The 71,370-nt window shown below is 37.8% G+C and overlaps 5 protein-coding genes across 9 annotated transcripts; 2 read left to right on the top strand and 3 right to left on the bottom strand.

Annotated features, from left to right (window-relative positions):
* Positions 1–2,708: 2,708 nt before the first annotated feature.
* Positions 2,709–9,543, top strand: LOC131302738 (probable L-type lectin-domain containing receptor kinase S.5). The gene is made up of 3 exons (XM_058329545.1): positions 2,709–3,386; positions 7,273–7,891; positions 8,687–9,543. The coding sequence occupies exons 1-3, from the start codon at positions 2,739–2,741 to the stop codon at positions 9,502–9,504; spliced, it is 2,085 nt and encodes a 694-aa protein (XP_058185528.1). The 5' UTR covers positions 2,709–2,738; the 3' UTR covers positions 9,505–9,543.
* Positions 9,544–18,676: 9,133 nt separating this feature from the next.
* LOC131302736 (uncharacterized) lies at positions 18,677–34,771 on the bottom strand. Of its 5 annotated transcripts, none has more exons than XM_058329543.1 (16): positions 34,606–34,701; positions 26,057–26,184; positions 25,477–25,860; positions 24,906–24,983; positions 24,446–24,501; positions 23,623–23,742; positions 23,448–23,518; positions 23,058–23,151; positions 22,707–22,916; positions 22,115–22,366; positions 21,373–21,481; positions 21,120–21,187; positions 20,211–20,280; positions 20,055–20,129; positions 19,871–19,962; positions 18,677–19,033 (listed from the first exon to the last, which is right to left on the bottom strand). In XM_058329543.1, the coding sequence occupies exons 3-16, from the start codon at positions 25,786–25,788 to the stop codon at positions 18,958–18,960; spliced, it is 1,683 nt and encodes a 560-aa protein (XP_058185526.1). In that variant the 5' UTR covers positions 25,789–25,860; positions 26,057–26,184; positions 34,606–34,701; the 3' UTR covers positions 18,677–18,957. The 5 variants fall into 5 exon arrangements, with proteins under 5 accessions (XP_058185526.1, XP_058185523.1, XP_058185522.1 ...); XM_058329540.1 differs by having other exon boundaries at positions 20,211–20,301; positions 34,606–34,682; XM_058329539.1 differs by lacking the exon at positions 26,057–26,184 and adding an exon at positions 32,419–32,529 and having other exon boundaries at positions 20,211–20,301; positions 34,606–34,668.
* A 7,896-nt stretch (positions 34,772–42,667) lies between these two features.
* On the bottom strand, positions 42,668–43,607 carry LOC131302735 (uncharacterized). The gene is made up of 2 exons (XM_058329537.1): positions 43,455–43,607; positions 42,668–43,374 (listed from the first exon to the last, which is right to left on the bottom strand). Exons 1-2 carry the CDS (start codon positions 43,557–43,559, stop codon positions 42,832–42,834), a joined length of 648 nt encoding a protein of 215 aa, XP_058185520.1. The 5' UTR covers positions 43,560–43,607; the 3' UTR covers positions 42,668–42,831.
* Positions 43,608–49,259: 5,652 nt separating this feature from the next.
* LOC131302734 (probable L-type lectin-domain containing receptor kinase S.5) lies at positions 49,260–55,682 on the top strand. The gene is made up of 3 exons (XM_058329536.1): positions 49,260–50,045; positions 50,743–51,334; positions 54,572–55,682. The coding sequence occupies exons 1-3, from the start codon at positions 49,392–49,394 to the stop codon at positions 55,411–55,413; spliced, it is 2,088 nt and encodes a 695-aa protein (XP_058185519.1). The 5' UTR covers positions 49,260–49,391; the 3' UTR covers positions 55,414–55,682.
* A 3,234-nt stretch (positions 55,683–58,916) lies between these two features.
* On the bottom strand, positions 58,917–69,405 carry LOC131302733 (kinesin-like protein KIN-14E). The gene is made up of 24 exons (XM_058329535.1): positions 69,241–69,405; positions 67,916–68,173; positions 67,718–67,790; positions 67,412–67,531; positions 67,091–67,329; positions 66,634–66,961; positions 65,821–65,920; positions 65,563–65,744; positions 65,338–65,453; positions 65,020–65,122; positions 64,499–64,651; positions 64,239–64,385; positions 63,954–64,154; positions 63,423–63,587; positions 63,240–63,344; positions 62,565–62,705; positions 62,286–62,477; positions 61,759–61,885; positions 61,406–61,605; positions 61,102–61,284; positions 60,825–60,920; positions 60,451–60,648; positions 59,772–60,043; positions 58,917–59,395 (listed from the first exon to the last, which is right to left on the bottom strand). Exons 2-24 carry the CDS (start codon positions 68,068–68,070, stop codon positions 59,203–59,205), a joined length of 3,789 nt encoding a protein of 1,262 aa, XP_058185518.1. The 5' UTR covers positions 68,071–68,173; positions 69,241–69,405; the 3' UTR covers positions 58,917–59,202.
* Positions 69,406–71,370: the final 1,965 nt, after the last annotated feature.

The raw sequence follows: 71,370 nt of genomic DNA, 5'->3' as shown, positions 1-71,370 counted from the left end.
ATCGAGAAATTCTCATAGTACGCTCACCTCATCACCATCCATCAATCTCTGCTTAACAACCATCATAACTATTCACAAATCTCCGATTCATCCCTACTATCACCGCGGTTTGCTCATCCGGATTTTGCTCAGAATCTCTTCCATCTCGATTTCCATGGTTCTTCTACACTGAAACCTCAATTACGATTTAGCATAGCCTCAGTATGCTCTCTGTAATTTTCTCCACGTCTCTGTCATAGTTTCTCTCCTAGTTCTAGATATTGGTTTCCAAGCTCCTAGTTTCTCCTAGTTCTTGTTCGTGTCACCTGACTCCTCATTTGTCTTTTAACTTTTTTAAACTCAAGTTGGTAACTTAGTTGAGCTTGAGGAGGATGTATTATACCACCGTAGTTTCTCGGTTTTATTTATTAGGTTTCATATTTAGATTGGATTATTACTTCCATTTCATAGTTTGCCTGGTTTTCTTAATTTGTTAGGCATGTTTTTAGTTTGTTTTGGTTTCTTCGTCAGCAAATTTTGTACCATACATAAAGACGGTGGGGACAGCATGCTTTTGTATTTGGCGTCAGCTGACCCCATGACAAAATTAATTTCCGCCGTAATTATACTACTCTTTCTCCGTCCCTAAATAAATGTTCTGCGCGTAAATCTAAGCCTTTAAAAAGATACATTTGTTTCGTTAAAAAAATTAATTTTTTTCACAAATTAATAGAAGATAGCAATGAGTTCTACTCCATTAGATTGTGAAAAAAATTTAGATTTTTTTAAAAAAAAATATGCATCTTTTGTAAGGCCTTGGTTTACGTTAGACACTTGTTCAGGGACGGAGGGAGTGCAACTTTCACTAGTTCATAAGAAATTAAAAATGACACCATCGAAATTTAGTATCGACCTCACCTAAGAGTACATGCCACACTAGATTATTTCTATCATTGTGGTTTTTTCAAGGTTGTCAACCGGATCGGTTGCGCGGTCCGGACTTCGTTTTCAGAAAAATACCAAAAATTAACCGTTGGCCAGAAAAATTATTCTAAAGTTAACCGCAGTGATGGAAATTAAAAGTAGAACCTAAAAATTACAACTTTTTTTTTTATTATTGTTAAGAATGGGTTATCACATGCTTATTATTGGTGTTCAAACCCGGCCCGTTGCTTCTGTGCTTCACAACCTGTCTTGCATATTAATGTTTTAGATTTGCATCGTATTTATCGATAATTGTTATTTTTATTTATTTCTAAATAATACAAACAAGTCCGATAAGAAAAAAAAAAATGACCACATAAGGTTGTGTAAGCGAATGAAAGATCAATAGTTTAAAGTTTTGCTTGGTCTCGTACCTCAACAACGAGGCCGGCAGGCAATGATTCAAAATCATGTTTTGATTTTCCAGTATTGTTTTTCTCCTCCTTTTTTTTTTTTTTTTGAAAAGGACTGGAAAGTGTACGTATCACCCAGTGAAGTAATATGAAGATCTTTACTTTGAGTGCAAGTAACCCTGTCGCACCAGCAAAGTCAAGTCACAAATCAAAAATGATACGGCATTCGGCATGTCATCAATCAATATGGCATGTCACCAATTGGGTTCGGGTGATTGGTTCAATATGTTTTCAGTCTGAATTGTGATTTTAACACTTCAAAAATTAATTAAGAAATTTTAAAATTAAACTGTGTTGATACATAAAACGACGTCGTTTTAAAATTCCTCTATTAATTTTTAAAATGCTAAAATCAATTTTCTTGAGTTTTCATAATTATTTGGTAGCTAGGCTAAACTACTTTTTAATGCTCATCGTACTGTGCAATGAGACATTAACTTCAGCCCTGTACATCAAAATTCGCGTTAGATAATTGTATGTTGCTCAGCGCGTACTTGGAGTAGTCTATCTGTATATCAATTATTTGCCAAAAAAATAAATGCTGGGCAACACATCTTATGGTTTATATTATTTTCGCATTTCTATTTGATTTCTTTGAAATCCCATGATGCCGGGAGCAAATAATTAACGTAATGTCTCTCCATTTTTGGTTTTAATTTACTCCGTTTACCCAATTCATAATAATATTATAATTCTGCTTAAAGGGGCAAATTAAGTTTCATTGGGTGGTTAGCCTTGCCAATTGCAATTAATATACTGTTTTCATAGGTGGAAATTTGGAACTGTATTTAGTAATAAAAAAAAACCCAAAAGTTGGCCTAATAGTCAAAGTTTGACACTTAAGAATTTGCTTTTTATATTAAGGTCTTAGATTTGAAATCTCTTATGTGCTATTAATTTTTTTGGAGCCAGTCCATACAGCCCCCCGCTAATAAGCAGTGAGATTGGTCATCCGTATTAGTCGACGTGCACGAAAATTGACCTGGACAGCTGATTATATAAAATAATAAAAAAACAGAGAAGGTTGGAAGCAATTGAGATGGAGAGAAGACCATTGGCCCGTTCAAACTTCAAACCCTCACCTCTCTCTCTCTCTCCCTCCCTAACAAGAATTTTTTAATTCAGTAGAACCAATCTCTATCCCGCCTATTCGGATGACGGATTCAGCAATTCTCTCCTCTGATCAGCAATTTTTTTAATGGAGGTGGTAATTAGAATTACTCTTTTATTCTTCCGTATTAAAAAAGGAGCAATTCTCCTCTCTCCGGCCTGCATCAAAGTCTCTTATAAAATCCCCTATCAAATCTCCATTTCCATTTCCACACTGCCCAAACCAAACCCAATCAACACACCTTAAATTGAATGGGACTGGCCGCGAACCCAATCCCAGCCGTCGCGCTCCTCCTCTCTTTACTCGCTGCGGCGACGACCCCTCCAGTCTCCGCCAAACTGAAAAACTTCACCATTACGTACGATGACTTCAACTCCAACACCCATAAACTGCGCTTCATCGGCAGTGATTCGAGTGCGGGCAAGGGCGCCCTCCAGCTCACGGTGGACGAAGTAAACAGCACTCCCCCATCCACCAACAATTCCGGTCGAGTTTTATACCACAGGCCTTTCAAACTATGGGAAGGCCAAAACGACTCCGACCGAGTGGCTTCGTTTAGCACCTCGTTCCTCGTGAACCTCAACCGAGAGAGCAGTTTCCCCACCCCTGGTGAAGGCCTGACGTTCGTGGTGGCGCCGGACCACAATCTCCCGCCGAATAGCTTCGGCGGGTACTTGGGTCTGACTAACGCCGCCACCGACGGCCACGCTTCGAACCAGATTATCGCGATCGAGCTCGACACGTTTCAAGAACCCTGGGACCCGGACGCAAACCACGTCGGACTTAATATAAACTCCGTCATATCTAACAAGAACACCTCGCTGATCCCCGAGTTGGTTTCGCGCAACGCAACGGACAATTACTTCAACCTCTGGATCGAGTACGACGGAATCAATAAGGTAATTAATCAATCCAACTTCATTCCTAGTATTTCTATAAGCACATATGTTCGGATACAGATGTCTAGAACCATTGGATGCAAGTGAGCTTTACACAATACGCATAAAACCCGCACAGATCGACCGATAAAATTTGTGAGCTTCAAACATTTTCTTTGACTTCTCTTTTTATTTTCCTTCTTCCTTTCCCTGTCTCTTCCTCTCTCTCCTCCTCACAAAAATAGTAAGAATAGAGAGACTACAGAATAAGTTGAGATTTGCAAGTAGCAACAATAAAAGAGAGTGTTGGGTATATTTTTAGATTCTCTCAATATTAGGCCTTGCTCTTTATAAATTATTGTCTTGGTATTTTTTTCCACATTATTATCTGTTATTATTACTATTAGTTTAGCTATTTGTTAAAATTCTTAGAAGGTATCATTCTTCTCAACGAAAGAAATTAGAAAATAAAAAAAAAAGAACCAAAATTGAAAAAAGTTAAACTCGGATACATGAGGGGGGGGGGGGGGGGGGGGGTGGGGGAGGGAGCAGCAATTGTTTGAATTCTTTCATATTTAGTGATTTTTTTTAGCTTTGGAACAAGGGAGCTTATTTTTCTTATCGAGCAAATTTTTATTTTTAGCTTCATCATACAAATTTTTTTTTTTTTTTGCATGAATAAATTTCTCAACATACCCTACAAAATCATCAGTTCCGATCATTCCTTTGCAGCCTCATTATGACTCTAGCAACTTTTACTCATGAAAATTATCTTCATTGCACATTATTTTTGTCGACGACACCAATGAAATGAGCGATGCAAATCATCTTATTTTTGGTCTAGTATGCTTCTTATTTTTTAGGGAAAATTTCAAAAAAGCCCTTGAACTTTCTGACAACTTGCAAAAAAACACCTGAACTTTCACTATTAACAAAAAAACACCTAAACTTTGCATTCCGTTAACAATTAAACCCCTGCCGTCCAATTCCGTCAATTTTTAACGGATGGAAATAACGGAAGGCGTTAACTTTTTTTTTTTTTTTACTTTTTACATTCAAAAATTACTTTTAACTCTTTCTTTTTTTTATTGGTAAATAAATATGCCATAAAGTTCTTTTTTTTTTCTTACTATTTATCAAAAATTACTTTAACTCTATTTTTTACTATTTACAAAAATAACTTTAACCACCATCTTTTTTGTTACTTTCAAATTGTACCTTTCCCCTTCTCTCTCTCTCTCTCTCTCTCTCTCTCTCTCTCTCTCTCTCTCTCTCTCTCTCTCTCTCTCCCTCTTTTTTTTTTTAGAACTTTAACCCCATTCCACCAATCAACTACCAAAGCTCTAGATCTAATTTTAGAAATTCGAAATTACTCTTTTTTTTAGCATTCTTGTTTTTTATAATTTTTACTTCCAAAATTACTTTTATCTCTTTATTTTTAGTAGTAAATAAATATGAAATAAAGTTTTTTTCTTACTATTTATCAACAATTACTTTAACTCTAATCTTTACTATTTATAATAATAACTTTAACCCATTTTTACTATTTATTGCATATTTATTTATGACTAAAAAAAAGAATGAGTTAAAAATAATTTTTGGAAGTAAAAGTACTAAAAAAAAAGAAAAGGTTACAAAGAGGAGATTAAAAGAACTTTTGAATTTCTGAAATTGTGGCTAAGGCTTTGGCGGTTGGTTGTGGGGTTAATTGGTGGTGTGGAGTTAATTCTAATAAGCAAAAAAAGGGGGGGAGGTAAAATTTGAAAATAAAAAATATGGTTAAAGTAATTTTTGATAAATAGTAAGAAAAAAAAAGAACTTTATTGTATATTTATTTACCAATAAAAAAAAAGAAAGAGTTAAAAGTAATTTTTGAATTAAAAAGTAAAAAAAAATAAAAAGTTAATGCCTTCCGTTAGCTCCATCCGTTAAAAATTGACGGAATTGGACGGCAGGAGTTTAATTGCTAACGGAATGCAAAGTTTAGGTATTTTTTTGTTAATAGTGAAAGTTCAGGTGTTTTTTTGCAAGTTGTCAGAAAGTTCAGGGGCTTTTTTGAAATTTTCCCTATTTTTTACCATCATATTATATATACTTGTTTCTTTCCGAAAAAAAAATAAAAATTGGCCTAGGAACAGCGAGTAGGGCAGTTCTAGGCCTGACGCGGGCGTGCCAGGGCAGGATTGCTTCCCAAATTCGTATCAAGGCCTGGAAGCCTTAATCTGACTTCTAACTGGACGAAAGTGCACGGCCTAAGGGTGGAGACCGTGAGGAGGTTCGTGGTTTGCCTTTGCGGGCTAAGGACTTAAAATTTTCTAATCGTGTGAAAAAATGGAAAGAAAGGTAGAGCAAGGCCTAAAACAGAAATAAATGGACTTTATTAACGGTTTAACAAAGTCTGATTACAAGGGAATGAAATAAAATCTAGGCTTGGCTAGATTGAGTACAAACTATTCTAGAAAGTAAAGTTAATTGAACGATAAGCCGTGGGCTTGTTTGGTCGGGGACCGAAAGATAAAAATAGTTAAAAGATAAATGAAATGAAATTTGGATAAGCCATGGGCTTTGATGGTCGTGGACCGAAAGATAAAAGATAATTAAAACATAAATTTGCATAAGCCGGGGGCTTGATGGTCGTGGACCGAAAGATAAAAGATAATTAAAACATAAATTTGCATAAGCCGGGGGCTTGATGGTCGTGGACCTTTGCCAAGGCCTTCAACTCTGGTATTTATAGGCAGATGTTCCAGGTCTTGAGCTGTTCAAGCTGCTTCCACAGGCCTTCATGCATGGCTGCCAAGTGTCCCTTTTGAGCTGCTTCAAAATGCTCCAATGAGAGGCTATTCTTTGATAAAAACGTGCCCTTTACTCCAAGGAAATGGTAAAGGCCTGAAAAGCCCTTCTTTTCTGCATAAAACTTTGTAAAAGAGTAAAAGGAACTTCAGCATCCAGGCCTTGGAGCTGCTTGTGAGTAGCTACTGCTTGACTGGACGTCTTTTGGGCCCACCAAGGCTTCTTCAGGCCTTCCCACCATTTTATTGGACCTTGCATACTTGTGGGCCCTCTAAATCCTCTGAGGTTCATCTTTTACGGAAGAAGGATCCAGAAACAAAGGATTAACCAGACCTGGATGAGCTGCTTGTGAGCAGCTTGCTTAGGTCTGCATGAATCATTCACCAACAGCTTCAAAGGCTGCATGTGTGCCACCTGTCTCTGGCCTTGCTTCATGCTGAAGAATGGGGTCCCACCAGTTCAGACCTTGAGCTGCTTGTGAGCAGCTTACCCAGACCTGCCTATCACGAATATTCTAGGCCTTTGAGCTGCTTGTGAGCAGCTTAAGGCCTTTGAGCTGCTTGTGAGCAGCTTAAGGCCTTCGAGCTCCTTGTGAGCTGCTTGTGAGCAGCTTAAGGCCTTTGAGCTACTTGTGAGCTGCTTGTGAGCAGTTTAAGGCCTTTGAGCTACTTGTGAGCAGCTTAAGGCCCCCTCATTGCTCATTAAAGGCTTTAACGATGCTCTTAAAGCAGTGGGCCTTTCATCAATTGGGTCTGAACTTATTGGTAAATCATGGGCCTTTGCCCAATGTAAGCCTTCTGAGCCCAAGCCTGGTGAGAAAACGAAGGCTTCTACCGATTTAGGCCCATTTCTTAGGCTTTTGTTACTTCTAGGAATTTGGGTTAGGCCTAGACGAAATACTCAGGCCTGGTGGACTGATTCAAGCCCTAGACCTTTGACTGATTTAGGCCTATATGGAAGGCCCATCATTTCTTAAGAACCGGCCCTAATTCGTGGGCAACTGGTCGTAAGGTCTTTCAAGGCTAGGGCCTCGACTCTCGAGGCTACCTTTTAACCCATAAATCCATTTCCTGATTTTTGGCCAAAAATGGGTGTAAACAATACTACAATACAGTTCATCGCGGTTTACATGGCTCAACAAGAACTCCAAGCGGATCCGCAGCCACCCAGACCCATTAACCCGATTTTGTCATCGTATCTGGAGCTCAGAGGGATCGTGAGTCAGAACTCGTATTTTGGATTTTCGGCATCAACAGGCAACGCAGCAGAACTCAACTGCGTTTTACGGTGGTACATGACGGTGGAGTACTACCCCGACGAAAAATGGGTGAACATTGGCCTCATCATCGGGATACCAACGGTACTGGTGCTTTTAACGGCGTTGGTGGGTTTGGTATATTACTTCCGAAAGAGGTGGTTATGGCAACGGACGGACCGGCAAATGTCGGGAAAGGTGAAGAGCATGCCCGGGATGCAGAGGGAGTATCAGTACAGAGATTTGCAGAAGGCTACGAACAATTTTGACAAGGCAATGAAGTTGGGACAAGGTGGGTATGGAGTGGTTTACAAGGGAAAATTGGCGAATCAGAAGGATTTGGAGGCTGCAGTGGATCAGGATTTGGTGGTTGCAGTGAAGATGTTTTCTAGAGAGAGTTTGAAGGGTCAGGAAGATTTCTTTCAAGAGCTTACAATCATCAATCAACTTAGGCACAAATACCTTGTCCCATTACTGGGTTAGTCCTTTTCCAATCCTAATCCTTCCCCATATGGCCTATTTCTGAAATCATTCTTTGTTAGATTATCGTCATTTGATTAGTAGTTGATCATTGTTGTCTGTTAAATCAACTCGCTTCGTTCATAAACTAAAATGTGCCTGATTTCAAAAAAAAAACTAAAATGTGCCAAAAGCTTCCATAGTCCAACTTCGAATGGTTTTATTATGACAATAGAAGGGAGTATAGAAATCTTAGTCACACGAGCATGACCAAAAAGCGTCTTCAGAAAAAAACAAAATTTAACTCAATCTACTAAAATTTATGAGAGAAAATATTGCTTGCAGAAGCGTATAGTAATGATTAAGAGCAGGAGTGGAGGGTAAGTAAGTAACTGCAACCTTCTCAATAGTTCAAGGATGAAATAGTTTGGTTTTAAAGTTAAGGGATGATATAAACACATTTTGGATAGTTTATGTGATAAAAGTGAAAATAACCCTTACCACGACTTGGATAGGTAATCTAGAATTATAAACCAGAGGTAATTAAAAGTCTATCAAATACTCTGCCCTTGATATACTATATGTCAAGCAATAATGCCCGGCCCAAAGGGCAAACTATATCCATACGTATCTGTAATTAAGTTCACACTAGAGCAGCAGAATATTAGCACTCTAGTTTCATAGTAACGGGCGGTGATGTACAAGATATTAATCCGGGAACAAACACAAATACATCAACACTTACCCTATATGCATGAATTGTCCTTGTATACACATGCAATTCTACCCAAAAACATCTCTATCTCTATCACAGGATGGTGTCACAATCACGGGAAGTTGCTGTTGGTTTACGACTACATGCCCAACGGCAGCCTCGACAAACACCTTTTCGGCGATGCCAACAACACGCCGTTGAGCTGGAATCTCCGCCACAAGATCGTCACCGGGGTAGCCTCTGCCCTCCACTACCTCCACAACGAGTACGAAAAGAGGGTGATCCACCGCGACGTCAAGGCCAGTAACATCATGCTTGATGCTGAGTTCAACCCGAAGCTTGGAGACTTTGGCCTTGCACGGGCCCTAGACTACAAGAAAACCTCGTACATGGAAGCCAAGGGTGTTGCGGGAACATGGGGGTACATGGCCCCCGAATACGTGTTCACGGGCAAGGCCACCGAGCAATCTGATGTATATGCTTTTGGAGCAGTACTGTTGGAAGTTGTTTGTGGTCGTAGGCCCAGGACCCAAATTGACACGTACCCGTTGTTAGTAGATTGGGTCTGGGCCTTGCATCACGAAGGCCAGTTACTTAAGGCGGTAGACGGTAGGCTCGGGGAGGACTATGATGCGGAGGAGGCCCAAAGATTTTTGCTTCTGGGCCTGGCCTGTTCTCATCCGACAGCAAGTGAAAGGCCAAAAACTCAGGAAATTGTTCTGATGCTATCGGGCTCGGTGCCAGTGCCCTACGTGCCACCGTTCAAGCCGGCTTACATGGCGCTATCGGTGGCGATGGGGAATGAAGGCAGCAGCAGTCAGGCCACTACCACCAACTCAACGTCCTTTACGACCGCGGATCATTATGGATCAGGTTCGGCACCAGTGGCCATTAACCCAGAAATCCAACACCCATAAATTGAAAATTAAGAAACCAGAAGCTTTCCATCCGTTTCGTTATTTTATTTTTTTTTCCTTTTTTGGATTTATGCATTTACTCTAATTTGTTTATTGAGAGAAGGGAGAAGAATGGGGGAATTGCTTGTGTACAGTTTGGTGGGTGGTGGTGTATTGTATAAATTACCTTTTCATGTTCTATGTATACTTAGTTGTTAATATCTCAAAAGGGCAACTTTTGAAGCGCATAACCAGATGATAAGCGAGATTATGACCCCAAAACTAACAAGAACACCAATCCTAAGGGGGTAGGGACGGAATAAAGATTTCGTAAGGGGGCGAAATAATATGAAAATGTTAACGTCAGTCCAGTGGGTTTTTTTTTTTTTTTTCTAGAAAGGAGAAGATTATGTTAATCTGAAGGGCGGAACAACCCCTAAACCTCAGAGGAAAGAATCCCATGGGGGCAGAGTTGTCATCAACAATCCGGACGAACCACTAGAAAGGGTTTTCTTCGCACTAATATGTGCAGCCCGATTACAATCACGATTAACAATGGTTAATGTGCCAAAAATGCATTGATATATGTGATAGGTGTATAAATATCCAAAAAAGTGCATGAATATCTATAGAAAGTATATTGGAACTCTTAACTTTTTTCGCATTAAATGTGGATTATTCACTGCATATAGGGCTCATATTAGCAAAGTCAAAAAAAATTGGGTCTTGTGAAGTTGAAAATGTTGTTTGCAATTTTTTTTATCAAGAGCCACCCATGTGAAGTATTAATACTCCCTCCGTCCCTATTTAATTTTTCACTAAGGTTTTGCGTGTATTTTCAATGGCTTATATCTCTCAATGTATATTGCTAAAAATATGCAATATTATTCTTGTTTGATAGATATCAATTTTTTGTATAAAACAATGATTTCAAAAACATAAAACATAATATACGTCGACAGATATAAACCGTTGAAAATGCACACAAAACTGTAGTAGACAATTAAATAGGGATCAAGGGAGTATTAAATTCCAAAATTTAAAAAAAAAAAAAAACGACTGCGGGTTGGCCGTGGCCCCCATATGCCCCTTCCTCCTTTCGTGCTAAGGGATTAGTCAGGTTGTGGTGAAGGCCTGAGACTTAAGAGTTTGTTCCTTTTTAAGATCATTCGAAACCAGTCAAGTGCTAGATTTGGCGGCATTTCTCTATTAATTAACAGCTCGTTTATAGTATCACAAGTTAAGTTACATGACTCTCCTATGTAAGTGCAAACGCAAGCATGGAAGTGCCCTTATAAAATATTATGATAATAAACCTCGTGACAACGAGACCATAAAGCAAGGATTGAGGGCGGGGGCAAAAGAATTTACCTAAAAAATTCATCCGACCTAGGTCACAACTCTATTTCATCATCACCGGTCAGTTCTTGAACTCCTCCAGTTCGATAATTATTCTTGACTTGACTTATAATTATTACTATAAATTGTACTCACTAGTCACTACCTTAACAATAAAAATAATGCATTCTCTTATTATTCCTATGTCAAAGATCAAAACTCCAATTCAGCCATGGCCTACATTCGGAACTTTGGATTTTCAAGCGGCCGGCCAACTAAAAGAAAATTTGAAACGATTGCAAATATTGATTTTTGTGGTCCTTATCACCATAAATTTTTTTTTTTTTTTGTTTCCATAATATATAAGCAACTTCTAATAACAATTAAAAGGGGAAAATATTTTTAACTTTTTGCTCTATGTCCTGGCCCAGTATTTATGCTTCTTTTTTTTTTTTTTTGCAATACTAGGTTTTCCAGACTAATATGTGCGCACGTCGACTTAATACCATGCCAGTATTTATGTTGTAATAAGATCATCTTTTAATTTTAAAGAAACCTATGGACACACTGAGAGTATCATATTAGATATTCAGATAACATGAATAGCCATTAAGCCGCGATAAAAAATAAATGAACAGCCATTAGAAACAATGATAGTAACAGAATACCAAAAACAAACACACTGACATGCGCCCGCACTGCGCGCAGGCAGTTTGCATTTGGCTAGGTCTGAAAAAAAATAGCTACTACAAATCTGCAACATTAGACAATTTCCAAATTATGATATCGTTTCAATTGCTACTACAAATCTGCAACATTAGACAATTTCCAAATGATATCATTTCACATGAAATGAAATATGGATGTGTGTTTTTGCATCAAATGTATGACACTAAGTATTCTGTACCGCCAGGGAAGTAATATGAGATCATTTCTTTGAGCGCAAGTGAGCCTGTCGCACCAACAAAGGCAAGTCACGTCGTGACATGTCACAAATCAAAGATATCGTGATACAATAATGCTAGCCACACAGACTCCACACACAGATCTTGCACAGCATATGAGGTGGCTGGCTGAGTTGGGAAAAAAGGGACCCACTCACTATCATTTTGTTTCTTCCAAATTTCTCTCCCAAATTCACCTCCACTTTTGCTCTCCTTATGAAATCCTCCATCACGATCACCACCACCACCACCGACAACCCCCACCTCACCTCTTCTGGGTTGCCACACCCGGACCACCCGCGCCTCTGCGGACACCGACGACCATCCCTTCTCTGTACTCGGCTCCTCTCTCTTGCAATTCCAAAACCGACAACCCGTCGCTTGGTGGGCCCTGTACAATGTAATTTTTGGGACAATTAGTCACCGACGACTGGTGAAACTCCACCGACGATTTGGACAGTCATCTATCTATCTCTCTCTCTCTCTCTCTCTCTCTGTAAGATGTGTAGCTTTCCACTGAAACAAGTCTGCAGTGGTGATTTAATTAATGAAGTGTAATCTTGATTCTTTGTTCGTACCAAGACTAATTTTGGTTCTTTTTTTCTAGATCCATTTTTCCTTGTATTAGCATTAAAATGCAAGAAATTGGAATTTGGTTGTGAAAACAATTATTTGAAGAAAAAAACAAGAGCAAATGAACTGGTTTTGAGTTCACATTTCAACCACACTTCAAGTAAGATACAATAGGGAAGTAAATGTGAACAAAAATTCTTGGTTCAGATAAACGGAAAGGGAAAAAAAGAAAGGAAAATGGAGTATCAATGCTAAGAAGAAGGCCAAGAATGGTAACTACTTTAAATTGCTGGTCGTCCGTGACTAATTGTCCCAAAGATTACATTTACAGGGCCCACCACGCGTCAGGTTGTCGGTTTTGGAATTGAGAGAGAGAGAGAGAGAGGAGCCAGGTAGAGAGAAGGGATGGTGGTCGGTGTCCATGGAGGCGTGGGTGGTCCGGGTGTGGCGAACAAGAAGAGGTGAGGTGGGGGTTGTCGGTGGTGGTGATGGAGGATTTCACAGGAGGGCAAAACGTGGAGGTGGATTTGGGGGAGAAATTTGAAAGACCTCTGTTTTAGCTTTCATTTTCCGGTCGAAAATTTGGAACCATTTTTGAATGCAAAATGACAGTGAGTGGGCCCCTTTCTTTTCCAACTCAACCAGCCACCTCATATGCTGTGCAAGATTTGTGTGTGGAGTCTGTGTAGCTAGCATTGTTGAAGACGATATGGCATGTCATCAATCAATACTATTTACAACTGTACTTAAACTCAAAAGTCTTCAAATCCTCAATCTTAAATTCTTATTATTTTTAAAATTGATGAGAGAGAGAGAGAGAGAGAGAGAGAGAGAGAGAGATTTGAGTGGGAAATTTTTTAAAGAAGTTGGTAAGATAATAAAAATCACACTTTTAAACTTTTCTTTTTTTATCCTACATTTTCCATACTAAATATAAACTTAAATTAATTTTGTTTACATTTCAAAAATTTAGTATAAAACAGCAGATCATATAAGTCATTTGGTGCAAAGAACAGAAATAACGCTAGTGTTGATGAACAGAAAGTGAAGGTAAGATGACACGACATGACATGTCAACTGATAGCACGAAATGACTTATATGATCTCTTATTTTATATTAAATTTTTTCAGTTTGGCGAAAGCAGACACTTTCTTTTTCTTTTCTTTTCTTCACCTTCCTAGAATGATGGCATATAACTCGTAAACCAGTAGTTGATTTCTACGATATTGGTTTATATTGGTAACCGAAATCTAAGAAAAAATTCTTATGTGTCATTAAGATGCTACGGACCAATTTGCTTACCTCTTTAGGGGAAGCAAGTTTTTATGAGTAAAATAATAGAAAAATGTAATTGGTATTGACTTTCTCAATTTGCCCCTATTTTATGCTTTGACATGACACATAATGTAGAAAAAGAAAGGGTGAAAGAGTAATGTTACACAACTTTTTACGTTGATTTTTTTAAATGTACATTCATTTTGGGACATCCATAAAAGGAAAGGACTAGCAATTTGGGATGAATGGAGTGTTATTTTTCTTACTATCTGTATTTTGACAATTTATAAATGCTTAATTGTCACAAAAAAAGAATAGTTGTGCCCGAGATCTCTAATTGACTTGACTGTATAAGTTTTTTTCTATAATAACTCAAGTGTTCCGGTCGACTTACGCAAATCTCGACTAATCATGGGGACCATTAATCCTAGTAAATTCTACTATCGGCTTACTTAGTAGAATATTGAGAGGTTGCATATCGTGAAACAAAAAGATATGAAAAATTAAAGACGACTTCTAGCAAATCTGTAACAACTCGGATTTTCGACCCTATTTTTTTTTTTAAATAATAGAGTTAATATTATTAATAGCATTTATAATATCATAAAAAAAAAGTATTATTCGTATTAATAATATATATATACTTTTCCTTATGGATATATACAAATATAATTATCTTATCTTAATTATCTTACTATTATTATTTTTTTTCAAATTACATGCATGCATGCATACGAAATTCCTTCCATCTCTCCCTCTCCTACTCAGCCTCTACTTCCTCCCTAACCCTATTTTTCGTCCATATTCGGCCAAGAGTTTGAATTCCATTAAAAATTCTCCTTTATATATACCTCATTATTCCGACCCTAGGGTATACCACGAAATTTTCCACGCCCCACCAGTCCAGAAGAGAGAGAGAAATCGGAGAAAATCGGAGCTCCAATCTATGGAATTCTAGAGAGAGAGAGAAAGAGAGAGAAAAGTGGGTTTGCATTCCAAAGCCAATCGAAACCCAATCCGACCATTCCAATCTGTTCCTACCACTCCTAGCATCACCAAACGTCGGCCAATTTGATCCCAAGGTTCCCCAATCGAAGAAACCGAAGTCGTCTTCCCCAAATTCAAAGTTTCATTTTAAAATCAATTCGGCCCGAACCAAGGTATTATAATTCATTCCAAACATTCCTCTAAGTATATTTATTGTTTTTATACTTAACCCAATAGCCCTCGTGGTCCCATGCATCGAAATCGTAGCAAAAAAACAAAAAAAATCAATTCTGGACGCAACCTTGCGGCCGCAAGGTGCGGGCTGCAAGAACCAATGCCGAGTTCGCGGCAGAGGCTCCAGCCGCAACCTCTGACCGGTCCAACCTTGCGGTTTTCACTGTTTTGGTTCGAAACGACTTTTCGACATCCTATTTTTGACCCCCGAACTATTTTTTCTAGACTTTTCACACCCCAAATATCATAACTTGTTAATATCATATTTTTTTTATTTAATTATCTATTTATTGAATTATTTATTAGTTATCTTTCAAAGTTTATAAACGAAAAATCTTTGCGACCTTCCAAACAACGTTTTAACACCCAAACAAATTTTCCCAGACTCCTTACATCTCAAAGATGATATCTTGTTAAATTAATATTTTTTTAATTTAAATTACTATTTATTGTTATTATTATAGTGTTTCCAATTAAAATTACCTTACGACCGTATAAACCTTATTACCAATGCCCGAGTAATTTTATTTAGACTCCCTACATTCTGTAGATGAAACTTTGTTAACCTCAACATATTTTAATTAGTAAATTATTTATTATCTATTTACTTCACTTTCGGCCACTTTATTTAACGTCTTTATTTTAAAAAAATCCCGCGACCCTTCGAACCCAACTTTCGACACTCAACTGGTTGTGTAGGATCTTTAGGACTCTTATTTAGGTCATGATAAATATTTCAACATTTTTATCTAATTAATGTATTTAATTAATTTTTAATTAATCTATTATCTTAGAATTAATTAATAAGAGCCCAGAAAATTTTCCTTTAAAACTCTTACTTGATTATTGACATTGTGACCATACAAGATTAAGGGCAACGGTCCATCCATAAAAAGTTGCGTGATTTCATTATCTAGTAATTGTTTTAATTATTATTGATTAATCGCATATTGTGCCGATACTCGATTTGGATGCTAGATTGGACCCTAGAGACATGGGGTGATATCGCGAAATAGAATTCATCTAGACGATGCTAGATAACGGATAAACTGGAAAGTTTTTATTTTTTTTTTTAGATTGCCTGCAGGCGGGATTTTGAGATGTGATGAGTTGGATGTGATGGTTTGAAACTGGCAAAGTAAGCCCAGTGTGATTGATGAATTGAAACTGGCGGGAGTCCAGTGATGATATAAAACCTGGCAAAGTAAGCCCAGTGATGTTTTGATAAAACCTGGCAAAGTAAGCCCAGTGATGTTTTGATAAAACCTGGCAGGTGGTCCAGCGATATTTTGCGACAGTAAAACCTGACGGTTGGTCAGTGATGTTTGTGATGATAAAACCTGGCGGTGATCCAGTGATATTTTCTGATGATAAAACCTGGCGGTGGTCCAGTGTTGTTTGTGATGATAAAACCTGGCGGTGGTCCAGTGATATTTTCTGATGATAAAACCTGGCGGTGGTCCAGCGTTGTTTGTGATGATAAAACATGGCGGTGATCCAGTGATATTTTCTGATGATAAAACCTGGCGGTGGTCCAGCGTTGTTTGTGATGATAAAACCTGGCGGTGATCCAGTGATATTTTCTGATGATAAAACCTGGCGGGTGTCCAGTGATGAATTGAAACTGGCAAAGTAAGCCCAGTGATGAATGTGATGAATGATGATTGGCAAAGTAAGCCCAATGATGAATGATGAATTGAAACTGGCAAAGTAAGCCCAGTGATGAATGTGATGATTGTGAAGTGGGGTATAAGATAAGCGAACCCTAGTTGTGATTCAGGCATGATAAGCTTTCCCCTTGTTGTAGTGATTGGGGTGCACACGCTCGGTATAACTGCGACAACAAAGGGAAGTGATCTCATGAGACCGAGCATGGCTAGCGGTTAGGGAGGAAAGATCCCGTGGATGAGATCTTAGATCGCACGATAGGATAATGAATAGTAATAAATCAAGTTATGTGAAAAATCTTTGTTTTACTTTTCGTACCATATTTATCCTGCTGCGTGCTAACTGTAAAGGAGGAGGGGTGATTAGGTTGGATTATATTACGGGATGAACTTTTTCACTCAGGCACGGATTGTCTGGCATCCGTGTCAGATTTTGCAGAGAATCAAGTAGAGACTCAGGACCCTGAAGGAGGGCGATATTACCTAGAGATGAATCCGGAGATGGAGACTGAGCAAGTATACGCTTGGGGTCCGTATCAATCCTAGAAGACGGCTCTGTTATTTTGTCTAAATTATTATCACGAAGACTATTTTCAGTATTCCACAATGGTTTGTAATAGATGAATCTTTAGGGTGAATTATCTGTTTGAGATTTTGAATTTAATTTAATAAATTTTCAAAAAAATTAATATTTAATACCTCCGATTTTATTTCTGAAAATCGGGGCGTTACAAAATCACAAAGAAAACCAATATATAAAATAATGTACAAATAAAATAGGCAAAAATTCTGGATTAGGATCCTCTGTCATTACTGGAGTAGCCTCTAGATTACAACTAATTAATTAGCTTGGGTTACATGATGAGTGATATGAGGTAAAATATAACTCTCCCTCACGTGCAACCCAATAGCACGAGGAGGTATGGATTGACGAGATGAGGGATTTTTCTCAACTGAAAACTAAACCATGCGAGGTGATCACCATCTGCAATTTTCTCCACGTCTCTGACATAGTTTCTCTCCTAGTTCTAGATCTTGGTTTCCATCATAGTTTCTCTCCTAGTTCTAGATCTTGGTTTCCAAGCTCCAAGTTTCTCCCAGTTCTGGCTCGTGTCACCTGACTCCTGGTTTGTCTAGGCTTTTTTAAACTCAAGATGGTAGACCTACTTGAATTTGAGAAGGATGTATTATACTACCGTAATTTCTCAATTTTATTATTAGGTTTCTTATTTAGATTGGATTATTACTTCCATTTCCTAGTTTGCCTTGGGGACGGCATGCTTCGGTATTTGGGGTCAGCTGACACCATCAAAATTTAGTATTGACTTCAGAAATCATGCTTTGTCAATATGGTCATGTCACCTGTATTCCCAGTAGAGGCGTGAGTTCGAGTCCCACAAGGGGCACCACTGGTGTCCAGGGCTATGAATAGCTTCTGGACCTCTTGTGTGCTAACACACTAACTACTAACTCCCCCGATCCCGCTAATGTATAAAGATGACAAAAAAAAAAAATTTAGTATTGACCTCACCTAAGAGTACACCACACTAGATCATTTCTATCAATGTAGTATTTTCAAGGCTGTCATCTCGACAGTGTAAAATAAGAACATAAGAAAAAAAACAAACAAAACAAACAAAAAGAATACTAGAAAAATCGCTCAGCTCCGGTGTTGGACCATACTACGCTTGTGGAGGTGAGTGGATCATCGACTCATCGTCACTATTTCTGCTTACTATTGGTGTTGAAACTTGAAACCCGCTGCTTCTGTGCTTCACAATCTGTCTTGCATACTAATGTTTGAGATTTGCATCGTATTTATCCACAAGTGATTTTTATTTATTTCTTAATAATACAAACAAGTCCAATAAGAAAAAATTACCACATAAGGTTGTGTGAGCGAATGAAAGATCAATGGTTGAAAGTTTGCCTGGTCTCGTACCTCAACAATGAGGCCAGTATGCAATGATTCAAAATTATTTTTCGATTTTCCAGTAGTATTCTTTTTCTCCTCTTTTTTTTTCAAAATTATTTTCCGATTGCTCCAAATTCGATGCCAAATTTTGGCAATACCAAAATGCAGTTGGCCTCAAGTTGCCCAACAACTCAGTCCATTAATCAACTCAAGGAACAAGAAAATTACAGGGAGGATAAAAACGAAAAGAAATTACAGGTGAAACATTAAAAAATACTTTTATTTCCATCTGCAAAAATAAACAAGAACATTGATCCCAAAACATTTATTTCAAGTAAAATAATCTAAACTAACCATTACAACATACAAAGAATGAAATTTCACTTGTACTATACAAAATACTTAGACCCATCACAACCCCAATTCCCTTGCACAAACAATAAGATTAAAAATGCAAAAAAACAGAGAAGATACAATGAAGAAAACCAACAATCCGGTAGACTCCGCTCAATCACTTGCTCCAATTCTGAAATGCAACAACTATGTTCTTTGGTATACGTACTTCGTTCTCGGGTCCACAATCAGACCTTTCCCTCCATTCACTTCCAAATCGTGCCTGCATTTCACACAAATTGGGAACTTAGCAATTTTGGTTGCCATTCCTTTGCCACTCATAATTTGGAACTAGCTAGGGTCAATAACAAGAATAGAAGGGTATGCATGACGGATGGCAAAACACCCTATCATATATAGTTACCACTTATCAGACAGGACCGATCCAAATGGGAAGGGTTTGGGGGAGCACTAATAGGGTAGGGTCGGTAACAAGAGTGGGTAAGTTGAACCCTATCGGATTTGGGTTAAGTATGGGAAAGATACACCCACCCAACCATACTGTATGCAACATTACATGTATGACATCAGCATTAAATGCATGTTTACCACAACAAAGCATCTCAACTGGGGCTAATTCAGTTAGCCAATACTCTGACTTGTCACTAGGAGGTGAGGAGTTCAAATCTCCCAACTTGGGCTAATAGCAATAGTGGACTTGTTTTCAAATTGATGTAATTTTGACACTTGTATTCTCCTACCGCTTGTACTAGTGGGAAAAAAAAAAAAAAAAAACCCAACAGAGATGCTCTGGTCAGAACCCAATTTTTATGGTATTTTTTGGCTTGCTACGGTGTTATTTTGCTAGTTTTCGCAGCACCGCCCTATACTGATACAAATGGCTGAGGGGGAATTAGAGTAAGGTAGGGAGGAGCGTAGGGAAAATCTGATTAGAGTTCGGGTCATGTACGCAGGAGGTATAACTTAATAGGGCCACTCCACCCATTGCCGCTCTTGCCAACCCTAACAACTACCCATCCATCTAAGTGTGGAGCCCAATCAGTATCTTTGACAAATCAACTAAAGCAAAATTGTAGAAGAGAAGCACAGAGGACTCAACTGAAACACAAAGTCGGGGATGGTTAGCTGTTCGCGAGGAACATATCTAAATAGCTGCAAAAGGCGATCAACATATACGACTTTTTTCCACACCTAGGTGAACCATAAACAAGACAACAAGCTCAGTGAATAAAAGTAAGTAACTAATTGGGCTCATAACACTGAAAAATGAGGAGTCGACATACCAAACTATCCACGAACAGTTGCATAGCCAAAATTGCAGCCTTCAGTCCAAATGTCGGGTGAAGAACATATATTGCCTACATTGCAAATGGGAGGTTAAGCTTTGGACAGAAGAAATGCAATTTTGCCATTGGATGGAACAACTTGCCATCACATACATGAAGGTTTCGCTGGTGTTTGCGGCCGAGTATTTGCTGTACTCTCCTCATCCATCCAAGGTCCGGTTGCCTAGTAGTCCAAGATGCAGGTCTCAAAAGGTGAAGAAAACAAGAATTGTTTATAGAGGGAACATGGCAAACAGAATTTCAGGACGTATAAACATCCAACAATCACTAGATGGCTAGTTGCCACTTTTACCATCATTATAAGAGAATTGAAGTGGGGAAAAATCGCTGTCCCCCCTTGATTTTGGCATAATGCTTCTATGTACATGTGTGTGTGTTTGTTTTTCTTTGAACTTATGTACACTCCAAAAAATTCACAGAAAACAACCCTTAAATTGGTCAAAGGGCTGTATAAGTTAAATTAGTGTACATACTTCCAAAAGAAAATTTTGGCAGTTAATGACAAGATAGTAGTACATCTAAAGACATGATGTGATTTGCATGAAGCTTTGCATTATAATGTACTAGTTAAGAAGGTGCGCAACCAATCCACTCATTGATTCGACTAATAAACCACGATGCATAAACATGTTTCATAACTTGCTATACAACATATCGTGGCACTATATTATTCTTACAAAACTTGATATTTGTGGTCACAAATTAATTCGATCGCAATAAGGTACTTAATAAAGGCTTGAGAGATTTCCCTTGGCAAATCTAAAAGGAGGTTAATGCAACTAAATATCTATTATGAGCCACACCAAGCCAAAAAACAATTACACGCCCCCTTCACTTCTATTTTAGAGGATGAACTGCAAATTGCACTAATAAATCTTCCTGATTTAAGTAATCTTGGCCGCACGTCGATTGAATTGCACATAAGTCAATAGAAGGATCAAGTCTACTCCAAAAGATGCTGCAAAGTGTAATTCAACAAGACGAGAGATTTGCTATACTTACATCTGCAATGATGCTGCGGAATGGAGGTAGACAATGGTATAAGGCTTCTGTATCAAGGGCTCGAACTCCTGAAATTCAATATTGTGAATCATTCACCCTACTTCTAAGTAGAACAGAGTTGTACCACCACCAAAATTTAAGACAAATGCAACAAGAAGAAATGCATGTAGATTCCACCACCGTCACTTCAAAGGACGTGAAACATTAAGTCAGCTGCAATAACGCCAACTGAAGCAGGATGCAGCACCTTTACCTTTACTACATATAGCACAAATCGTTCCAGATCAAGACACCGCAGCAGAAAATGTGCTCCCACAACCACCATCACTGGACGACCCTCACTATCAACCCCCCCACGGTACCTGAAATAGGCAACATAAATTCTTCTTGACCATTTGAACCCCATTTAGCATGCTTGAACCCAAATCATTGAAAAATCAACAGAACTTCTGCAAGAGAGAACTTTGCATAAAGGTTTTCTATGAATATACTTCCTCTTTTCCTACTATAGAATTTCAATATAATAAATCTAGTAACCCGCAGTTAATAGAGCTACATAGGCATGTCCAATATTTTGTCATAGCCAAACATCAATGGTAAGGGAGCAACTAAGAAAGAGTAAGACATCCAGAAAACAACCCACATATCTCATCATGACAAAACAGCTTTCTCCGTATTCTAATTTGGTTATACTAAAGGTATCCACAATGCTATAATCAAAAATTGATAACTAAAAGTTGCCACATCAACTTTTGTTAATTTTAAAAACTTTTTACTTTGGATTATAGCATTGTGGATACTCTAATCATCTTTTAGAGAAAAAATATTTTCAATATTCATAACTTCATATAAGGTGGTGTATTGTTCATATTATTGAAACGTTGTTTTAAGTTTGTCCTTTTCTTCATTTCTTTTCCTTTTCCTGAGTGTCTGAGAGAGAGAGAGAGAGAGAGAGAGAGAGAGAGAGAGAGAGAGAGATTGCAACGTATGCTTACACAATCTTCATTTCCGCAATTTCAGAAAGGTTAACAGAATTTGCTTTAGCAAGATATCGAGAATGAAGGGAGTATTCTTCAGCAGCTGACAATGGAGGCCCTCCAAGATCACCATATCCAAGCATTTTAGCACAATTCCACCCGCTCTGTGCTTGAGCAGTTTTTTCCCATTGTTCCTTGCGTCTTTCGTCTGGATCCTTAATCAGGGACATGAAAGCCGGATCCAAGTACGAATCCAGATATGATGAGTTCCTGTTCAGAACAATCTTTGAGTACGTTCGGTTGACTACAAAAGGAACAATAAATGCACGATAAATTTCATCAAGCTAGAGAGATAAAGAAGAAACAAAGGAGTGTAGAGTATGTGCAAACATATGGAACTCCACAACCACAAAAAATCAAGTTGTTGAACAAGGGCGGGCATGATAACTGTTGATGGCAAGTGCTCTAACTTCCCATAGCAACAAATACAAAGCCCAAACATAAGCAAACAATCTTTACAAATTCATACTAGAAACAGGAAAAAAGAAGCATAAGAGATGGGATATAGAGCATTATTTTGAGGTATGTAAGCTTATCTAAGTATACTGACCGTCTTGCCAACCCAACATCACTGACAGGAAGATCCATTGATGCTTGAAGAGGTTTAGAAACAGTCTTTTTGACATCAGGCAAAGGCCTTATTCTGATTTTACGTTCATCTATAACTGTCTCGCCATTTTCGTCCCCAACATCTGCTGGAAGTTTTGAAATGGCCACTTCCTCCTCATGTTCATCCCGAGGAAAATAAAGTGGAAGCAATCTACATTTTAAGGTTCAAGGGAATATTCCATTCCAATCAACAATAAAACAGAACGATACCAATCAAATGACATATAAGCCCCAGAGAGGTTTCATATTGACGTAGAAATTACCTTAAATACAAAAAACAAAAATGACATACCTTTTGTATATCTCAGTATCAGTTGTTGTCGTAGTACAGAAAACAACAGCAGTTATCTTGTCTTGCTGTTTTTCGAGAAACCGTCTCACAGTTCCTAATTGTAGGTGTAAGAAAAAGAGAGGTAAATGGTAAGGCTGAATGGTGGATTATAAGCTTCAAGATTCTGTTAAAACAAAATATCTACTGCTACATGAACAACTAATGCAATCGCCGTAGAGGTACAGGAACAACTATCCGTACAGGTACAGGAACAGCTAATGCAGGCATTAATCATTCATACTCAACATTCTGCACATGCACACGACATGAAACATGAGGAATAAAGCAGGTGCATGATGTGAATGTCATCAAAATAGAAGAACTGCAATAGGATATGGGAAAGTATCTCACTTATTGCTACATGAGCAGCAGGTTCACGAGGATAATTTTTTGCCTCTGTATATATACAGCCCATAGCAATACTGCATTGACAAATGGTATTAGATAATTCCAGTTCGACAACAATGAAACCAGAGAGAGAAACAAAGACATAGTAAATATAAAGGACATTGGTCTATCAACCAACCTTTGAAGCCCATTCTCAATCAGAAGTTCAAGGCAAGACCGATAACAGTGGCTCAAAGCATTCTCGGCAGCAGTATGATATTTCACTGCATACTTGGGACCCACAGTGTGGATAATCCTCCTAACAAAAGTAAATTGTAATCCGGTCTTAAGACAACGAGATCAAGTTTGTTCTTGTTGCCATCAATACTCATAAGTGCATGAACTAAGCAAAAAGAGATAATACATTCTCAAGGATGATAAAGTGATCAGTGCACCGTGAAAAGCTTAAAGCAGAAAGCAGAAAGAATTCTAGTTTGTTATATTATGCATAAAAGCAGCTCACCAAAATATAAACAGTTATTACGTACATTGGCGTGGCCGCTGCACCTCACATATTAAGGCATATACAAAAGAAAATGGAAGCATGCTCATACACCGTTTCAATTTTGGAAAAGTTTTGGAAAAGTATGCAGATACACTGCCAAAAGGACAAAAACAGGCATCTGAAAAATAACTGAATACAGAGTCAATTTCTTCTTTAAACAACTACTACTGATTACTGAGTGAGCTCTAAAAGAACAAAGACAAGGAACAATAGAAAGAGAATGTCCAATGATTTCAAGAAACAAAATAATGGTAAAAGTTTCCTATGACTGCATAATAGTCCAATATTAAATTCCTGATTTCCAAAGCATAACGGCAGGTAAAGTAAGTGCAGGATTGAACTTTTATAAGAACAGTACTTTGACGATTTACTTGTTTTGATCAGCATCAGTGCGACTACAAAAATGTAGTCCTACGTATTACAAGCGATTACTTGGTAGAGCTAAACCACTACTCACCTTGCAGGAAGGTCATATGCATTAGTAACCTTAGCCATCCCTGTTCGGCACCCACCCTATCAAGAAACAAAGTACACCATGTCATTCAGAAAACTGATGTTTCTTATTAGTTATTTCCATAAATTTTCAGCTTTAATAGGTATCACGATGGCTTGGTCTAACTTGCGGGGAAAAAAATTGCTTCGTATGAAAGTTGGTAGTTTGAAACCGTCACTCTCACTTAATGACACGACCTTATGCTTTAGGCCTCATTGTTACTCTATAAATTTATCTCTGCAAATCTTATTAACAACAATCTTTTAATCCATTTGGCAAAGCATATCTATAGTCGATGTTCAAAAGCATTAAGTTCCCTTCAATTGAAAATACGCATCTCCAATTAACATTATGAAAAAAATAAAGAAATCAGGATCAAAGGGGGAAACACATAAAAAGGTCCCCTGACATACAAATAGCTTACCAGTGCTGCACATTCTTCTGCAAGACCAGGACCAGCTGCAGCATGCAAACCAGGGCTGCTGTGTGCTTCATCAAGATTCTGTAACCATCGAATTTGAAAATAACTAAGAAGAAAAGATAACGATTCTAGGATGCATGCAGTGGTCCCTATGATGCAGTTATTCTGCATGCAAAAACATACTCATTGCGAATTTCGCAAGCCCAGATGAGTTATAGACTTCATGATGCGAAGGCCCAAGATAAATTATTAGAACTTTGATTACATAAGCTCAGTTAACTTAAGACCGCATGCAATGAAACCTATACAATGCAAACATTAGAGACCATCAAAAGAAACCAAACACGCTGCTTTCGCACTATTAACCAAATTCACTGAATCAGCAGCCTACACTTCAAGCTTTTATGGCATATTCTAAAATACCCATGTACAGAAACGGGGTTTTCTAGTTGTTTCCCTTCGACCACCCAAAATAGAAGAGGTAATCATTTAAGGTGTCAGTGTCTACAAATAAACATGTTCCTGTCATGCAATCAATCATAACTAACAGTTATAGAGAAAGTTCACTTATCACCTCATTTGTGGAGTTAACAACAGCATCCACCTCAAGATTCCAAGGGTTACCCCTCCAAAGATAAATCTTCGAGTTGATTTCATGGTCCACTGGAAACCTACACACCATACCATTTCCACTACTCTTTGCCCCTGATGAAGAAGCTAAAGGGTCAGGGAAGTACAAATTTGGAAAGCCGGGATCTTCATTCTCAAATGAGAACTTGTACTCGGCATCACTCCAACGTGGAACTTGGTCCAATGTCACCACTGAATCCCCATTATCCGTTGGTAATCCACCTCGGGTAGTGGTGGTAGCCACAGGCCGATACATGTTTGCAATCAAAACCTTATTTCCCTAAATTGGCCCCACAATTACTGGTATTCCTTCAATCCCTCAGCCAAACTGAAATTTCAGAAACATAAACTCAAAGAAGGAATGTACATCTTTAACTGAAAAAAAAAAAACTACTGAGTTACAACTTCCCTAAGTGCCTGTTCAGTTGTCAGGAAAGGAAAGGACAGTAACCGATTATTTAACTTCCTGCATAATGTTTATTACTTATCCTACAAAAAAATGGACGATTTTACAGGAATCTTACTTTTCAAGTTCCATCAATAACTAGACAACTGTATATAAACTTGTTTCACAAAAGTCTCTCCTAAATGACCACACGGAAGAAAAATCGATTCTTTTTCCTTCCCTTCACTTGCGCAAAATACTTGCCACCTGAATGGAGCCAAGAAGATAAGCTCTATTACACAAACATAATAAACCCACATAGAAAATTGGGATGACAACTATAAGTTATAACCATGACAACAAAATTTCCTAAAAGAGCTCACTTTTTGAACACTAGTTAGCAAAAATCACACAATTTAACCTCAATTTCCTCAAATCATTCAAAGAAAGGATCAACCTAGAATTTCGCATGATCATTTCAATCCACTAAACAAGCAAAAATCCCACACGCAAAATGCCGTAATAATGAATCTAAATGAATTCCCCAAAAGGTTGGATTTACGGGGGTCCTGAAGAGAAAGTGAACCCCTTATCACATACAGAATCAATACAGAACTAAGATCACCAAAAATAATCAGAAGAAAAAAATCACCTCAGGTCCCTATACTGACATGTGCCTGCACCTAGGGCTGCAATTGAGCAGAGCCGAGTTGAGCTGCTCAGGTTTGGCTCACTACAACAAGGGTAAGCTCAAGCTTTAAACAAGCTGCCAAATGTGGGCTCGAGCTCGGCTCGCAGACGCTCGACAATCACACGACAACAAAGTGGAGCAAGGGAAAGGTGTAGTGCTGTAGTTATATAGGAGACTCTCCCCAACAATTTCACAAATTTTTCAATGCGGGGTTGATGTAGAAGGCCTTAGTGGGAACTGGGAACTGGGAACCTCCTCACTTGACCCACATCGAAAGAAAATATATTCTTCCATCATTCCTTGTGCTATAAAGAACATTTTGTACGAATCTATATTCAATATATACTTATATATACATATGCATGTGTGTAAGTCTTTGCTCGCGAGCTCATCTGAGCTAAGCTATTGGTTGCTCAAGCTCGGCTCGTTTATTTAGCGAGTTCAAATACTTGGCTCTCGCTCGTTTGCATTCCAAGTCGAGTTTGAACAAGAGCCTCATTCACAGCCCTACCTGCACCTCTATTCCCATGCAATCCTACAGCTGAAATTGCACAGGAACTGAGGTACAGGCACAATTCAGGTACATAAGGCAAAACTTCTGCAGCACTTATTAGAAAAATATACAATTCAAATTCAGCACCCCCAAAAATGTCAAAGCAATCAAGAATAACGCAATGCCAATTCGAATTCCGCACCACAAAAAAAAAAAAATATATATATATATATATATATATATATATATATTGAAACACCCAGAAACATGGAATCCAAACCCAATACAAATACTATCCACATAAATAAACATAAACCCATAAATGAAAGCATAAATCAATGTACATACGAACCCCAACTTGAAACTTAGGTGATTTGGACATGTCGAAAGGAGAGAGGGGGGGATACAACAGGTTGAATTTCTAGAGAGAGAGAGGGAGATGTATGTACCTTCGATTTGAGAATTGCGGTGTGGCGCGATTGGCAAAATGATTGAGGAGACGGGAGCATTTGTTGGACCAAATGAGCTTTGCCAAACCCATTTGGACAAGAAAAGTGGTGACCCCAAAATGGAATTGAATTTTATTAGGGGATTTCTTTTTTGTCCTCTCTTGTGTTGTTTTGAGTCTTGACTCGTGTTATCGTGAAACACTCTCGTCTGTTTTCGTGAAACACTCTCGTCTGTTTTCTAAAAATATTCTTCAACCCATACCATGTCATGCGATAGTCCCATGTTTCTTTGCCTCCCTTTGGGTAAGATTTTTATTTTCTAGGTCCAACTCTCAATTCGCGTTTTACGATTCTCGCTCTCACTAATTTCAGTGCAATTTCATACGTTTTTAAAAGACACTTTTTCGCTTTCGCTTACAGTCAAGCACGCGCATTACGTAACTTAGGATATGCAAAAGCTAGAAATGTAGAGTAACTTGGGATGAGTCCTCCAATAAAGAAACACACTTGAGATGAGTACTTTCTCGAACCGATCTATCCATCCCCTCATTATATTCATTTTGTTGGACACCTCTAGCCGACAACAATGAGCTAAACCGTTCATTTCATATATTTTTCAGAGAACTGAAAAATATTTTCATCAAAATTCCAAATTTGACCAGGGAAGGAATAAAATAATACTTTGTTGGAGGAAATATATAACAAATATAATTTTGAACTTAAAAGCCTCCTTTTTTATAGGGGAGGCCCTAATGCCACGAAAGATTTTGTTGGAGCCACGACACTTTTGCATTATTGAATTTAACCCTACATCTAAACCAACCAACCCCCCCCCCCCCCCCCCCCCCCCCAAATTTGAAACCCCATATCACAGTTGGAAGAGCATACACATTTTGGAGTTTCTCCAATTCGAACCCTTGTAGTCCTCCCTCCAACAGTCCAGCCGACCACCACAATCCACCTCCCCCCCACCCCCCCACAATTTGAAACCCCATATCACAGTTGGAAGAGCGTACACATTTTGGAGTTTCTCGCGTTATTGAATTTAACCCTACATCTAAACCAACCAACCCAACCCCCACCCCGCCCCCCATTTTGAAACCCCATATCACAGTTGGAAGAGCGTACACATTTTGGAGTTTCTCAAATTCGAACCCTTGTAGTCCTCCCTCCAACAGTCCAGCAGACCCCCCCCACCCAATTTGAAACCCCATATCACAGTTGGAAGAGCGTACACATTTTGGAGTTTCTCCAATTCGAACCCTTGTAGTCCTCCCTCCAGCAGTCCAGCCGACCACCACAATCCACCTCTCCTCAATTCTACCTCCATTTCAATTAACAATCCATATTGCTTGAAGATTTGAAACGGAAACAAAAAAAAAATTTGAATGACGAGTTCCTATTCCACAGATGAATATTGAAATTTTTTTTTTCCAAAATTGAATCACAATCAACATCGTCATTCCGAGTTTCAAAATCAAAATAAAATCGTAGACTTCCACCAATGGGTTCAATTTTTTCCCCAGGAAATTCGATTATCGCATCAATGTGAGTATGAAACAATATATCAAATAAGGTTGATTAAAGCAATATCAATAAAGCAGCCGGTATTTGTGTAAGAGGAGGTGGGCTTTTGCCTATCGATCTTTGTTCAACCTGAACTTTTCGAGAGATAACAATCCTCTGGGAAACTTAAGGCATGAACATTTGCCTTTCCCCTTGGTCTTCCCACCCACCTTCACGAGTGTGATTGATGGGTCCGGCTATGGTGTATGGTTTCATGCGGCATTTTGTTTTTTGTTGTTTAGTTTTGTTGTTTTAGTTTGTTGTTTCTTGTATTTCTAGACCGGTAGTGTCCTTTGTTGTAGTTGTATTGTTTTCGTTTTAATATAACTGGGATTATCTTACTCGTCAAAAAAAAAAATCATAGTTTTGGTTTGTAGTGGAGCCCGAAAAATAAAAGCCTTGGAGTATGGACTATGGAGAGATGGGAGCGGAGGACAGCGGAACATATTCAAAAATCTGGCTCGTCTGTCATTCAGGTTTAGACTGCATAAGTGCGGTTTGAGTGATCGCAACCGTCGGATAGTGTTTTTAATGGTAATAAAAGACTTTTACTGAGATTCAACAAATCTGAACCATTGATTGTCAATATGAACGGTTCATATCATACCACACATTCTGATTAACTAGGGATCCTATTCAAAAATTAACTACTAATTAACGAGGGATCATAGTACGTTCTGTGTACGAAACTAGTATAAAACTAACATTCATGTAAAAATGTTTCAAGAAAAAACTAATCATAATGGGAACATTAGAAACGTCAGACATCAATTCTGCTTTCAAAAAATAACTTATTTTACCCAAAGTCCTCTAACAACTTTGATTGAGACTTCATGCAAACTTCTGGTTTTTCAGTAGGCTCAACCAATTTTATTCCCTAACTAGTGCTCTCTCTCTCTGGCCGCAGGTTACCAACACCTACACCTACATAAAGCAGTTGCAAGCAACTAGGAGGGGAACCACTGGACGTGTCCATGAGACTGCCCAAATAGACTTTCACCTCCCAACTAGTTAACCTAGCCTCGAGAATTGAACTCACACCTCAAGGGTGGAAGCAAACCGTTGGCTAGTGGAGATAACCCTCATCATGGTAAAGTAGTTAGAGATGGCAATTCTATCCATACCCCATGGACATTCGTACTAGCCGAAGCTTCTAGCCATTCACTAATTTAACATGTCTCTCTCAACTTTAATACCAAAACTTCATGCAGGTCCCATGTAATGATTCGAATGAAGCTAATACTCTAAGCAAATAAATTACACTTTAAATTTCAGTGTCAGGAATTCGGAAAAAAAACATGATACGGTATGGGTCGAAGTGTAATTTTAAAAGACAGACGAGAGTGTTTCACGATAACACGAGTCAAGACTCAAAACAACACAAGAGAGGACAAAAAAGAAATCTCTAATAAAATTCAATTCCATTTTGGGGTCACCACTTCTGGTCCAAATGGGTTCGGCGAAGCTCATTTGGTCCAGCAAATGTTCCTCTGTCTCCTCAATCATTTTGCCAATCGCGCCACACCACAATTCTCAAATCGAAGGTACGTACATCTCCCTCTCTCTCTCAAAATTCAACTTGTTGTAACCCCCTTCTTTCTCTCCTTTCGACATGTCCAAATCACCTAAGCTTCAAGTTAGGGTTCGTATGTACATTGATTTATGCTTACATTTATGGGTTTCTGTTTATTTATGTGGATAGTATTTGTATTGGGTTTGGATTCCATGTTTCTGAGTTTTTCAATTCTGTTTTTTTTTTTTTTTTTGTGGCGCGTAATTCGAATTGGCAATGCATTATTCTGGGTTCTTTTGACATTTTTTGGGATGTTGAATTTGAATTGTATATTTTTCTAATGAGTGTTGCAGAAGTTTTATATTGGGGATCTTCGTTGTACTCAAACCTTCTATACAGAAATTGTGCTTGTGTCTGTACCTCTGTTCCTGTGCAATTTCAACTGCAGGATTGCACGGGAACAAATGTGTAGGTAGGGCTGCGAATGAGCCAGCCGCTTGAGGCTCGGCTCGAGAGCTTGTTCAAACTCGACTCGGAATGCAAACGAGCCAAGTATTTGAGCTCGCTAAATAAACAAGCCGTGCTCTAGCAACCAATAGCTCAGCTCGGATGAGCTCGCGAGCCAAGACTTACACACACGCATATGTATATACAAGTATATATTGAATATAGATCTGTACAAAATGTTCTTTAAATTGATGATAAAATGAATACGGAAAGATGCCATGTGGAAGCTTTTCGAAATCCACGCAACTGATCCCAAGTTCGAACGGAGTGGTGTGCTTTATAGCACAAGGAATAGTGGAAGAATACATTCTCTCGGTGTGGGACAAGTGAAGAGGTTCCTAGTTCCCACCAAGGCCTTCTACATCAATCCCACATTGGAAAATTTGTGAAACTGTTGGAGAGGGTCTCCTGTATAACTATAGCATTACACCTTTCCCTGGCTCCACTTTGTTGTCGCGTGATTGTCGAGCATCCGCGAGTCAAGCTCGAGCCCACATTTGGCAATTTGTTTCAAGCTCGAGCCAAGCTTGAGCTTACCCCAGTTGTAGCGAGCAAAGCCTGAGCAACTCAAAGCTCGACTCAGCTCGCTTTTCAAGCTCGAGCCGAACTCGAGTTTTATATTGGGGATCTTTGTTGTACTCAAACCTTCTGTACCGGAATTGTGTTTGTGCCTGTACCTCTGTTCCTGTGCAATTTCAGCTGCAAGATTGCACGGGAACAAAGGTGCAGGTAGGGATATGAATGAGCTGAGCCGCTTGAGGCTAGGCTTGAGAGCTCGTTCAAACTCGACTCAGAATGCAAACGAGCAAGAGCCATATTTGAGCTCACTTAATGCTGTGTTTGGTTTGTGTTTTGAAAAGTTTTTTGAAATATAGTAGGGGTAATAAGTGGAGAGAGATAGAGAGAGAAATGTTGAAAGTAGGGAGAATCTAGGGAGAATTTTTTGAAAAATTCTTTTTGAATTGTGAAAGGAACAAGGCATAAATAAACGAGCCAAGCTCGAGCAACCAATAGCTCGGATGAGATCGCGAGCCAACCAATGACAGAACCCGCTAGGGTTTACCAGTGCCTTCAATTTGTTATTCGATTTCTAGTGACCTTAGCTAGGTGTGAGCTTAGCTAGCAGAATGCCTGTGCCTTCAAGCATGGATCAAAAAATTGTTATTCAATAAAATTTCGAGTGACCTTAGTTAGGCGTCAGCAAGCCGATCGTACTTAACATTATAAACACAACAAATGTGACATTATAGAGTACGCAAACATAACATCATCGCTCAGTAACCCCCTCAAATGTGCATAGAGAAACTCCGAAAGTAAACTGATTGTACCCTTTGCATTTTAAAACCCCGCTCTTGATTTTGCTTTAGTCACCAACTGTCAAGAAGACAACCACCTATTTAGACTTCCACAGTTAGCATGGTCTGTTTGCCATGAATTGCCAATTGCCAAAAAAGGTGATATTTTATGAAAGGAGGAATCCACCAAAATGAGATTGCAAAAACGAAGAAAAAAAACCTACCGAACAATCAATTGTATTTCAAACTTGTTGGCAACTAAATGGATATATGGTTCCTTGGAGTATGATAAACCCTTGCTAGAAAACAAACTTAGTAGCATGGCTAGGCACTTACGATAAATATGAAGTATATATATTGGAGGAAAATAGAAGGTTTCTAACCCTTGCTCCAACATCACAATTAACATCTACTCCTTTCACAAAAAAGATTCGTTCCTAATCCTTGGAACATAGAGTGGCCGTACCGAGAATTGGTCAAATTATAATATGAACCCCAACTAAATGAATCCTAATCTAGCAGAGCAACAAGCATAATCTACAAGCCACTCACCCGTCTGCAAAATTTTAGGAAAATTTTTAATTGGGTTTACCTATCTAAAACCTTGTCAATTGCCATGATGGTGGTCAAATAGGATGAAGGGAAGGGCATCGACGTGGCATTGAGACAACTCCGTCGCGGTTCTTAAGTCAATCCTAAACATCAAAAGGAGAAAAAAGATCAAAGGTTGCATGGTTACACAGAAGACTCGTTGGGAAGCTAAGCAATAAGGTTTTATAGTTGAAGTTTCTCACATAATTCCCCCTGAAACTTAACTCAATGACCAGACAGCGTGCTCTTTGTTCTTTGTGATCAATTACCCATATCTAACCCGACCCATCTATTTAAAATCAAACCCGACTCACCCATTAACCCAACGAAAAATCTATGAGTACCGACCATTGGGGGAGAGAAAACGTACCGACGGCCGCCGGCGGGCCGTCTCCGGCCACCGGACGGCCGATCCGAGCCGTTCAAAAATTCTAAAAAATAAAACCGAGGGGGTCAACGCGGGAATCAAGGGCATCCGAGGTGTTTAGGGTGCTTGATCAAAGCACCCTTTTTTCGTGTATATATGTACACACACATATATACACGAAAAAAGGGTGCTTTGATCAAGCACCCTAAACACCTCGGATGCCCTTGATTCCCGCGTTGACCCCCTCGGTTTTATTTTTTAGAATTTTTGAACGGCTCGGATCGGCCGTCCGGTGGCCGGAGACGGCCCGCCGGCGGCCGTCGGTACGTTTTCCCTCCCCGTGGTCGGTACATATAGCAACACTCTTAACCCAATTACATTTATATGAAAAATTTTAAAATGACTAAAATACCCATGTACACTAAAATGATCATATTACTAATATACATCTAAATGACTAAACTACCCATGTACACTAAAATTACCATATTATCCCTATACACCAAATTAAATGTTTGAGATGAGGTACTTCATTTGAGAACGGTTTGCTATTTACAAAATACTTGTAGGCCATAGCGGTTTTTTTACTTTTCCAAAACTTAGAAAACAGAATAGGTGTTTTCGCAAACCGTGACCTCGTTTTCTCCTGAAAGCACTGAAGTACCAATACAAGGAACGAACCATGTTACCCATGACAATCAGTCATAAGATCAGCTATATAGCATCTGTTTGAAAGTATCTGAGCCCTAGGAATTTTAATCCTGGTACAAGCATGAACACGTTTTCAGCCCTGGCACGCACACGTTTTCAGCCATTTAGATATAGATATCTAAAGGCTCCAGAAACTTCTCATCCCTGGGGTCATGAAGCCACAATCTGCACACAAAATTTGGCATTCGAAAAAACAGCTACTTAAGCAAAACTACGCGGCAAACAGCATCTGCCGTGTCTATTATGGTGTTCTAACGTTACAGATGTATGAATCGCAGAAATTAAAACAGGGAGCGGGAGCAAATAAGTGTAGATATGCACGAATTTACCTAATGGGTAGACAAAGTACAGATTCTGAGGAGAAATTAAACAGGGAGAGGGAGCTAATAAGTGTATGTTTGGATCTAGGGTTTCAATAGAGGTTAGGGTTTCAGAACGAAACACAGATGAGAGAGAGAGAGAGAGAGAGAGAGAGAGAGAGAGAGAGAGAGAGAGAAAGACGTACCTGAAGATCCTCTGACCGGTAAAGTCAGTGAAGAGACGAACGAGAGAGAAGGCGATTCAGTCGATCGGCGAGAGAGGTCGAGAGAGCGAGGAGATCGACTGGTGAATTTTTTTTTTTTTTTTTGGGTGGGTTAGATTTGATGGAAAATAAAAATTCCCTTCCCTGCCCTTCTATTGTTTGGCTGTGGAAGAGAGAATAAATAAATAAAAACTTTTAAGTTTAGTGAATGAATAGTAGATTTTTTCTTTGCTTCTTTTTTTTCTTTTCGTTTCTTTCCTTTTCCTTTTTTTAAATCTCAAACATAGCCTTAAGTTGACCAATTAAGGCCTAATTAATAAATATTATCAGTTTCATTTTTGTCTACAGATTGTGATGTAGGGATCAGGAAAATTTAAAATATTTTATTTTAGAGATCTCATGAAAAGTCAACTCAATTTGATAGCTATAAGTACTCGATCCAATCATCTAATTTTTCATTCAGGTTTTATAATTCGTAATCTGAATAGGAATTGAGTTTAAAAAATGTTTTCCTAGATTTTTTGGGGATGATTTTCACACTTTTTTTTTATAAATACACTTCTTCTTTTTTTGTCTTTTAGTAAAAAAATACACATTAAAAAACAAGGAATGAAGTGTATCAATAATAATTAATAAAAAAGAGATGGTAAAAATTACTCCGTATTTCTCATGCACTTAGGCTACATTCCAAAACGGGTTTTAAGTATTTATTTTTTAAGAATGCAATTTTGAGCTCAAAAATAATAGATTTAATGAAATCCAAAAATATATAATATGGATCTTATTTAAAAGATCTCAATAAAATCTTTTATACGGTGCAAAAAAATTAAAATTTATTTTTTATTTATATTATTTTTTAATTTAAAAATATAAAATAAATACTTATGCTATGTTTGATTTGGTTTTTGAAATTTTTTTTAAAAATAGTAAGGATAATAAGTGAAGAAAGATAGAGAGAGAGAAACGTTAGAAGTAACAAGAATATATGAATAATCTATGAAAAAATTTTTAAAAAATTCTTTTTAAATTATAAAGAGAACAAAACATTATATTTTAAGAAGATGTTTCTGAAACTGGCTCTTAGTCAGACAATTCACAGGGGAAACTTCGAAGCAATTGGGAGAGGAGAGTCAGCAGACCATTCGGGCCTACAGTTCAACCCACCCAATATCTCTCTCTCTCTCTCTCTCTCTCTCTCTCTCTCTCTCTCTCTCTCTCGTGCATCAAAAGTCCCATCTAAAATCTGGAAAAATTTACAATGTCGAGCGGATATCACATGATGTTCGTTCGCGCATTCGAGTCGTCCATTGCATATTTAAACAACTCAAATTTGGAAAGAGAAAAAATGAAAGAGAGTGTTTGGGCGAGAAGAAAGTGTGTTTCAATCCAAACCATTCAAAAGTGTATTGTATAGCTCAGATGCGCCGAGCAGATAGCACATAGGATATACCCGCTCAACACCTACATTTCCACATTACCTAAAACCCAATCTAAAAACCGCATGGGCCTAGTGGTGAACCCAATCACAACCGTTGTGCTCCTCCTCTCAATCCTTGCAGCACCGCCACTCGTCTCCGCCAAGCTCAAAACCACCACCATCCCCTTCACCAGCTTCACCTCCAACGACCCACTACATGTAGACCAACCAGCCACAATAAACAACGGCACCCTCCAAGTCACCCTCGACACTGCCAACGCCGCCTTCTCCTCGCTCACCAACCAGTCTGGACAGATCCTCTACGACACCCCTTTTCACCCTATGGGAATGCCCCAACGACAAGTTCTCCGACCAGGTGGCGTCGTTCAACGCCTCCTTCCTCGTGAACATCTACCCGTTAACGAACACCCCCACCACCGTAACTGAGAATTAGCCGTAAACCTCTACCCGTTAACGAACACCCCCACCACCGTAACTGAGAATTAGCCGTAAACCTTTGTCGAGTATGGGAGAATTTAGTGGGCAAAGCAAGCAATTGATTGCCGTTGGAACTCTCGCGGAAGAACACGAGAAAACAGAGAACTCAGGGGAAGCCCTGAGATTTTTTCATTCACACGAAGTCCAGAGACTTCTTACATTCTTATATATACTAGTATTGGGCTTTACATTACACATGGCTCATTCACAAATAAAGACTTAACATGACCCAACATAAACATAACAACATTTTATGGCCCAAAACTAAACATTACATTTTAGCCCTAAATACAAAATTAGGGCAAGACATTATTTTAACACCCCGGGGGAGGGGCTCGCGTTCCTGGTGGCGCCAGGCCTCAATCTCCCGCGGAATAGCTTCTGCGGGTACTTGGGCCTGACGAATGCCACCACGGACGGCAACGCCTTGAACCGGATTCTCGCGGTTGAGCTAGACACGTTCAAGGAGGATTTTGATCCGGACGTGAATCACGTCGGGCTGAATATAAACATCTATGTCCATAACATTGTTTTTTTTTTTTTTTTCCAGTCGTCCGGATTTGATATGCGTGGTGGAGTTTATGTGCAATGATTCAAAGCACGACATCTGTGTTGCCGTACTTAAAATTATTATGTCCGGACATCTATGTCCATAAGCAACTTGGGTTTTGGATGGTGAAGGAGGCTCCTCCTCCTCTTTTTGTCTCTCCTTTCCCCTCGGCCGCCCTTCCTCTTCATAAAAAATTGAGAGGTCGAAGGGCAAATTGATATTAGAGATAAACTCTGCAGTAGGTCCCATCATTCATTGAGGTTTGGGTCAAATTCTATCGCAAATCTGCACATGTATCTCTGAATTTTCAAAATGTCCAAGGCCAAAGGTGGAGAATCAAAACAAAATTTTGATGCAGACCAAGATTCTTTAATCAATGTTGATGCTAGGAAAGAACCAATTTAAATTTTCCGCAATTAGCCGTACCTTTCAGGTAAGAGATAAGGGTTAGTTGACATTTGACAAGGAGAGATTATTATACAGGGTTCTTGGAGATACTCCACTGGTCCTCGCCACCGTACATTGGCATGATGTTCATATATTTTGTGGTGGGTTTCAGTGTTTCACATCAATATGTGTTGATAAAAATCATTGGAGCGAAAGTTGAAGAGCATTGGATAATTTTCCCAATCGAGAAATTATTTTCCAATACGCAAAACAGTCATCCATGTGCTACTGTGTGAATAAATTATACAAGAGATATAAAATTAGCATCTATGAATAAATAAAGGGACAAATACTTATTTGGTGGAGTGGCGTACGGAAAATCATTGCATCACAGGCCTATGATTAGTAGTTAAGAGATTGTGGCTTTGTTTAGTTGAGAATTTAGTTTAGTTTAATTTTGGTAGTGGATGGAAAGAGAAATAGGGTAATGATTGAAAAGATGGGTAATGATTGTGTTATAATAATTAATGTTTTATTATCACCAATATCTTCTGTTTTATGAGTGTGTTTTTATTATTATTTATCTTTAATCATATAGTGAAGTAACATAAACATTCAAAGAAATAATAAATTTAGAGGGGCTTTAATTATGCGACTTCACCATTATAAAGAGAAAAAATAAATGCATTCACAGAATAAGAGTGTAAACATTATTTTACTTTTGTTGTTCCAACCTTAAAAACCAACGTTATCAAAAAATCTTAAAAACCAAAATGGTATTCACTAAGAATTAAGTTAGTCCAATTCACCCGTTACATAACTATTTAGAATTTATAGCGGCACATCAAAAATCATGTTCACTGGATATTGATTGATATATATTCAATAAAAATGTGTAAATTAAGAAATATGTGTTGTAATTTGGTGTTTCAGTCTATTTTTTAAACATATATGATTGTGTTCCAGAAATAGCTTGATATATATCCGATACAAATGATTACAGAAAAATAGGTTCAAAATTAGTGTTTCAATCTATATTTTAAAAAATATTGTGTTCCGAAAATATATCTATTAGTACCAGATGAACATGGATTTGAAGTGGTCAATGTTCTCGACTAGTCTTAATCATAAATGGTTCTCGTCGAAGTAAACCTACCCGTGCATTAAACTGGATCTCCAATTCTCAAAGAGACCGGAGACGATCACATAAACCTGTGCCACCAAAATAGTCTCCAATCCCGACCTAAAAAAGTACTACTAGTACTAGTATAATCCAAATCCGTCATGTTATAGAAATAGTCAGCACAACTAGGCCGGCTTAAATCATCAAGTTAATCGGACATCAATATATAACGACATTTCTTAATTATACTTGTCTTCAAATAATGAACTCCCTTTGAAAATAGTCTTCCAGTTGAACCAGGCCGGCTAAAAGTATCAAGTTAATCGAGCAACAAAATATGACAACATTTATGAACTATATTTGTCTTGAAAAAACGAGGTAGCGCGCTTTTGAAAATAGTCTTTCAAGACAAACTCTTGAATATTTTTTAATGTCCGATCAAGGGCATTTCAGGATGTTCATCCAGCAGTGACAAATTAAAAAGTATGATGTGTCAATGACGAAAAGCTCTATGCGAAAAATAGACTCTAACTTGGTGGGATATATGATAAGCGAAAGCAAAATGTACATAGATTTCCCCTTTCTTTGTTGCCCAGTATATTTTTTTGGTTCTAAAATGTGTTAGGACGGGCTTATTTTATTTTGATGGGATATACTCCTCCGTCCCATTTTGATAGTCCCCTACGAACAAAAACCGTGCAATTTCGGTGTAAAAAATAAAGTACTTTCGTACATGATTTTTCGAATTTATTCGCATCAAATTAAAAATCTCGATTAGTTCTTTATTTCGGTAAAGAAAATTTTAAAAAATTATGAACGGAAGTAATTTTTTTTTATTCAAAATTAGACGTCCTTTCATAGGAGACTATCATTTTGGGATAGAGAAAGTAATATTATTATTTAGTTACCCATTTATAACTGGACTTTCTTCAAATGTTCTACAACTTTGCTACCACCACACACTCATACAAACGCGTGTAATGCATATCCACCTACAATGTGAGTGTCTTCTGTATTTAACTATTTGTGTATCTGTCTATAATTTCAGATTTTTGTTATTTTAACTCCGCATGATTGACCCAGTGTCAACAATACCGAGGAAAATTTAACCTATGCGATTGTTAGTGTATTTTTTTTTACCCATGGTCTAAAATCATGGTACAGTCGCCTCTATGTCTGATCGACTTGATTTTTTTAATAGGACTGCATTAGCTTGAGTGTTGTGGCCCACACAACAACAATAGCAACCGCGTAAAAATTAACCATGAAATGGAGCACTAGCATCAATTCGAATCTTGTGCACAAGTTATGGTACTCATTTATTTTTTGCTTCCACCACATGATGTTTGTCGGGGTAAAGTAGTAACTCATTCATTATTTCATTCTAAATTGAGAAACATGGCATTTAAACCATAGAGTGTAACTGAGCTTAACTGCAGGCTAAAAATGGAAAGAAATTGTTTTAACCATCAATCAAGATATATTTAGAGAGGGAGAGAGAAAGGAGAAAAATGACATACTAGTCCCTTCCTCCCTCCCTCCTTCCCTTCCACAATATTATCTATTACGAAGAATCATATAATTTTCCAATAGAAAATAAAGGATTTGGGTGTTTTAACTTTTCAATTGATGCGCAGATCGAAATAAAGATCTTAAATTGGTTATTTAAATTGATGTGGAAAAGAAAAAAAATTTGAACAAGTATTGCAAAACGAATGTTTGTAATGGAATACAAAAATGTACTGTATGACCGATTCGGAAAATTAAAAAAATAGAGAGAGAGAGAGAGAGAGAGAGAGAGAGAGAGTGTGTGACGGCCATTATTTATATTTGGGGCTGCTTTACAGGTTGGTACTTTGTCCCTTGCCTCCTTGGTATATCTCTCCCCTGAAAAGAAACATTTAATTGGCTGTCATATATTATGTATATCCTATCCAATTTTTAAATTAATTTAAAATCTAGTGACAACCAAAAAAATTGAAAAGCTACAATGAGCAACTACAAGCTGGCAATTACTTAGTTTGTTTTTTTGTTTTTGTTTTTTTTTCTTTGAATTTTCGAATCATATATATATTCCAAAGAAAATTTACATCCTTTGTTCTTCTAATTTACAATGGGAGTGATTTTCGCACTCCCCAAATTATTAATCGCATTTCCTAAAGTTAACGATTTGGAGTAAAAATCAATTCTACGTTTTTTCTGGTAACACAGGTGTCCTCGGGCCAACTAGCGCAAACCACGGAACTAAATCTCTACAGGCCCCACCAGCCTTTGCACTCCCCTTAGGAGTGCAGTTAACAATTCAAAGGGTGCGAAAATCACTCCCCTGTCACGAATGTGCACTCTCCAGTGACACTCTTTCTTTGGCAAAGGTTATGGAAAGCTATTTGTATGTTTTGTATTTCTGGACTTGACTTCTGCACAAGCAACCACAGTTACATAGAAGATCAGTATTTAGATAGAAAAAAATCTTTTTAACTTTATTTTGCTAGCAAACTCACTCATAAAATAAATTTTATTATGATGATGAGAAAGAGTGTCTTCTGGTGAAGTTTAGTAAATAATTAGAATACATTTTCTTTGAGTGCAAATAAGCCTATTGCCGATCAAGACAAGCGCATCATGACATGTCACCAATCAAAGATGATACGATATGTTATTTCAATGAGCACGGCAAAACAAGATGACATGATATGGCATGTCGACTGAGCGGGGTAATTACAATCCCCAAGGCCACGTTGTTTGGCAACGTTGTTTTTAATGCGTGCTTGGACGTATGTGCACTCCGGCACTGGCCAGTTGGTTCTCCATTCAGCCCTGTTTTTACAAATAGATAACAAATCAACCAAGGTATGAACTCCCTTTTGCTTTCTTTTATTTTCCTTTCAAGAACAATGGAAAATAACTCGTGAACTAGCTTGTTTTTATCGAGTTGGTTTATATATAGAGGATATCAACATTGAAGAAAATTTATTATGTGGATGTTATATTTAATTTGTTATACCTGTGCTTTTTCCTCTGTAGTTCTTTTGATTACAAGTGATTATTATAATTAATCAACAAGATGATGTTTACGAGAATGAGAATTCGTAATGCAACCAAGAAGTAGTAAACAAATATAATATTAGAAATGCTTAATTATTTGTCATACAAAAATAATATTGTCTCGTGTTTGCTTGAGTATGAGATTTGTAAATTCTACTGGCATACCGTGAGAGATAAAGGTATAAAAAATTAAAAACTTCTCACTCAACAAAGAATTCAAAACTAATGTATAATAATATTATGATAATAAAGTACAGAAAATATAATGAAACGAGATCCTGTCCAGTAGCTCGAAGGTCTTGTTCAATGATTTGTGGGCCCTTTTTGCAATTTTACATCTATTCCTCAATAAATTTGTTGCCGATATAAAAAAAAATGTATCGCACTACTTAGTTTTTGCCTAACAATTTGGAGCTGAAATGAATCCATGTTCTATTGAATTTATCAAATGCGATGTAATAGAGAATTTTTTTTTTTTAAAAAATGATGACTTTATTGCCCTTATTTTCCTCATTGGGATCAAATATTTAATTAGGAGTAATGTCATTGCATTTGCATAAAATTATGAACTTGGTAAGATAGATTTCACTTTACGATTTTCTTTTAATTACTATACTTTTTTAAAGTTAAATACATTTTCCTTAGCGAAATGACCCGATCTAACCGCCGTCGTCTGACAATTGTTTGAGTCATCTTCGTGGGTCCCTCAGAAAATTCTTATTACTTTAGAGTCTCTTGCATTATGAAAACATTGTTGGCCTGTCCGGGCACTTATTGAATAGGTTTCTGCAGAACCCTTTCATTTGTTGAGTTGAAAATTTAGCAGGGGAGGAATTGTACCCAAAATAATTATTCAAGTACGAACACTATGGTTATGTTTGGTAACACTGCCACTTTTCTATTTTCTGTTTTCTATTTATTAAAATCAATTTCTACTTTTCCTAAAAAAAAAGTGAAAGAAGAAAATATGTTTGTGTTAACCTGTTTTCAAAAAAAAAAAAAAAGAATTTCTAAAACCAATTTCTCCACTAATTCCCAAACGATACATGAGAGAGAGAGAGAGAGAGAGAGAGAGAGAGAGAGAAAGAAGGATACGGGGTAGAACAATTCTACCATTGGATAATTCAAATTGAATCAAACCAATCTAACGTCAAACTGAATCAAACCACTCCAATCACTCTCATAGTCTCATAAAAGCAAGCAAGGAAAGTACAAAAACATGAATTCTGACAGAGAAACAAGAGCTACCAAAGCATCCTTGTAAAATGCTGCATTAAGAGTTTTTATGCACTCAGCCAGCAAACCTTGTGGCTCACCATGGTCTTGAGAAGTCACACTAACACTAGTGCTCTTAGCATTATGCTTTGATTCAAGGATATCCACCTTCCTCTTGCTACTTTCTGCAAGAGCATTTAAAGATGCACTGAGGTTCACAGACAATGAGTCCCTCTTCTTACTTTTGCTACTCTCCTTTGCCTCAGTAGTCTTTAAAGCCTTCATATCAAAAACCTTTTTCCCTTTTCTACTAACCACTACATTCGTTACTTCTATTTCGCCATCGTCTTTGTCCTGTTTGAGTTGGAATGAGGGACCAGAACTATCTGTTCCAAACGGGGAATAGACTGACGGGTGAGCATTGAATCCTATTGCAGTGCTATCTCCAAGTATTCGGGTCATCGCTGCATAGTGTGGGAAACCTTTTTTCCTGAAATGCTTGGCCTTCTTATTAACCTAAGTGAAGAACAAAGTGGCCTGTATCAAACTTAATTTATAAGCATGAGTAAAATAAAAGGGAATATGTCACTTCTAACCTTATAGAGCTTCTCCCAGAGGGTATCATCAGCAGTAACAGTACCTTTTTCCGCACACCACCCAAAGCCACTTTGGTTACAAAGGCTCTTAAATTTGGTGTGCATAGTGCGTAGTTGGTTGAACTTGTTTTTTATTTGAAGTTCAGAGTATTAGTATTTAGCTAGACTCTTCCTCATCCTAGCCCAACTTTTTATCTGAAAAGTCTTAGTATCTCTACCGCCCATGGTCTTCACCTCCTCCTCCATAATGTCAATAAAAAACGCCTCATTTTTCTTCAACCACTGGGAATCAGCTACACCTCCCACTTCAACATCATCATCATCCTCAATCTTGATACTTACATTGCCTTTGGTAGCCATTTCCTATTTATAAATCACCCCACAATTGGTCTAAATAAGATCTCAAATTTATTTGGGCGAAGTAGAACTATAAATTCAAGAAATCTCATGGATAAGTCAAAGGTGTCCACAACAATAACCATCTAACAAAATAAAATCACTAATACATAAAATATAGGTACAGTAATGTGATTTTCTAGTCCACTAATCATGACCAAGAACCAAATCCAAATTATGATTCAATCAATTTACCACAAGCGATATCCATATATAACAGACGGCGAACCTTTAGTTAATAAACAAAAACGGAGTCGAGATCACGTTCCAATCGAAACATTAGCAACCCACAAAAATTGATTATCCTTACTATATTAACCCGTGAATCAATAACGGCATAAATGAGATAAAACGATTCTTTCCGATCCGAAAGAATGATGCAGTAGTACTCAAATCTGCTATCAATTTAAACGATGATTATCTACTGGATTCACCATATGATCATATTCGAGTATTAACTTTAATCGTCACAGATGAATACGATTTGTTGAGAGAGAGAGAGAGAGAGAGAGAGAGAGACCTTTCAGCCGCTTGGGATCGAGAGAGATCGATGGATCTGGTGAAGACTGAGAGATAAGGAGAAGTTGACGTCGACTGATATAAGGAGAGAAGCGGAACGCCCCTTTCTGGATTTGGCAGCCGGTTTTTATTTTTACAATAAGTGAAAGTAGACTTTTGGTACTTTCTCAATTTTCAAAAATTAAGAAAACTCATTTTAATTTTTAAAAATGAAATAGACAACCAAACAAACTTTATGTTCTAAATTTTGAAAATTTTGAAAATAAAAACAAAAAACAGAAAATGAAATGGTTACCAAACAAGGCCTATATTTGAGCGAAAGTTGATATTTATTGCCAAAATGTTTTCCAACATTTTTTCCAACATTTTTTTGCATCTCTTACGTGGCTTTCTACGCGGTGTGGCGGATATTAATTATTAGAATTTAAATTTAAGGAATTCACGGGTACACATAGGAGGTGACAAACTACGGAGTGACTGGTTGAATAGTGAATACTAGGATTTTTGTGTAGTATTTGCCCCAGGTTGTTCTTTTATATAAGTCACTTTGGCTTATTTTTTGTCTTTATTCAATTTTTTTTCATATTTGTTAGTTTATCGTCAATTTTTTGGAGATTATTGTTTCGTCATGACGAAACAAATCTAAAAAGTAAAAAAAACTACGATCGAAATCCAATTTTTTTTGAATAGAGACGAAAAAATTGGCGTATTGGCTTATTTTTTGTCTTTATTCAAAAACATCAGCGCTCACAATACGCATTGATACCTTAATTTCGACCCTCGCTTTATTGCAGCTAGGGCTGTAAACAAGCCGAATCGAGCCGAATATTAGAATGTTCAAATTCGTTCATTAAGTTTTTTAGCGAACTCGAGCTCGAACTGAACTCAATGAAAATTAAGACGAGCCAAACTCGAACCGAGCTTGCTTAGGTTTGGGTCGAACTCGAGCTTGTTCACGAGCCTTAACGATCCAATAATATCATATTTTTATGCTCTCATACATGTCTAAAATTGCAAATAAAATTTTCATTATGTACATAAATATGTTTATATATTCATATAAAATGATAAAAACATATACTTAAGTAAATTTTTAGTAATTGTAAATGTTTAGACTTGTACAAGTTTTAAAATTTTCGCTATATAACTATATAAAATCCCTATGATACACATATACTCCAGGTTCGCGAATCTAATCGAGCCGAATACTGTTGCGTTATGTTTGGCTCATTTATGAAACGAGCCTAAAATTGATGTTCAGGTTCGGTTCATTTAGTAGACGAATCAAACTTGAACGAACATTTGCCGAGTCGAGCTTCAAACAGTTCACGAACGACTTAGTTCATTTACAACCCTAATATTTGCAGCGCAATCCACTGCAATAAAGCGGTTAAGAGCATGTACATCAGAAGAGCAAAAACCACATTTTTAGCTATTTAACCTAATCAATGGCACCAAAACTGCTTGCAACAGCCTCGCAAAACAGGAAGGCATTTTTCCTTTCTGAAAAATGCTCTGTACTTCTACCGAGCAACTATTCACGAGCAAGCCATTAAAGTACTATTGTTCTTCCTCTCTCTCCTCCCTACCACTTCCTCATCCTCTCTCGTTCTTCCTCTCTACAGGACTGCAACGAAGGATTCTGGCGGACTTGGAGGAGGGCAGGGGACTAGCAGAGGGTTTTGATTTTTCTGGCCACCGAGGGTTCTGTTTTTTTTGGGTTTGGTTTTTCTGGATTTGAGGAGGGTGGAGAAGAGGATTGGAGAACTGGAGGAGGTGGGCGAGGATTGGATCTTGGATGTGCAGGTACACGATCGGGTTGTCTCGGTTTCTCACTCTACCCCTCTTTCTGTCTCTTTCTCTGTTGTATATTTTATTTTATACAGTAATAAGATAAAGAGATATAATAGAGAAGATCGGTGTAGAGTTGAGAAAAATTTGAGTAGGTAAAATAAAAAAAGTGGATTGTTGAGTAGGTAAAATACATTTTGTTGGTGTACATGCTTTAAGTGCTTAGCGGGATACTTAGGTCTATCGGCATATCCATTTATGTACCACAAGAATAGAAAAAAGGAAGTGCAAATTAACATGGTGAATCATTTTTCCTTTGATTTCTTTGTAATTCCCTGAAACAGGTAAGGTTGCAAACGAGGCAAGCTTTGTCAAGCTCGAGCTTGACTTGTTTACTAGATGAGTTAAAAACTTGAGCTCAAACTCGATTCGAGCTTTAATGAACCGAGCTTAAACGAGCCTCTTTAATCAAGCCGAGCTTTCTAAATGAGTCAAAAGCTCGAGATCGAACTCGGATCATTTACTAAACAAGCCGAGCGTTAACGAGGCCGAGCCACGAGCTACTTGATTCATTTGTAGTAATAGAAGAGGAAATAATTCATGTAATGTTTCCCTGTTTTTGGTTTTAGTTTACTTTTTTGGGTACTCCAATTAAATGATCATGGGGAGTTGACCTTTTAACGTAAATTCTCCTAATTTGCACACGCGGTAATTCTTGGTAGTACGGTTTTTTTTTTTTTTTAAATCATTTCTTGGTAGTACAGTTTGTCCAACACTTTTACAAACCCAACTCCAGAACCAATCGTGTCCGAAATTATTAGATCTACACACATTTAATGGTTACACACGTGACACGTCTAATTGCGTCCGAAATTGTGCTTTAAAAGTGTTTTACTATATTTTTTGAATGATTTTTGCACTCTCTTTTTTTATAAATACACTTCATTTTTTGTCTTATAATATATAAAAAATTACAAATTAAAAGACAAGGAATGAACGCTACGTTTGTTTCGATGTAAATTTTTTTTTCAAAAAACAAATTTCATTTTTTTCGTTGTTTGGTTCGCACTTGAAAATATTTTCAAATGACAAAATAGTGGAGAGAGATAGAGAGGGGGCTTCAACAGTAGAGAGATTTGAGAATATTGGAATTAAATGTGTGTCAGGACTGACGATCGAAAAAACTGAACAATGAGAATTGCAGTAGAAGGCAACGGGTTCATTTCGAAAAATAACTTGTGAAAAATTTAAGAATAAGTCATTTTCATCCAATTGATGGAAAACGTTTTACATGTAAAATATTTTCATATTTTTTACACAACCAAACATAGAAAAATAAATAATAAAATATTTTACCGGAAAATATTTTACACCCAAACAAACGGAGCCGAAATAAATAAAAAAAAAAAGAGATTGTGAAAATTATTGAAAATTGCTACTCCCCCCCCCCCCCCCCCCCCCCCCTCCCTTTTCCCAGTTTACCCCCCCCCCCCCGCTCTCTCTCCCTTTTCTTTCTTTCTTTCCTTTCGGTTTCCTTTTTTTTTTATTTTTTCCTTTTCTTTTCAGTTTCTTTTTTTTTTCATTTTATTTCCTTTTCTTTCTTTTCGGTTTGAATTTTTTTTTCTCTTTAATAATTGGTTCAAGTCTAATTCTAGGCTTTGTAAAATAATTAAGAGAAAAAAAATGTTTCAATTGATCATGTTTATACAACTGTTTTATTTTTCTTTTTTTGTCCTTATAGATTAAAAAATATAGTTACGAAAATAAGTGATTCAATTTTCAATTCGTTTGAACCAGTGCAAAGATGTTATTTTTCTAATCATTTCATCCTAAATGGTTGTAATAAATTTTTGGCTTCAAGACCTTTCAATGGACACTCTAAGAGAGTCTTGAAACTAAATAATGAGTCTTAGGGTGTTTGTTGAAAGGCCTTAAACCAAAAAATTCATTATGACCATTTAAAATAAAATTAAAAAAAAAACGATCTTTGCTCTGATTTAACTGAATTGAAAATTAAAGCACTTAATTCTTGAATTATATTTTTAAATATACAAATGGTGTATTTATAGAAATTAAATAAATAAGATATAAGTAATTAAATAAAAAATAAATTAAAAAGTAGGGGACCTGAGGGCTCTGCTGTTCCCATTGGCACAGTAGCCCCTACGAAGCCCCTAAAACGTTTCCGTTTTAGTTTAAAAAAAATAGAAACCAGCCATTTGCAATTCTATAGAGTAGAAACGTGATTTGAAGCAACATACTACTGAATCAATTAAGAGGATCTATGCTAAATAATACAAATTTATTAAATTGTACTATAGTTAAAAAAAAGTAATCCTAAATATAACATTTATATTCTGAATTAGTAAGTCGTTTGCAAAATACATTTCGTAATTAGTTCCCGAACACTAATTGTAATCTTAATGAATTTTTTGCTTCACGGCCTTTCAACGAGCACCCTAAGACTCATTATTTAGTTTCAAAACTCTTTTAGGGTTAGGGTGTTTATTGAAAGGCCTTGGAGCCAAAAATTTATTACGATCATTTAGGATGAAATGATCAGAAAAATAACATCTTTGCACTGGTTCAAACGGATTGAAAATTGAAACACTTATTTTTGTAACTATATTTTTTAATCTATAAAGGACAAAAAAATAAAAATAAAAATAAAACAGTCGTATAAATATGATCAATTGAAACATTTTTTTTTTCTCAATTATTTTGCAAAGCCTAGAATTTGACTTGAACCTATCATTAAAGAAAAAAAATTCAAACTAGAAAGAAAAAAAAATGAAAAAAAAAAATCAAACCGGAAAGAAAAGGAAAAAAAAGAAAGAAGAAAACTGTAAAGAAAAAAAGAAAGAAAAGGAAGAGAGAGAGAGAGAGACAGGGGGCGGGGGTAATTCCGGAAAAGGGAGGTGGGGCCGGGGGTGTGTGTGTGTCAGGGGGAATAGCAGCCCTCAAATTATTCTCATGTTTAAGTCAGACAATTGAAAGGGGGAATTTCGAAGCAATTGAGAGTTTCGGCAGACCGTGTGGGCCAGTTCAAACTTCAACCCACCCAATCCTCTCTCTCTCTCTCTCTACAACTAGAGTAATTTTTAAATCCAGTACAACCAATCTCCTCTCTCCCGCGTGCATCAAAAGTCCCATAGATCTCTCTCTCTCTCTCTCTCTCTCTCTCTAAAATCTCCATTTCCACATTACCCAATACCCAATCTGATAAACCGCATGGGCCTGGCGGCGAACCCAATCACAGCCGTCGTGCTCCTCCTCCTCCTCTCAATACTCGCAGCACCGCCACCCGTCTCCGCCAAGCTCAAAACCACCACCATCCCCTTCGCCAGCTTCACCTCCAACGACCCACTACATGTAGACCAACCAGCCACAATAAACAACGGCGCCCTCCAAGTCACCCTCGACACCGCCAACGCCGCCGTCTCCTCGCTCACCAACCAGTCCGGACGGATCCTCTACGACACCCCCTTCACCCTATGGGAGGGCCCCAACGACACGTTCTCCGACCGGGTGGCGTCGTTCAACGCCTCGTTCCTCGTGAACATCTACCGGTTAACGGACTCTCCCATCCCCGGCGAGGGGCTCACGTTCGTGGTGGCGCCAGACCTGAACGTGCCGCTCAACAGCTACGGGGAGTACTTGGGTCTGACGAATGCCACCACCGACGGCAACGCTTCGAACCGGATTCTCGCGGTTGAGCTGGACACGTTTAAGGAGGATTTTGATCCGGACGCGAACCACGTCGGGCTGAATATAAACTCCGTGAGATCTAACAAGACAGCGTCGTTGACCCCACTCGAGCTGGTTGGGCCCAATCAAACTGCCAATTTCTTCAATGTCTGGGTTCAGTACGATGGAGTCAAAAAGGTAATCTATTATCTATGGACCTATCCTCGTTACTCTCACCTCTCCTTGTCAATAAATACTTTGGACAAACTTATGGTTGTTAGATATAAATGCGTTCACAGTCGTTCGATTTGATATGCGTGGAATTCACGTGCAACGGATCAAAGCACGACATCTGTGTTGCCGTGCTTAAAATTGTGTCTGAACATTTATGTCCATGACACTTAGTGATGCCCAAACATCTATACACATTTTGGGTAACCAGGGTTTTTGATGGTTGACGGCGGCTCCTCTTTTTTCCTTTCTATCGGCTTCCTGTCCTCTTCATAAAAATATTGAGAGGCCAAGCTGCCGAAAGGCAAATTGATATTTGCAAGTAACAATAATAGAGAAATTTTCAACATTATGTAGAATTTTCAAAACTCTGTAGATGTTAAATATTCTAGGACTATGCTTGCTTAAGCAAATTATTGCATTTAAAAAGGAAAAAAAAAAAAAGAGTGGAGGGAGAATAGAGGAGTTTTGGGTTCTCTTTAAACTCTTTCTATGGTTTTTTACTCTATCACATTTGATGGTCATTGACATTGGTTCGATTCTGGTAGCCAGCTTTTTAATTATTCAAGAAAATCAAAACATTGAACTAGCAAAACAAGGAAATTAATTTTAATCTTCTATTTTATACTAATGAAATTTTATTTTGTCCATCAAAATTGAAAAGGTGATCGAGGTTTACATCGCTCAACAAGCAAACCAAACGGATCCGACGCCTCCAAGACCCGCCAACCCGATCCTGAACTCGACCCTGGAGCTCCGAGGGCTGGTGAACCAAGTCTCCTACTTCGGCTTCTCCGCGTCAACGGGCAACTTCACCGAGCTCAACTGCGTCTTGCGGTGGAACTTGACGGTGGAGCACTACTCCGACGAAAAACAACTGATCACAAAGATCGCCCTCGCCGCCGGCATCCCGGCGGTGGTTCTCTTAGCGGCGGCGGCTGTGGCGGGGTACTTCCTCCGGAAGAGGTGGTTGGCGCGGTCGAACCCGCATATACTGGGAGCCTTGAAGAGCTTGCCCGGGACTCCTCGGGAGTTTCAGTACAAGGATTTGCTGAGGGCTACGAATAAGTTCGATGAGAAGAGGAAGCTGGGACAAGGTGGGTTTGGGGTGGTTTACAAAGGGTACTTGGCGAATGAGAATTTGGATGTGGCTGTGAAGGTTTTTACGAGGGAGAGTTTGAAGGGCGAGGATGATTTCTTGGCTGAGCTTACCATCATCAATCGGCTCAGGCACAAGCATCTTGTTCGATTATTGGGTGAGTCAATTTTTTTCTTTGTTTTTTTGAATTTTATTCTTTCCCCATATAATCGGTCTAGGCGGCGACTAGTTGATGCCTATTCCAATTTTTATCTAGGTATTGGACCCTTGCCCAATGCCGGCTAGTTGGCCTTTAGGTGCTAGGTGTCCCTCTTCCGCCTTATTAGAGCGTAGCGACTTTTAGAACACTAAGCGTATTTCCCAATTGTTGTCGGGCGACCACACATTTGAAGTATGGGCGAGTACCGTGCAATTTTAGTGGATTTAGCTGAGGTCCGGTTTGGTTGTCATTGCTTGTTTGCTTATTTCGTGTCTGAATATAGACAAATCTGTCATGTAGTCTCGGGCACTTGGGCGATCGTACTTTTTTTTTTTTCTAGTCTGGGTATATCTTATTCTTGGGATAGGTAATCAAGAGGGAAAACATTTGCACTCTGATCTCACCAAAACATTAGAATCGCAAGAACTTAGCAACACATTTTCATTTTCCCTCAAGATTCATATATAGGACATAGTGTAAGATAACAGAGGTTTTATCCAACGGTACCAAAAGTCCTCGAAACCGACAAATGATGTGCCTCAAAAGTTTAAGCGGTTAGAAAATCTGCAGGACAAACATTGGGTTTAGCTATCCCTTGAATTGCTTCTCATGAATTTGGCAAAACACTTAGTAGGTGTAAAGACCATAACCCACTGACCCAAAAAAAAAAAATTGAAGATCATAAGTCATAAGTCATACCCATACTTGGTTATTGCCGTCCTATCATAGAAAGTGGCAAAATATTTGGTAGCTGTAATTAAGCACAATAACCCATATCCGACCATTTTAGTCCTATGTTAGGAGTTAGCATTAAAAGCTACTACTATCTTTACTAGCTGTTGATCACAAGTGGGTCCAGTGAGACTTGAAATGGTAGGTTTTTTTTGTTTTTCTTGAGGATTAGGGAAAGCTTTCCCAGTGGTGGAGCCAACCCATTAGATGGATTGCAAAAAGAAGGTGGTGAAGCCTGTAGTATGACTTTACTTGATGTGACAAGAAAGGAAGAATTATTGAAATAGACTCTGCTGCCCTTGTTCTTGTTGTGTCAAGCAATAATGCCCCAAAGCTCAAACTAACATCTACATGTATGTGTAAGTTCACACTTTGAGCCGCAGACTAGGTAATTCAAGCCTACCATAGTCATTCCATGTTAAAGAAGCTCCTAAGCATACCGAACAATCTAGTTTGGCAGTAAATACACAATTTCTACCATGTTTTACACTGATAGCACTAGGCTATAGATACGTGGTTCGGCAGTGTGCCTATGTCATGGGCGGAAAGGAAGAACAAACTCAACATAAAAAATAAGAATTGCTCAGATCTATCGCACAACCTCTCTTCTACTGCTTTCTCTTTGCTGCATAAATTCTACGACAAGAAAAACAGTAATTCTCCGCGTCTGCAAAAGGCCTTGTACGATATTGATGGGAGTACGGTGAGTTACGATTAATCTGGGCCCAAACAAATTTAAGATCCGTCGACCCTAACAATTCCAAAATATGCCTAAAAGATGAGAATTTGAGATGAGACCAGCCCCTATATGCATGAATTGTCCTTGTACATTAATGAATCAACAGGTCACTTTCGTAGTTTCGTTCCGGCTAAGGATTTGGGAAGAAAGGTATGATGTTGCTATGTAGATTTGTCAAAATCTAGTGGCTTTCAGGTTTCCACTTTTTCCATTTAAGAGCTAGATGTATGGATAATGGAATAACAGCTAGCAAATTCCTTGTCACAAGCAGCCCATCAACCGACCTATGAGTCGATGACCCACCTACTTGACCAAGATGGCCCCATTTCCTCACGCAAACAAGTCATTTTCTTGCCTCTGTTCTTGCAGAAAATTAATGGTCTAAGACATTTTTATTTTATTTTATTTGGAATAATTTATTGAGGGACAACGTAGCTGGTGTTAGGTTAAAATTCTTATAAGCGGGATTAAATGTACATCGTATATTTGATCCCACAAAATGGGGAATATACGATATTAAGGGATATGTGGTATTATTAATCCCTCACTATTAATCCCATGGGACAACATACCTATATGATTATATATCTCTTCAATATTAGTGATGTCAAACGAATGGGTTTCAAGGAAACTAAGGATTAAGACTTTAGGACCACCGATTGCTTACATTCCAATGCATGTAAGAAGATATTGTCTCGTTCCCACGGCTGTGCCTCTTATCATGAATGAAGCTTCATGGAATATGCAACCACTTTGAATTTTAATATTACATGGGACAGACACCCGATATCGCCTTCACTGGGGAAGGGTCATGCACTTGTTGGAATGTTAAAAATGACTTTGGCATGCTGAAATCCATATTTCCAATCAAAGATTGAGAAATTCCATTCAGACTCCGTTTTTGACGGTGACATTGGACTTTGTTTTCATTTTGAAGTAACACTTTTTTTTTGACTTGTATTAATTGAGAATTCAGTAGTTTGACCATTGGCAGTTGTGACTCTTCAGTCTTCACAAGTTATTTGATGCCTCTGTCCTCAAGGGGACCCCATCAGGTGATGGTGAATCAGTTAGACCACTTCATGTTCCATAGTCTGTGTGCTGAACCCATTTGATTAAGACAGTTCCTTCATATGGTATTTACTGCAGTGAAATGGTGAAATCTTTCTTGCATTTTGCATATTAAAAATTAAGGAAAAAGTCCGAGGGGTTGGGTTGTTCCAATCCGTATCATGCTCGATGTCACATGGACTCTTCAAAATTTCTATACATTATTGTACACCAAATACTTGGGTAAGACCATGGGACATGTGTCCGATATTTTTGGTTAGACATTCATGTAGAAAGCACATTAGAACTATGCATTTATTTCCATGTTGTGCATGAAGGGGTCTATGGCGTCTTGGAAACGCAATACACTCAATCAAGACCGTGTCTTTGTGCCCTTAGCACGAGAATTAGATGAATTTGGAGCAGACACACCTTACTTTAGTCCTCTGCTTAAACACAGGCTCTCTGCTGTTAAAACATCAGTTCGTTACTGTCCTTTGACACCATGTAAAGGTAGCAGAAAAGAAATACCGTTTACTCCAACTTCAGAAAACGGTAGAAGTGTGAAACAGAATGCGTAAGATTGAGTGGAAGATGTTGTTGAGAACCTTATAGCAGCTGTCTTTCTTACATAGAGGTTATGTCTTTAAAAACATTATCTATCTCTATCACAGGATGGTGTCACAAGCATGGGAAGTTGCTGCTGGTTTACGAATACATGCCCAACGGCAGCCTCGACAAACACCTCTTCAGCGACGCCGACAGCAAGCCGCTGAGCTGGACTCTCCGCCTCAAGATCATCTCTGGGGTAGCTGCCGCCCTCCACTACCTCCACAACGAGTATGACCAGAAGGTGGTCCACCGCGACCTCAAGGCCAGCAACATCTTGCTTGACTCCGACTTCAATGCCAGGCTAGGGGACTTTGGCCTCGCGCGGGCCCTAGAAAACGAAAAAACCTCGTATGCAGAAGTTGAGGGCATTATGGGAACACTGGGGTACATTGCCCCTGAATGCTTCCACACTGGCAAGGCCACCCAGCAGTCTGATGTGTATGCTTTTGGTGCAGTTCTATTGGAAGTGGTTTGTGGGTTTAAGCCCGGGACACGTATCGGCGGGTACCAGTTCTTAGTGGATTGGGTCTGGGCCTTGCATCGTGAGGGCCGGTTACTTGAGGCAGTGGACAAGAAGCTCGAGGAGGATTATGTAGTGGAAGAAGCCCAAAGAATTTTGCTTCTGGGCCTGTCCTGTTCGCATCCGACAGCATGCGAAAGGCCCAAAACACAGGAAATTGTTCAGATACTATCGGGCTCGGTGGCTGTGCCTCAAGTGCCGCCGTTCAAGCCGGCTTTTGTGTGGGCATCGTTGCCAATGGGGGAGGGAGACAGCACTGCGGCCACCACCACCACCACCAACACAATGTCCTTTACGACCTCACACTATGAATCACATTCGACACCATTGGCCATCGAATCAGAACACCAACGCAGACACAGTGATAGCTTCAATACCGTTTAAGTTCTCATTTTTTTGTGGTCTTTCCTACCAACTAGTTGTTCATTGTTGGGGTAAGAAATCAGAAAGTTTCCATCCTTTTCGTTTTTTTTTTCTTTTTTTCTTTTATCGGTTTCTGTATTTACTCTGATTTTGTTTATTGAGAGGAGGGAGAAAAATGGGGGAATTGCTTGCGTAAATTTGGTGGGTGGTATTGTATAAGATCAACTTTTCTTGTACTTTGTGTTTGTTGGCAAAAGCCTAAAAGGTTTCCTGAGACAGCTGAAGAGGAATTCTTTTTTTTTTTTCCTAAACGTATTTCATTAAAAAGCCAAACCGCAGTTACAGCGATTCCATCCAAATACAATGAAAAGGAAATTACAACCAGTCCATCCCGGAAAAATACACAAGAAATGCAGGGGACAAAGAGGCGAGACTAATGTATAGACCTAAGCATGAGCTAATGCTCTATCCACACTGTCTCTAAGGGTCGGGACACGTGGGGCTAACAATCTAACCATTCAGCCGCCTCGGGTAGGCGCAAATCCCAGATCAGAGACAACAAAATCAGACCCGATGGAAAAAAACAAAAACGAAAGCAAAACAGGTAAACAGCACCTTGGACGACTTTTTGTATGGACTTCGTAAAAAAACCAAGAAATTATTTATTTTTGGGGATTTCTCTCAATAAATCTAGAAATAAATCTTACCAACAGTTTAGGATCCGAACCTTCAAAATCGATGCCCAAAGGTTATCCGACATTACGAGCAACCTCTACTCCCTCTTCTTCTGAAATCAATTTTTTCCGATTCCGATATCTCCTGACGGAATTGAGGGCTCAAACAGTTATCAATCCGAGTATTTTTTAGAGGTCTCAACATACAACGATGAGAAAATCTTGTGACACTGCATTTTTTACTCCATAAACACAAATGTGGTAGTAAAAATTGCAGTGTCAGTGCAATGATTTCTTCTTCAATATCTTCAACCATATTTATTTTGACAACTTAAGGGGAAAGAATACGCAATTTCGTTTTGATGAAAAAAATTATATTGATAATAGCCCAGCGCACTTACATAACAGGTTCATTATAAATATTTTGGACAAAACCAAATTAATCATCTAACTATTCTAAACAAGAAAAACACAAGGCGGTCTTTCACTCCGACCCAGACGTTAGCCTGACGCAAATAGCAGCACTCGCAATGTGTTGTATATTCATACCTGAGGGTGTAAGTAAAATAATAAGGTGTGAGAAGGACAGTCCAATGAGAATAGTACTTATTTTATGTTATACAATGTCTTTCTATAAAGGGATTGAATCCTCTGCAATCCAAGTTTTGGACAACAAGAAACAGTCTGAATCTAGACCACATATTAGGAAAATCAATGGTTCAAAAATCCGAACCATTTATTGCAGCAATGGACAGTCCCGACTTGGACCATCCTCCCGTCCAAAACTTGGACCGGAGAGAATCCAATTCCTTCTACAAAACTTAAAAAAGAGTTCAAGTATAATCGGCAACATTTCTGTTTATAATAACACAAGATTGGACAATCAACATCTTTCTATAGGATTAAATATTTATTACGCAATGCCTAAGAAGATCTCACATATAAACAAACCACCCTATCATTCTATAGGAAGGGCGTTTGTTCTTGTTTCCCCGTCTCTTTCCATGAGCCTTTGGTTTTTTTACGGGTGGGTTAAATTCGGTTTTCGTCATCAAACACCAAAAGCAGTGATTGCGTTGTACTTATGCTATGTCGCTCTGACTTTAATTTGGGACCGTGTCGTGCTCCGATTGGGAGCAACTAAAATCGGATTATTGATCAGCGTGGCGATTATGGGATCGTGGTCCGAATTTCATATAGAATATGGAAGGGCCTAAATAAAAATCTCGTAATGTTATTCTTTCTAATTTCATCATGTGGATTTGGGACTTATATTGTGTTCAATTATAATCTCAAACTTATAAGCATTGCCGACGCTGTTTAGTGGCCCAGCCCCGGGCCGGCCCTGCCTCATTATTTATAAAATAAAATTAGTTTGATCCATGAAGGATTACAAGATCACCCTTGGATTCTTTGAGAAAATTTCAAAATGGCACCTGAACTTTGCACCAAATGTCACAGAGACACATGAACTTAAGTTTATTTTAATTAAACACATGTACTAACAAAATCTCCAAATTTAGACCCCCACCGTTACACTCCGTCCAAAAAATTACTGACGCGGCATCTCTTTCCCGTTTAAGTGGCCCCATTGCACATGTTTCCAACAGGGAATGTGTACCCAAGCCAAACCCCACTTTACCTGATTTCCCTCCATTTCTCTCTCTAGAAGTCTGGCTATTTTTTCACCATCTCCCTCACTTCAACCCTAGACCTGAAGCCCTTCTTCCTCCCTTGTTCAACAGATGATGAAGAGAACTGTGGGCCAATTTGGCTTTAAAAGCCAAATAGTGACTTATTTTTTGTCTATCCAAAAAAATTCGCATTTGTTAGTTTTGCGTCAAACTTTTGTGACTTATTGATTCTTCTCGGAATCAGAGAAGTAAAGTTTCCGATTCCTCTCATCAAGACAAATCAACAAGTCATAAAAATTTGGCGAAAAAAAAACAAATACAAAAAAAATTTGAATAAAGACGAAAAAATAAGTTAACTTTTCAATGTAAACCCACCCTGTGAGTTTTACCATGAAAACCCAAAGGAAACCCAAACTTTTTCTTATTTCAGCTCGGGACCACAAGGAAAAGATGAAGTTATGGGTAAAGAGATGGGTTCTCTTGGGTGCATCGTCCCGTATTGGAAACATGTGCAATGAGGCCACTTAAACGGATTGGAGATGTCATGTCAACAATTTTTGGGATGGAGTATAACGGCAGGGGTCTAAATTTGAGAATTTTGTTATTACAAGTGTTTAATTGAAATAAACTTAAATTTAAATGTCTCTATGACATTTTGTACAAAGTTCAGGTGCCATTTTGAAATTTTCCCGGATTCTTTTGTACATTTGAGTTATGTACGGTTAATTAGTAACTTCAATAGAAGTATTTCTTATTTTATTTTTTGATAAGCAACAGTAAAAGTATATTTTTTGTCAAAAAAAAGGAAAATTATTTTAACTATATTGACACTAGAGACTAGACCATCTAGTTCATTCATTTATGGGCCTTTGTTGGATGCACTTCGATAACTAAAATCGTTCACCATATAGATCACGTCAATATCACCAATTATGCTACAAGTCACGTTAATCGAATACCGATTCAGGGGATTAAGAGTCACATTTATCGTTGACATACCCTTTTTCACACCGAATCAAACCCGCTGTATCATCGGATTAAACTATACTAATCATGTAAGATATCTTATTAGCCATGTTTCCACCTTAGTATATCTCTTACAGAAAAATGGAAAAACTCATACATAATGCACCTGTCCGGCAAGGTTGAACTGTACTTAATGGAAGAAGACTTAAAAAACCCTTGGAACAAAACTGGTTTCTCTACAAATTGTAAGGAACAGAACGCGTGGTGGGATTCATTTCATTTAAGAAAATCGATTCACGAATAAAGGGTGAACTTGGAAACTATATATACATGCCACTGTTACAAATAACTAAACTACTCTAAAACAGTATCTAACCTCGTATATCCCCTCCACCTTTGGCCTTAGCAAAATTTCAGAATAAAGTACATTAGCAACTCAACATATTGTTGACACAATACAATAGAATTGTCTGCAAAGCCATGAACGAATAGACCTCAATCTCAACTTGAAAAAGATATTTGCCGAAGAAATCAATTTACATGGAATGTCGACTGTCTGTCTTATCTCTAGCCGATCGTTCCTCTTGTATCTCCTCTAACTCTTCACCATCCCCCTTCTTACCTGCTTGTTCTCTCCAATGTGCCACCAACTTCTTCAGACGGGCCACTTCCTTCGATGAAACATTTTTGCTTGGGTCATTTATAATAGAACGGACTCTTGATGCATACCTAAGTCACATTAAAACCAACATAATCAAGACAAGGAATTCCACAAAACAACCCTAATGTTTCTATGGCAAAAAAAATCACAGAAGGGCATGCAGATAAAGGGATTAAGTGCTAGAATAAATTTCGGCTACAAAAAATTAGATTATACTAGAAACAAATGAAATGCTTAACACCAAATCACCATAGCCAAAGTGGGATGGCATGGCAAGATTAACAAGAAAGGAACTAAAATTTAAGTTCTTATGACAAGAACTCCTATCATTAACGAGCATGTCCAATGTAAATCTAGAACACAAGCATTTACCATATGAGCTTGGCCTTGAACAAAAACATTAGGGAGTTGCTCGGTAAAAAAAAATAAGGTAAGAGAACATACGTTAGGGAATTGTAAGACTCGTCCAAATTTGACTCAGCGGGAGATAGATTCACAAACATGAGTGTCTTAGCATTACCACCAAGTGAATCACTCATCAACATCGTCAACTTGTGATTCCTATACGGTATGTGTTGATTGCCCGATGACAGAGCACTAATAACATCCCCAAGTGCTGAAAGTGACTTATTGATGCTTTGAGCTTCTTTGAGCGAATTACCCGAAGACCCCGACTTTTTCACTCTCTCAGAACCAGCAAGATCAACGAAGCTTAGCTGCACAAGGAAGACAAATAGATTTTTTATTTTTTATTTTTTGATCATCAAAGAAAGTAACATATAAAAGTAATTGAATTGATGAATCATTTGACACTTTTTATTAGTCCTATTGCATTTTGAGATGTCCCCAAAGATTCCGTCCTTTATAAAATGTAAAAAACAATGTGTTCAATTTTCTAACACTAGCCTTCCTAAATCACTAAAAATAGTTTTAAAGGCAGGAATTTTTGGGGCAATGTTGGATTTCAAATCCAACTTTATAAGGAGATGGACAGAGAACAAGAAAGGATACCTTTGCCCTAACGATGAACTAACAAAAAGTTTAGAAGTTCCAAAATGGAGGGAGGGAGCACCACGCAATATAATTCAATGAAAAAGATAGTTTCAATAGTAAGGATTTATACCTTTCCCTTAGCGATGGCTTGAGATTGGAGGTTGGTGCTCTCAACGACTACGGAAAGTATCAAATGGGATCTAGAACTCTCTTCATTCATTAAAGTTCCAGTTGTATGACGACGTTCAGATCCTCTCTGAATGATACTCTTTAGTTCTTCATGTGTTGTAATAGATATGACTGTCGCATTTTCTATAGATACCATGCCCTACACATTCCAACACAGAAAATGAAAAAGGGATTTCCACAAGTCAAACGACAAGGACAAGTTTTTAAGGTGAATGAGAAAGCAAAAAAGATGAAAAAATTTCATTTGCACCCAAAAAAAATCTCAATCCCATGTATCTGTAATATCTAACAAGACTAGAAACCAATTGCAATCACCTTTGAATCCTTTTTTATATCAAGTTTTGGACGCTTTGCATTCTTTGGTAGTAGAAGATCCACCAGTGTATCTTGATACAACTCCACCATATATGCCTGCAGAGGTTAATAAAGATATGAAGTTCTAAACTAACAAAGTGTCTCAGCAAGTCCAAACCGGACATTAGTGGGCAAAAGAGGATGCTCAAACTTTAAAGGTCTTATTACATTCGCCAAAGTATGTTTTTTGATAATTTCGAAATAATTGGGTAGATTCTTAAGCATTCATAGTTGTTACCTTTAAAGAGAATGAGAACTTGTTAGAGTCACGCTTCAGAATTTTAAAAAGTTCCGAAGTAGCCCGTGGTGTAAGTCCAGGATTCTTCTCGGAGCCATAAATTGTGAAAGTCTTCCCAGAACCAGTTTGGCCGTATGCAAATATACACACATTATATCCATCTACAGCTGATTGCACCAAATACTGCATGTATAAATCAAAATGAAAATGGGAAACTCATTATGGTGATAAACAAATCAATTAAGCACACTAATTGCAACAAAGCAGGATATAGCAAAAACTAAATAATAATAATTCAACTTGCCTTCGTGTCCTCAAATACATCATCTTGGGTGGCAGAGCCATCAAAAACATGATCATATAAATGTTGCTTCATTTCATCTCTCCATTGATGTTCAACGGTGAACTCATCCACACTTGCAAGTACATTTCTTTCTTTCTCAGAAAGCTCTTTTTCACTAAGAGGCCTTAATCGACAGAATACTCGAATCTTGCCTTTCATATCTGAGGTGTACCAAAAAGTTCACTGATGAATTTATGAGTTGAAACATCAATTGTGAAGACAACTAAAACCTCAAGCAAAATTGCCATCGCCTATGGGAGACAAAAACTAGATCTATAAAATTAAATTTCCATGAGACAAATGAACTTTCCGACCTTCAATGGTATTAAAATATTGTTTCCTCAGAACTTGTTCTTCCTTGTAGAGTTTTTGAAACTCAGCTAGTTGAGCCCCTTGCATCTTCAGGAGTGTAGCAGTTTGTTCATTCTTTCTGTCAATGTCCTATAAAGCAAGAACACTTTCAGTTAGAGCTCTAATCAATTCCAATGTTATCCACAACCAATACCGAAACACTAATGAAGCCTTGTTGTAACCACTAATGACAGACCAAAAAAAAAGAAGCCTACTCCCTCAGTCCCCATTCTTTGGTCCTAGTAAGCACTTTTTACAGTCCAAAAAAAGTTGTCCCTGTGTAAAAGAAATGGGCAAAAAATGACGAGATTACTCTTTTACCCGTACCTTTTAATATTAAGTACTACTTATATGACAAGTGCAATGACGATGTTCCCTTACTAAGTTGGAGTCCCAAAAGGAACCAAAAAATGGGGATGGAGGGAGTATAAGACAAGGAATATGTCTTAGCAACATATTGAAGAATCAAATATCAAATCAAGATCATCACCTCTTTCATTTCTCTTAGTTCCTCAAGTTCCTTTAAATTATCCTGCAAAGTTGCAATTTCTGTGTCTTTGACAGCAAAATTCGACTCTACCACAGCCAAATCTTGTCTAGCCTCTTCTAGCTTCTTTTCAAGTTCAGAAACACGAAGCCTCATGGCCTTGCGCTCTTGTTCAAAGTTCTTCTCAAGGATTGCCTGCACTTAAGGGCCACAAGATATCAATGCTCGACCAACAAAAGACTCACTATTTCATTTCAGAAATCCAACGAATTGTGTGATTACCTGCTCGGTTTTATTCTTTTCAAGCCTTGAAATTCTTTGTTCCATTAATAGTTTCTCATTTACCAGTCTTTTTGTAGCTTCTCCTGCTGCATGCAACTCTGCACTGCGCACTTTTAGGTCGTCTTGGATCCTTTGCAACACCTAGGTATATAACTCATCAATTTCCTAATTAATTAAAACATTGAAAATCTAGAAATTACACACTATGAGACAAGATCTGCACACATCCTGACAAACAAACGTGTGCCCATAGCGCATTGTAGAGCTTCTGCTTTTTCCGAACAAGTAAGACTGTCCTTTTAAGTATTACTCCCTCCGTCCCGATTTGTATGTCCAATTTGGGAAATCCAACTTATTAAGGGGACACAATCATTACATTTTGAAAACTAAATTTTCCACAAATACCCTTTAATTCAAAATGTACTTGTCACATCAATTTAAGGAAGAGAGAAGGGTAAAAGAGTATTTTTATAGGATTTCTCCCTTGGTCATCTAAAATTGGACAAACAATTTGGGACAATGAAAAGTCAAAAGTGGACAAAAAAAATGGGACGGAGGGAGTATATGTTTTTAATCCTTCCCAGTAAATTCCCACTGTCCCATTCCATCACCTAAAAAGAGGAACATACAAATTCGAGCTCATGGCAAAATCTACACAACTTAAAACAATTATACCTGGTTATTTGCTTCGACTAGCTCCTTCTTGGCATTGGTCTCCGACCCAGGGTTACTAATCGTTGCCAACCTTGCTTCCATGTTCCGTTTATCCAACAATGCATCCTATTAAGCACCAAATCAACCATCTGGTAGGCAGTGACTAAGTATCAGAAAACAAATCTTACCAACATAACCAGTCACCTGAAGCGCTGAATCTTTTTGATCACATAAGGATCGGAGTTTGTCACGGTCACAAGTAACTTCCGTTAAGCATTGCTTTTCAGATATCAAAAATTCTTTCAATGCCTCCAGCTCTTCTTGCAGCTTTGCTTTGTAGTTTTCTTTTTCATGCAGTTGTTCCAATAGCTTCACAATCATAACCAGATTATTGACATGTCAATTGCAAATTCCACAAGAGCACGACTCAAACAAAAAATAGATCTCTTTCAAATCACACGGTTGGCACATTAAGCAATGAAAATCTAACAATCAACTGGAGACTGGGTCGATCATCCAATGCACATCCTCCAAAATCTAAACACAATGCAATTTTAACATCAAATGAATTGGTGTGAAAAAAGAAAGGAGAACCACCATGGTTCTCGTGGTTCTTGGCTTTGCCAGGCCTATGTGTCTAGCCGGGGGTTCTCTACAAGGGGTTCCTCATCTTAAAAAATAAATGTAATAATATAAGCCAGGCAAGATTCTCCACAAAAAAAAAAAAATACTCACATGGTTAGCATTCTTTTGTGATTCTTCAAGAGCTTTGGACAAATCCTGGACTCGATTCTCATAAATGTCCAGATTGGGAGCCCTCAAATTAGTATTTAAATCACCATTTATTGAGCCACTAGCAGTAGACCTTGCTTTTGAGTAGCGGCGTAACATGACGTCATTTATATGGGTTTGAAGGGCAACACAGATCTCCTCTCCCTGTAGAAAATTTAAATAATAAATAAAGAATATATAAAGTAACAAATGATTGACAGCATCTACAGATAATAAACATGTAACTACCTGCTTAGTTTCAAATTGAAAAATATGCAAGACTCCAGCAACTCTCATTTTGAAAAATACAGCAGTGTTGCTGCTTCCGAATTGCATGATATCTCTCAACTCAGCAGAGTGTAGATATTCTTTTGGAACTGGACGGAAAAAATGAACCTGGGCAATGGATCGTCATATTCAGCTCATGAAGAAATCCACAATGATAAATCACAAATTCTCAAAGCATCTACGACACGGTCAACACCAAAGAGCAATTGTTCAAGACTCACCCCACGTTTATTAATGCCCAAAATAATCCTCCCTGGAAGAAGCCCAATGGGATCATCAATCTTGCGAACACTAAAGAAAACAGAACTCCCATAAGGAAGTGTTCTCAAGATTCGCAGAAAATGTTCTCTTGCATCATCCTTCGTTAAATTTTCCTGCACAAGCAACACAAATGTATTCAAAAAGACAACAATCAACATTCATAACAAAAGCATCATTGTCACTAACACTTGTTATCCTTTGAAATCAAAAGTGAGATATCAAATGGAAACAATACACACACGAATTACCATACCCACAAATGGGAATGGGAACTGAACTCTATATGTTGGCCTAACAAGTCTAATCTAAGAAAAGGATACTATCCGAAATATAAATAAAAAAACAGGTATTGCAAGACCATACAGACTTAGATCCAGTATTCTTTGAAAAGGTGCAAAAATATAAAGCTGGAAAAGAGCCAAAGAAGGGAAAATATAGATTGCATTCTTTAAAAGGAGTTAATCCACATACTGATTCTTACCATTGAACGATATCGAGAAAGAATATCCAACTCCCATTCTTGCTTTGCTCGAGTAATTGCAATCTGTCTTGGTAGAAAACGCTCCAGAAGAGATGTCCAGTCACTGGAATATTAACCAATTACCGGAAGTATTAAAAAGCGAATTTTTAAATGCCTAACAGAAAAACTTAACACATTGATACTTCAACTTAAAGCAACAAAGAAACGAAACAGAAGGGGAAATAACTACAAGAAACTTGCGAAACAAAAACTCTTAAATAGAATAGATCAAAAGGCTGGACGTAGTAACCAAAACAAGAACAACAAATAACTACTTACGTGCATGAATCAGGTGCGACAACAAAACCAATTTCAACCAAGATTTGCAAAGCAGACAGCTGTGCAGCATCATCCCTTCCAACAGGATAATTGCCCAGTATGTAATCATGTTGCAACTGTCTCATAAATCAAAATGTTGATGGTTAGAGATAATTTAAGCTTCAAAAAATATGGTTGAATACCTACAAGCAGATAAGCAACAGAAGCAATAGCGGGATTACGTACCTGAACATAACATAACTGCACAAACATAGGGTCACCTATAGCTTCATCCGACTCCCGAAACAACTTTCTCTTAAAAGTCAACTTGCAGTGCAAGATTTCTCCTTTACTACGGTCCTTTGCTGCCTTAAAGTCAGCAAGCAGATCCCCGATGTATTTGTTATCGTCCAACCCAATATGCTCCTCTGTATGGCATCAAAAAGCAGACCATTAAGCACACTCTGTTAACAAATTTGTTGTGAAACAACATAAAATAAATACCATTTCCAGGATCAGGTGACTTGGAACCGGCAACAATCTTCCGGCACTCAAACAAACTGAAGCTAGAATATGACGACAATTTAATAATCCCTGCAAGCTCCTGAAGTGGTTATGCTGTTAATACATACTCATAGAGCACAAGGAAAAAATCAATGAAGAAACAAAAAGAGACGCACATTGAAACATAACAGAAGAGGACTTGAACAAAAGATCGCCATTAGATACAACAGCAAATGGGAATCAAGTAGTGTAATTAAATTCATAGTTGTTCAAAACTAGCAGATACGTTGAAAATATCTCAAATGCCATCAAAAAATTTCAGGAAGAATCAACACATGGCGTATATACAGTTGGATAGACTAGCAGTACTAGAAGAAGTAACAAGAATTTATTTCTCCACCTATTCCGTAGGACAAAAGCTGGCTAAAAAAAGCTTAATCGAGTAAGCACACCCCTTCCACAGAGATCCAGGAAGGGTCTTTCACCTACTAGTTCCGGCGCTTGAGAAAGGGGACACCGCCCAATGACCATGGTTAGTCCATGTTGAAAACAACTCAGTAGCAACAGCAAATTTGGAGGGCATCCATGGACGTTTTTTTCATATTTGAAGAGCTACATTTTTATTTATGGTGGCAGGAAGGGCTACTTGCATAAACTACACCAATATATTGGATTGCACCTTTAATGGTGAGTCTCCAAATTCCTTTCTCTATACCATATCTCCTCCTTTTGCATTCTTGTATCGTAATTAGTAGGCTCTCCTTAGTATGTACTATATGGACATGCAAAAAGAAACAAAAAGTTCAATGGTACCTCAACCGCATCAGCCACAGTTGTTGCCATCCCGTACGTAATTTCTTCAAAAGTTTCATCCAAGAAAAATACAATGGTTGTCAGTTTTTTACCAGTCAAAAGAGCTTCAATCTCCTCACGACCAGGTATTGCATGCCTAGGTCCAGCTTTAACAGAATGCTTCAACGCATTTAATGTGTTTAATGCAAGTGCTTGGACATCCCTATCTGTAGTAACACCGTGTGCCACATTATGAACATATTCTGATAAATATACGCCAATATCCTTGCTAGGAGGCATGCAGGATGCACATAAATACATTAGCTCCCACGCTCTAATTAAATACTGCCTGCATTTCAAAAGCAAGAAGGAACGAACATGAACTTCCTATAAAAATAGGAGACAATTGAAGAATGCATAAGAAAAGGGGCAGGTCTTGGCCCAACAATTTATATGGAGTAGTTAGTTAAACACATACCTATCTGGATTGTTCCTTGTCTGCTTCGAAACTTGGGCAAAAAGTTCATCTCGAAGCTCAGAACGCTTCAAAGACTGCTTATATAGTTTTCCAACAAGCTCAATACGTTCTTCTAAGCTTGTTGGAGTCACTCGATCAGCAGAATCAACACCCATATACTTCAAAATCATTTGGAACAGTTTCACTGCCCGACTTACTAGATCACTATTTATCTTTAAAAGCGAAGTCGGGATAGGATCCTGTCAAAAGTTGAAACACAGTATGAAAAATAGAATAACTCAACAACTGAATTAGCTGTCATCAAACTTCAAATGTTATTACCCTTTGGAAACACAACATATCCTCAAAAGTGAATTTTTCCCGCACTTGGGAGCCCGAGGATTTTTTTGAGAAAAACCCACGTTTACCAGGCTTTTGCATTGCCCTTAGAAACCCCTCCACCTGAAACAAACGGAAGAATATAATGAGATGAAATCTGAATGACCAGTCACCAAAACCAAGCAAATTAGAAATCCAATATGCAGTGAGTCAGTAACTAAAAAGTCATTGCCATCAATTAATCCAACTTGAAGGAGAAGACCTTTTCTTTATGGTATTAGGGTTATCAGGATATGCAAATCTTCTCACCTGAAATTTATCCATCAAGGGTATCGCACCAGCAAGCTCTGCTGGAATGGCCATTGATAATGTCTTTGGTGTACTGCAGGATACATCAAGTAAAAAAATCATCTTTCTTGGACTCCACAATTGCTATTCTAGTTCTAGCCTTAAGTAAGGATATGTGTCAGTTGTTAACATATTACTAGAAGAATACAGAAAACTTACGGCGGCTCGAAAATGGAACCATCACTGTCATAACCATCCCCATTTGTGTGAACAGATGAGTTGAGTGAAGGAGATTCATATCCATTACTAGAGGCGAATGAAGACCTGCTTGCTCGGAAACTTTGTGCCATTACTGGTGGCATATCAGATGTCATTACACGGAACAAAAGCCCGGATGCTAGAAATGTTCTCTACCACACTTCTAAACTGAAAAGCTTTTGGTCCTTCAACCCGACTTTGACCAAAAATTATCATTAGCTGCAAAGATAAGAAAGGTATTAACTTAAAGATGACAAATCTATCAAATCTGCCAAAACATAAAGTTGACTTATTAATTAAACAAACTGATTAAGCAAATAAAACGGGAAAACCGCCTCAATTACGAGCATAAAAAGTTCAGAAATTCATCAGTCCAACCCGACTTATTAATTACTACTAAAAAGAGAACACCCCTCTCGGTGTGAACGTCATTTTTTAGGCTGGCTCATGTATTAGTTTCCCCTTTAACTGCCAAAAAAAAAAATGCCAACAAGGGGAAAAAAACTGTCGCCCTAGTTTTCTTCTCCCCTCTTGTACATGTTCACATCTCAGATTTCATTAGAATTACTTTCAATTGAAGATTTTCCTTTTTTCCTATTTAGCATAATACTATTTGCCCACCCATCGCGTGTGCCCGGCATCTAGTCACTATTATAAAGGAACAACCCTTTTGCTTGAACGTCAATTTTGAGGCTGACTCACATTTTAGTTTCCTAAACTACCCCGTTAACTGCCAAGAAGGGGAAAAAAACCATTACCCTAATTTTCTTCTCCCCTCTTTTTCTATTTTCACATCTCAAAATTCACCAGAGTATAATTTCAATTGAAGATTTTCCTCTTTGTCCTATTTTGCATAATATGATTTGCACACAAGTAGCATTTGCCAGGGCATCTAGGTCTATATAAATACACAGATGGAAATGTCAACGTATTCATTTAATTAACTGTAAGAGCAACTGAGCTCCTTGTGAAGGGTCCCAACCCTAAGCTTATAATCTACCCATTCTCCAACAACAAATGACAGGGAAATAAAACCCACCAGATCTTGGAACTGAAAAAAAAAAAAGTAAATCAAACTTCTGCCACAGAGTACTTGAATCAAGCAGATCGATTGACCTCATCAAATGGTTTGATGAGGTCAATCGATGAGGACAAATGTAGTTTTCTCAGCCTCTGTTTGTGTGGGTGTATATATGTTTACATGGGAATGTGTATACAAAAAGAATACAGAAATCTGTGAAGTGGAAATTGATGAAATGTGGTGAGGAGAAGAAGGATGAGAGTACCTCGTGGGGGGCAATCGTTGTAGTAAATTTGAGATCTCCGCCAGCCGTCCGGCAGTCACGAACTGGTGAGAGAGAGAGAGAGGGGGGGATAGGAGAGAGAGTGACAAGCGAGGAAGGAGGGGGAAAGAACGGACGTTGAGGGGTCACGAGAGCATTTTAAAATGAAATTTTGGGTTTTTGGGGGAATGAGGAAAAGCAAAACATGGTACATTGGGGGGAAATGATTCCCTACGTTGCTATACTCATAGCATAAACTAATTATAAAATACTCATAGCAACTTTTGTTTTTGATTTTTTAAATGATAAGACTTTTAGGCTCCGTTTGTTTGCCCGTAAAATATTTTATTTATTTTTCGGTACTTAATTGTGTAAAAAATTAGAAAAATATTTTACATGTAAAAATTTTTTTATCAATTGGATGAAAATGACTTACTCTTAAATCTTCCGGAAGTTATTTTCTAAAATGAACTCGCTACCTTTTACTGTACTTCTCACTGCTTAGTTTCCTCGATCGTTAGTTCTAACCTACGTGACCCACGTTCAATTCCAATATTCTCAGATCTCTCCATCGTTTGAGCACCCCCCTCTCTACACTATTTTGTTGATTTCTGAAAATATTTCAAGTGTCAATCAAACACTGAAAAATAAAAGTTTGAAATTTATTTTCTGAAAAAATATTTTACATGAAAAATATTTTACATTGTAAAACATTTTACATCGAAACAAACGGAGCCTTAATACTAGGCCTTGTTCTAATAGGACTTTTAGGATTTTTTTTGATTTTGTCCTTATTTGAATTTTTTTGGCATTTTTTAGTTTTGCGCCTCACTTTTTTTTTTTCGATTCGTCTCGTAAAAATAATTGAATAAAAACAACCAAAAAATAGAATAAGTTGTTAATGGAATAGGGTCTAAGTTGTAAATTTTTTTGATGTACCTTTTTCATAATTGAATGTTTGGGACACCCTATGGGCACCTCAACTCGTTTCGAACCCTCGAGTTATCAATTGAGCAAACTTTTAGTGGGTCCAAGATGTGAAATATTTTGTGACCCTTTAATAGCCTTCTCATGTTTACTTGAGTATCCACAATGCTATACTCCCTCCGCCCCTTTTTAAGTGTCCTGCTTCGTAACTCCAACTTATTAAAAAGACATCATCATTACACCTTTCACATCAACTTTTTCTTCCACTTTTCCTACTTACCCATCATCATTACACTTTTACTCACTAACTCTTCAAAATAAAATCTACTTTTAGGGACAAAATAGACAATACACCAATTTTTACCCCTCTAACTTTACAAAATGGACACTTATTAAGGGACAGCCCAAAATGGAATACTGGACACAAAAAAATGGACGGATGGAGTAATTAAAAGTAAAAGGTTTTTAAAATTAACAATGTTTGTGCAAAGTATGGCTCACAATGCTATAATCAAACTTAACAACTTCCTTAGAAATAATCAAATTTTGGGCTTTAGAGCATCCACAGTGATATAATCAAAACAAAAAAATTTATAAAGTCTGCAACATTTGCTCAAAAAGAGCTCACATTAGAATAACCAAACTTAAAAACATCTTAGCAACTCATTAAATTTTGGCTATTGGATAATCAAAATTACCAACCTTTTGCCAATAATCAAATTTAATTATTTTCACATTTTCTTAATCAAGTATACCATCATTACACAAAAACCTTCTTTCTTCTATTTTCAACTTGTTTATAACAAAAATACATTTAAAAACAATTACTGTTTTTTTGCAAAAACAGTTTTTTACACATTTTTTTTTATAAAAACCTTTTTTTTTTGGCAAAAACTGTTCTTTTGAAAGAAAAAACTTTTCCTATTCAAAAACTGTTTTTTTTTTTTACTTTTTCCCGAAAACTTTTTAATCAAAGTTTTCAAAAAACTATTTTCTTTTTTCTAATAACCTATTTTTATTAGTTTGAAAACTATTTAAAAGAAATTGTTTTCTATGTCACAATTTCTAGGTTTTTATAAGTTAAAAAGGTGATGTGGCAAGTTTTGGTTATTCAACTTTGATTGTACCATTGTAGACCTCTACATTGTTAACTTTAGCAACCCCTTAAATGAATAACCAAAAGATGACGTAGCAACTTTTGATTAT

This window comes from Rhododendron vialii, chromosome 10a (assembly GCF_030253575.1).
Source record: "Rhododendron vialii isolate Sample 1 chromosome 10a, ASM3025357v1".
In the NCBI taxonomy this organism is placed as follows: domain Eukaryota; kingdom Viridiplantae; phylum Streptophyta; class Magnoliopsida; order Ericales; family Ericaceae; genus Rhododendron; species Rhododendron vialii.
This window is presented reverse-complemented; position numbering and strand designations above follow the sequence as displayed.

Coding starts and splice junctions, on each gene's coding strand:
- LOC131302738 (XM_058329545.1), top strand. CDS start 2,739: ATGGGACTGGCCGCGAACCCAATCCCAGCCGTCGCGCTCCTCCTCTCT. Junction 3,387..7,272: donor AGTACGACGGAATCAATAAG/GTAATTAATCAA, acceptor ACTACAATACAG/TTCATCGCGGTTTACATGGC. Junction 7,892..8,686: donor ATACCTTGTCCCATTACTGG/GTTAGTCCTTTT, acceptor TCTCTATCACAG/GATGGTGTCACAATCACGGG.
- LOC131302733 (XM_058329535.1), bottom strand. CDS start 68,070: ATGACATCTGATATGCCACCAGTAATGGCACAAAGTTTCCGAGCAAGC. Junction 65,921..66,633: donor CTGTGGCTGATGCGGTTGAG/GTACCATTGAAC, acceptor TAACCACTTCAG/GAGCTTGCAGGGATTATTAA. Junction 60,044..60,450: donor AAGCCATCGCTAAGGGAAAG/GTATAAATCCTT, acceptor TTCCTTGTGCAG/CTAAGCTTCGTTGATCTTGC.
- LOC131302735 (XM_058329537.1), bottom strand. CDS start 43,559: ATGCACACCAAATTTAAGAGCCTTTGTAACCAAAGTGGCTTTGGGTGG. Junction 43,375..43,454: donor TCTGGGAGAAGCTCTATAAG/GTTAGAAGTGAC, acceptor TTCTTCACTTAG/GTTAATAAGAAGGCCAAGCA.
- LOC131302736 (XM_058329538.1), bottom strand. CDS start 25,788: ATGTATCGGCCTGTGGCTACCACCACTACCCGAGGTGGATTACCAACG. Junction 24,984..25,476: donor TTGTTAACTCCACAAATGAG/GTGATAAGTGAA, acceptor CGATGGTTACAG/AATCTTGATGAAGCACACAG. Junction 23,519..23,622: donor ATTGAGAATGGGCTTCAAAG/GTTGGTTGATAG, acceptor TTGTCAATGCAG/TATTGCTATGGGCTGTATAT.
- LOC131302734 (XM_058329536.1), top strand. CDS start 49,392: ATGGGCCTGGCGGCGAACCCAATCACAGCCGTCGTGCTCCTCCTCCTC. Junction 50,046..50,742: donor AGTACGATGGAGTCAAAAAG/GTAATCTATTAT, acceptor AAAATTGAAAAG/GTGATCGAGGTTTACATCGC. Junction 51,335..54,571: donor GCATCTTGTTCGATTATTGG/GTGAGTCAATTT, acceptor TCTCTATCACAG/GATGGTGTCACAAGCATGGG.